The 71,729-nt window shown below is 40.8% G+C and overlaps 3 protein-coding genes across 3 annotated transcripts in view; all 3 read right to left on the minus strand.

Moving 5' to 3' along the window:
• Nucleotides 1-7,169, minus strand: part of HRG (histidine rich glycoprotein) — a 9,332-nt gene extending 2,163 nt beyond the window's left edge. The window contains exons 1-6 of the mRNA XM_026070987.1: nt 6,972-7,169; nt 5,520-5,627; nt 4,435-4,525; nt 3,687-3,853; nt 1,818-1,934; nt 124-207 (exon numbers count right to left, since the gene is read on the minus strand). Of these exons, the coding sequence (XP_025926772.1) occupies nt 124-207; nt 1,818-1,934; nt 3,687-3,853; nt 4,435-4,525; nt 5,520-5,627; nt 6,972-7,169 (765 nt within the window). The remainder of the gene's footprint in view (nt 1-123; nt 208-1,817; nt 1,935-3,686; nt 3,854-4,434; nt 4,526-5,519; nt 5,628-6,971) is intronic.
• A 10,065-nt stretch (nt 7,170-17,234) lies between these two features.
• FETUB (fetuin B) lies at nt 17,235-26,486 on the minus strand. The gene is made up of 7 exons (XM_026070988.1): nt 26,265-26,486; nt 21,776-21,886; nt 20,750-20,837; nt 19,887-20,053; nt 18,823-18,936; nt 17,853-17,942; nt 17,235-17,675 (listed from the first exon to the last, which is right to left on the minus strand). Exons 1-7 carry the CDS (start codon nt 26,484-26,486, stop codon nt 17,235-17,237), a joined length of 1,233 nt encoding a protein of 410 aa, XP_025926773.1.
• Nucleotides 26,487-31,896: 5,410 nt separating this feature from the next.
• On the minus strand, nt 31,897-39,025 carry AHSG (alpha 2-HS glycoprotein). Its single transcript, XM_026071026.1, has 7 exons — nt 38,822-39,025; nt 37,401-37,511; nt 35,673-35,757; nt 34,661-34,824; nt 34,249-34,362; nt 33,395-33,475; nt 31,897-32,506 (listed from the first exon to the last, which is right to left on the minus strand). Exons 1-7 carry the CDS (start codon nt 39,023-39,025, stop codon nt 32,228-32,230), a joined length of 1,038 nt encoding a protein of 345 aa, XP_025926811.1. The 3' UTR covers nt 31,897-32,227.
• Nucleotides 39,026-71,729: the final 32,704 nt, after the last annotated feature.

Here is a 71,729-nt window from a genome sequence, read left to right on the forward strand (position 1 = left end):
GGCAGTAACAGAGAGGCATAAACAACCTTTGCCATCCTCTGTCAGGCTGGGCTGAGTGTATTAGAGGTTGCAGTAGCCTGCATTAGGATATAGCCAGAGACTTTTTTGTAAGTGATTACATACCCAGGGATGGTAGAGTTCACAGTTTATATCAGTTCCCTTAGGTTCTTCTGAAACACTGATTGTTGCCTTGCAGAATCCCACTTGCTAAGCAAAACAAAAGAAAAAACAATGCACATTTGAATTCTTATGATGGGGTTAATAAAAGCTATTGACATTTCAGCATTTTAAAAGTTAGGTTAGTTCATATGGTACCTAAGTATGTTTGCATAACCTAGCTAGATTCTGAGCTTTCTGACCAGTGATACTTGCCCTCTAAATAGTGATTAAAATATATGCTATTTTTGAGTGTTACTGACTGTGAAGATGACTTCCCCATGTGCATCTAGAGGGCTATTACTCTTCATCTTATTTCTCTTTTGATGTTCACAAGAAATTGGTCAGCTACCAATACCTCCAAAAAGAGAACCCCATGGAGGATTCATTCTCTTTCTTCTGTCTTTGGTTGTTAAACATCCATTTAGATTGGGCTATTCTGAAATTTTGCTCAAAGTCCTTGATAACAGACACTGTGTAGCTATGCCATTTGAGGAGAAACTCAAGATAGAGCTTTTTTCCACATTTCTTTTTTGAGAAGTGATTTACTGCAACCTTTTAGCATTACTTCTCTTAGCATCCTGTCTGCAGTGACTTTGGCCTGCTGTCCAGTCTTTGTGTGTGGAACTGCTCTCCGCCTGCTCTCCATGCACTTACTTTTGTATGTGGAGTAGTGACCCCATGGAGTGTGCTCTCCCATTTCAGAAGCACAACCCCATTATGAAATAGGAAGTGTGAAGCTTGCCACCTCCTTGTGCATGTGAAGGATCACAGAACTCAGGGATGATCAGTTCTGTGTAAGCTCTTTGCAGCAGGAGCTTTATCTTGCTATATATTTGGCAATTGGTAGCCTATGTTGAAAACTGATTACAAATGTAACAGCATGTTATGCATGTAACAGCAGGGGCAGCATTGAGAACCGAATTCGAAGCCTCTGGCTGCCTGGCGTGTGCTTCATTCTTTTGGCTCTGCTACCAACCCATTCACAACTTTTTCCAATCTTCTGGAGTTTAAAGAGCCAGAGAAGGAAAATGGTTGTGGATAAAATGAAAGTTCTATAGAGGTTTTTTAATATTTTTTTTCGTTTCATTCCTTCTATTTCATTTCTGGGAACAATTTATTTTGCTTTGATGACTCTGCCTAGTAGTTTCTATGGTGTAGACTATTATTAGGAGGAGGTGGGATGAGGAGAGTACTTTGATAATAATCTGTAGACAAGCCTGAATCATTGAATCCTCCGTTTCCCAGCTGCAGAGGAAAGAAAAAAGAAAAGAAAAAAAGAATTCCTGGCCTCATTGGGATGAGATAATACACATATTTCATTAAAGATCTGTAACTCGAATTAGTGTAAAAGTTTTTGTAAAAATAGCACTATTGATTTACTAGGGAATGGTCACAGTTTGAACGTGAAAGCGAGATCCAAAAAGTTCAAATCTAGATCTGGAATATCCCAGTTTCCAGTTACATTTAGATTTGAGTGTTCAGATTGGCTCCTTATAGAAGACAAAGAAGCAGCTGTGAAATTAGAATCTGGACTTGAACATGCTGGATTTTAAATTTCGAGTTTGGGTACATGCTTGTAAGAAACACTTGGAAATATTGTGGGAAGATCTTTCTGGTGCCACCCATTGTACCAGTTCTCACTCTAAGACTTTACTTACAGCATGCCAGTCATGTAGAAAATCACATTCAAGTTGCATATCTGTATGTTGTGCAGATTTAGAGCAGTTGGTCTCTTTTATGGAGAATCCTAAAACGTGACTTTCACTGGAGCCAGTCTGAAATAAAGACGTCAAACAATCAGTGATTACTGGGTGTATTTAAAAAAAACCCACACTCCTGTAATTTTAAAAGCAATAATATTTCATGCTGTTATCAAAATCTTGCCTGCCTCATCCATTCATTACCTGTCCTTTTAAATATTCATACACGTACAAATAGTGAGTAAGAAAAATGAATTAGGTAATTTATGCCTTACTTGCCTCACTCCTTTATCAATTATGGGAATGGTTGCTTTATATCGTTATCTAGTTTGTTATGTGTTATAAAACCTGTAACTTTTACAGCCTGCGTTTTTAGGGAGTAGGGTCCGTAGAGTCTTTGCCCTAAGTTGCTGCTCCTATGAAAACAGAGGGATCTACTCAATGGGAACCATTCCATTCCAGTGATGGGAGCACAGTACTACAGAAGTGCTAATGTTAATTTAGGATAAGATTTTGCTGGTTTCTCTGAGGTTGTTGCTTTCTCTTTTGTCAGTGGCATTGCTCATAAAGAGGGCATTATTCCATATGACTGGAGAGAAGGCCTTTATGATCCTATCAGAATCCACAGAGAGGTGTTTCATTTTAATTTTCAACTGTTACAATAGTTTATTTCATGTCAGTATTGAAAGTGCCCATAGCTAAGGGCATATATGTGCACACAAGTTTCACTGATTTAACTACATTGGTCAAAAGTGGGTGCTCATACTTTGTTGTACACTTTTTTGTCAGCAGTCATAGTTCCTAAGTGTTATGCAATCTGTTGAAATCTAATGGTACAATCTTAATTCTCACTGTAGCTAAAGATGGAGAAGTGTGAAGACTCCATTTGCAAAAAATGTGGCTTAGGAAGAAATACATGAATCCAAGCAATCTGAAAACAGCCATGGGCTGAATGAGAATGGGGATATATCCTGGGTGGAGCTACAGTCTAGAACACTGACAACTTTCTGAACAGTATTGTGAGCTGCAGGAAGGTGGGGTTGGGTTAGTGTAATGTGGATGGTTTCCCAGAACAGCATGTGTTCCTATGGCAGAAGCCATGGGACCTCATTACAGAGGTGTCCTGAACTGACACATGGGCTGACGGAAGGTCTCCAATATCTACCAACAAGAAATTGTGGTCATGTGAGAGTTACTGCTGCAGATCACCCATAGGATAAGTCTTCATGTTGGTATCCCTGAAAGGTGGAAGAGGAGTTATTTACCAACGCCAGTAGTTCTTCAGGAAGTAGAGCACAGATAGATTCACTTCCTGTCCTTCAGAGCCCTCAGAACGCTGCTTTGCTCTTCATTTAAGAGAGAGTCAAAATGATGCTGAGCTTGTTCCACTTTGTGTTGTACCCAAATATTCCAAGAGTAAAAAATTATCTGGCTTCAGCTGACAGAGAGTGTATGACTGTGATCATATACATGGACTATACCTCTTGAAGGACTCTGGTCAGTGGTAAATAAACTCTTGTATGTTATGATATGTTAGATAAATATGCATACAAAACAAAAATAAGAATAGAGAAAAGGCTCTGACATTTTGACTGCTATAGTTTTAAGCAGATGAGAAATCCTTTTGCTTTCACATGTTTAAATTAAAGTTTTTTGTAACAAGTTTTTGCAGAAGCAGGACCATAAACTTTAAGTAGATGATTTATGCTGAGAAATTGCAAACAATAGTTTTGATCCTAGAAGGGTTTGAATTCTAGGCCCATAGTTTTGGAGCTGCTCACAAAATTTTGTTCTTTATAAATAGTTACAGGACAAAATGTCACTTACCAACTTTACAATTTTTTCAACTTTGTCCACTTTGAAGTAGTTTGTGCTGTTACCCTCACTATTGTATTTTTCCAAGGCCTTTGCAGCAATATCTTTGTGTTGCTCAGTGACTTCCAAGACTTCAGCTTTTACAGGACAGTGTTTGCACTCTATTAAATCTGGAGGAACTACAAAAACAGAGAAGTTATTAATACTGGAGTGGATATTAATACCCGTATGAGTAGAACTCTGCACAAGTATCTTTAATGTGAACTCATAATGAGAAAATGAAATGTCAGGGGTTTCCTTGGAAGTGAAATACCTGTCCCTCACTCTGAAAATATGGGTTTGTCCTATCATGTGAAAAAAGGCAGCTGTGAAAATGTATATGCTGTATACAGCATATATGTACTCATATTGTATACATATACTGTGTATAATGTATAAATCTTTCTGCTCCGTCTTAGAATCCTACCACCCCAAATAGACCTTCTTTCCAAGTTTACCTTTTTTCTCATATTCATTATTATGTTTTGGTGGACTGGAGTGGTGATATGATTTGACATCAGTGCAGTTTGCTTTTGAAGAGTAGGGTAACCTTTAATTCTATTATTCATTCTTAATATTTCATTTTAATTATATAAAATATAAATTGCAAACAGATGAATGAATCTGTTACAGTTACCATCTACTAGGAGTGCAGAAAGTTGTACTTCAGTACTAGGGCTGGTTTGAGGTATGCATTAGATTACAATAGTGGTTATTTTACCTGGACTTACTGTGCAATTAAATCCATATAGCTGGGGGGTTTTTTTCAGCATCTGGCTTGTATATGTGATAATCTTACATTGCCCAAAGACCTGAGAGGAAAAAAGAACATGTGGTTATGATGTTATTTTTACTAGATTTAATTGGATGTCATTGATCATGGGAATTATGCCTCCTTTTTATGTACAGTATTTCTAAGAATAATAGATGTGGTCATTAATGGAATGTTTGATCTGGTACCACCCAAAATTTGTGTTTCAGATAAAATGGATTCTCCTTCTACAGGAACCTTTATTTTAATTTTCAGTTTGCGTTACTGAATAGACAATGGAAAACGAATTCTCAGTCATTCTAATGCTTATTTATAACAAGATAGTATTAGCTAGCGAGGGAAGTTAGGATGCCATAAATACTCAAAGATTACGTTAATCATTATGAAAAAGTGGATGGACCTTTTCTCCCATTCCTTTTCCCCATCTTAATAAAAAGAGCAAACACCTCTACTATGTGGCCTTCATGCTTTGTTCTGTGTGATAGTTTCACCACTCTCCTATTTAAATAATGCTTTGGACAGGTAATTCTCATCCCAGAGTACAACATTGCAATGCAAAATAAAGGACAAATATTGCTATATATCATATGTCTACTGACACTGCTAATATTTTATACTGTCATATCACAAATTCATTAACATAAAGCTGACAAAATATAACCCTGGCATTTCTGTCTAATATAATAGGAACATGAGTTAAAAAATCGTTTATAGTGCCCCTTTAGTGATCAGCAAATTATTCTTAAAACATCAGTTCTGTTACCAACAGTGGAATATGAAGTATAGCTCCTTTGACAGAACTAGTTAAATTAAGTTGCTGTTGTTTGACAGGACCAGTCCACCCTTTTCCAAACCTTTTGCTTATGTTTAACAACTCAAGAATTGAATAGATTTTATTATACAATGAGGCATTTTAAAGCCTGACCTCTACTTAGAGATTTCATGCCACATGAATTTCTTGGCAGTTCAGATAAAGATCAAGTCTGTGTTAATGCATTATTGACATATAGTTCTGCCTGGATACTATTACTTGCCTGGGAAAATGCATCACTGTATTCACAAGACTCCCAATGTCTTCCAGATAATACTGAGCATTCAGTTTCCAGCACATCCAAAGTTAAGTAAAGGATTGATGAATATTCCTGGAAGAGAAGTACAGGTAAAAAAACATTTGGATACAAGAATCTTGGTCTGAAAGAAACTTTCTTACAAGTAGATATGCTTAATCTTTAATGTAGCTTCCCCAGTTCCTTATTAAGGTTCTTCTGAGCTGACAAGCACAGATTCATAGAATGATTTAGGCTAGAGGAACCTTTGGACATCATCTTGTCCAGCTGCCTGCTCAAGGCAAAGCTAACTTCAAAGCTAGATCGAGTTGCTCAGGGCCTCGTCCTTCTGAGTTCTATATATCTCCAAAGATGGCTGCTTCACAACCCCTCTAGGCAGTTCCCAGTACTTCACCACTCTCTTTGTGATTTTTTTTTTCCATATGTCTAGTCCAAATTTCCCTTCCTGCAGCTTATGACTGTTGCCTGCTGTCATTTTGTTGAGAGTCTGTGAGAAGAGTCTGCTGTCAATATGGCATGCATCACGTAGGGAAAGTGCCAATGTTGAAAAGTTGCCATTCCCTCCTGTTTTTTGCATTGAATATATTGGTTAATTAGCAACCCCTTTCTCCAGAGAGCCTATTCTATAGATACATCCATTCCAAATGAGATTAGTGACCAGATACTCTCTCAGAGCTTTGTTTCCTGCCCAGTTTATTCAGGGAGTGACGCAACAAAACTCTAATAACCCCTACAAAGTCAGGAGCCTTAGTCTATACTTCTAGTATATTCTGCCCCCTGAGTGCATAAGATGGGGAATCAGAATTTGAATTTGGCTGTCAGGATAATAGGATGTACTGTTAAGAATTATTAGTGGCCCACAGAAACAGTCTGAAGTTAATACTTAGGTCTTGTATTTTTTCTGCAGAAAACTGAATCTTAATTAACATTTGGAATGGATTAGTTAAACTTTGTGCAACTCCGTTATGGACCTTTCTCCCTTCCTTCCAGTTACCCAACTATATCCAAAATTAAGGTAATAGCAAAATACCCATCTTGCAGGATACGTTGATCTAACTAATGTTAGATTACTCCCAGAGTAAAGAAACTCTCTGAGTGTAAAGTATGAATACAACATCTGAGACCTGAAAACAGATCTGACAGATTAATTTCAGGTGTTGTATAAAGCTGTTGAGAGCATTTCTTCTGCTAACATCCTGTCCTCTATAAGAACAGAGAACATACAGCATCCTATGGAGTCAGGCTTACATGTAATAAATCATGCACAAATGAATACTGAGATAGTGTAAATCAAAGCTGGGTCATTGAATTATATCAGCATTGCTCTGTTAAAAGCAGTAAGGCATAAACTTTTAACAATCTGGCTGATTATTTTAAAATCACAGTATTGTGTAAATCAGCCTTTAAATTGATACTTACTGTATGTTGCTCATAGGCATCAACAATGCGGAATAAGCCAAAAACATAGCCATCTCTGCGATGTCTGTTGACCAGATCCAGGGCCACCCCTGCATCTGTTTCAATGGTATCACAGTCTGCAGGTGTAATGCTTGTTTCATTTTGGGCAGTAGAGCACTGCAGTAGTGTTAGAAAAAGAGCTGAAGCTAAAAGCTGCATTTTGTTTGTAGTGTTAGGTCACTTCTCTCTGTGCTCTGATAAAGCCAGTAGTCTGCTTTTAAATCAGAGTAGCTCACAAAAGAAGTTATAAATGAATGCTGAAAGGACATGGTTTTATATAAATTTAAGTGCTGTGTCGCTAAGCTATTACCTTGACCCTGGATTAATGCTTGTAAACAGAAGGTAAATGATTATATGGTGATTGAGCAAATTTTGAAGTAGGCCTTATAGTACCCTCTGGACCATGCATCAAAGGAGCTACTGTGATTCTTAAAGCAGGCATTGTGTAATACAGTGTTTTACTATGAAGAATATTTAGCTTCCAACAATGTGCTGCTGAGCATAGCATTATGAAGGTTCAGGTTATGTAAGCAGGTGTTATGCAAGCTTGGTTTCTGTTTTCTGTAAAAATAATTGAATTGTAAACATGCTGAAATATCTGGTGTCATACGATGGCTATGTACATATCCCTGTTTTTACAGATCCTTAACTAGCAGAGAACCAGTGAAAGGGAAACAAGGGGATCACCCAGATTTGGAAAGGGGATGTAGTTCAGGATGCCCTTGCAAGGTGGTGGTCCATAGCTTCTGTGTACTCCTGGGCACTGACAAAATTTAGAGCAGACTTCTATCAGCTTTCCATAATTCGGAATGGTAGGTAATCTAGGGGTAAACATGGCATAAAGTGACATAAAACTGTCTCTGCACTTTTAATCTGAGTCTTCAAAGAGTTCATTAGAATTTCTGATAATTTTTCAGCATTGATTATGATAATTCACTACCTACCAAGATTTGTACCTTTTGTAGGAAGGTCCTTTGCTCTGTTAAGCAGAAAGGAGAGGTTGTTGTCTCATTTTATTCAGAATCTTTTATTCAAATTAGTTTAAAACATTAAAAGGCAGTAATCACTTGCCAGGGAATGGCTGAAGTGCGAATACACAATATAACCTCTCTGAATAAGAATATTAAAAAAAAAAAAAGTGGGCCAAAAATGAAAAAGCCACATTCAGATGAGAAATTTTGCAAATCCTGGTTGGTGTGAGAGATTGGATCAGCTTCTTATAGAAAAAGGTACTAGCTATATAATTGATTTGGGTTTACATATTTGACTCTGAACTTTTGGGTTGACTTATTTTTTTGAGAAACATTGGGAAATGTTATGGGAAGTCACCCTTAACTGTACCTCACTACATTAATCCTTATTCCAAAAAAATGACTTTTAGCATATGTGTCTTCTAAGAAGTCACATTCTAACACAAGTGGAGCTGAAGCAGTGGCTTTCTTTTGTAGTTAATTCAGTTTACACTTGACAGTTCTCTGGTGGTGTATAAGCTGAAGGGGGAATCTCACAATATGATGCCTTGGGACATTCAAAACTGGTATAAGTCAGTTTAGAACAGATAAAAGGTAGTGTTTTTCTGTGCAATGGGTAATGAACTTCTGGAACTTGTTGCCACAGAAGGATGTGGAGGCAGACAGTATCAGCTGGATCGGAAACGGGTTAGACAGATTCATGGACAACAGGTTCTTAAGTAAATACTTGAAGGACTAGGCAGAAGAGTACTCTAGCACCCTATGTACAATGGTTCTGGGTGCTGGAAAAATAAAAGGTGAACGGATTGCGGAAAGGGGGCAGGCTCACAGGCTCCTCCTAACCACAACTTCCTTTTGCCACTGTGAGAAGTGAATACTGGGCTGGAGGACCACTGGTCTGATGCGGTAGGGCATTTCTTATGTTCATTATGTTTTTATATTATTTCAGTGTAATATTTCAGAAATATTTATTCTGGAAAATTGAAAAAAGAGGTGAAATAAACAGTGTGTAAATAATCAAAGACATTTGAAATACATCTCATAAGAAAAAAATAATATTCATACCATTGCTGTGTTCCAAATCCCAACCTTCTCTGCATTCATTACTACAATACTGTTTAATTTTCAAATGGGCAGTCATTTTGAAGAAAGGCGTCAGATTAGATAATTTATAACATAATTCCTGTAGTTGTCTATAGTTTGCCGATTGTTCTTTTTTTTCTGTTCTGTGCTGTTCATCGTGACGCAGATAATTTTCTTAACAGTAGCTTGTGTATTTTTATGGATGAAATAGGAACACTATGAATAAACAGTAAAAATGTACAATTCCTCCAAAATCAGCTGCAGAAGTGAGAGTAAGATTTTGTTTCTGCTGCAGAGATTTTTTTCCTTGATCTCTTTGAAAAAAAGATTGAAATTCATTATTAAAGTACAGCATGGGCAAGCACTCCAGGCACAGCCAGAGCAGTTAATTAATTATAGGTTGTACTCAGGGCAGCACAATGTATTTTTATCATTTCTCATCCAGCTGGATATCTTAATCTTTTCATATTTATTGTCTTTTTATATCTATTGCTTGTAAGTATTCTGTATTTTTTTAATGAAGCTATTTTGATAAACAGATTGCTGACAAGAGTAGGACTGTGTCTAAAGAAGGCATTTCTCTTGACTAGCTTTGCAAAAGCTTGTTTTCCTCCATGATTTTTACCAAGACTGGGCTTGCAGCGGTGAGAACTGATACATGTTCAAATTTTAAGTAGGCACAAAACCCACCCATCCTTAACCCCTCCCCAGAAGCCTGGGAAAACACAACAAAAAGTGTCTGGTGCTCAGTGAGTTCATCTTCCCCACTTGAAAAACAATGCATTAAATGCTTAATAAACAGAATTTTGTTTTAAGAAGAAAAGAAAAAGACAACTGACAAATAAAGAAGATGATATGCAATAACCAATTATCCCTTTCCTAAAGTATAACCATAACTATTTACAGATATCTGATTTCTTGGGAGTGCAACTGCTAGGCTAGCTGGCTGTTCCCTGCTCCCTGCAGTAGCACTTCACTCACAGGTTGGGACTATCAAATCCCACAGCTCTTTCAGTTATCATGCATGCTAGCAACAACTTAACCATCTTGTTGCCTGTGCCGCTCTGCAGTGGCTGTTGTTTCTGCTCCTTAGCAAGAGTTGGTGTTAACAAAGACACACGTGGCCTCAGTTGCTTATGGGAGACTTCTTCGCTAGTGTCTCTTTACTTTTTTTTAACCTGTGATGCCTCACAGCTTCAGACTAGGAAGGGCTGACTTTTACACTTCGTTGCAAAAAAAGAAGTTTTCCACCTTTTTGGGTAGCTTTTAACAGAAATGTCCCCAAGTTTGGTGGAACAACATATGTTAATACATCGTGTTTTTGTTCATCTCCCCTTTTTATCTGTCAGGTGTAAACAGGGTGCCTTTTCCTTCTGGGCTCTCCTCCCTCTAGAGTTTGTGGATTCGGCTGCTTCCTCTTTCAGGCATTGGCCACCAGGCTTATATCATTCTAGAGAGGTGAGAAATCCTTCGATCTTTCGTAGAAACATTTTTAGGGTAAACAGAATCTGGGCTTTATACAGAAAATAGAAGAGTTGTGCTAAATGTTTGCAGTCAATAGTTTTAATGCTGTAAGTTATTAAATTGTTACCTCATACTACTAGCAGATGGCTTTTAATTCACTGCAAGGCATTGCTTCCCCACAGGATGGACCTCTTCCAAGTATGTAAAAAGCATTCTGGTCTGCTGTTCCATCCTACTTTGCAATGCTTTGAACTGTGGCTAAGGGTGGGTTATTTAGCAGAAGTTATCCAGGACCTTTGCAGTTCTTCTTCTGTTTCATCGCACCATAACTTTTCCTTGCTTGGGTCACCTGTGTCACTTTTGAATGTTGAGGAAGTCATTATTCCATGGTGTGATGTTGGTAGACAGGAATATGCAGCAGCTTGTACCCATCTATGCAGCACATCGCCAGGGATACCTCCTGCTTGTAAGACAAATGCAGTTATACAAATTTGCTTTGGTTATGGTCTTCCAAGCAGCAGCAGCAGCAGCTATAGCTTCCCTTCCTTGCCTGCAGCTTCACTAAGAGAATAGAGATTCTCAGAAGGATGAGGTTGACTCTTTGAAGATTTTTTTTCTTGGAACAGCATCACTATATTGTATAACGTATTGTTTGATGACAGAAAATTGTACCACAAAACTAGGGTCACCAGGAATGGCTGCAGAAGTTCAGAATAATTTGGAGTTTTCTTAGAGAACTCTGCGGTGCTTGCTCCAGAGCACAGGCGCAGCACTGTTTTATGAAATTTCCCTGGTACACCCACAAACAAGGTCTGCAGAAGTTCATGGTGAGCAATTATCAGAAAGTTTGTCTTTGTTTTCACAAATGAAATTATTTGCCTTATGAGCAGCAGCATTAATGAGGCCTGGTTTCTTTAGATGTGACATGCATATCTGCAATACACCTCCCCTTCTCGTTATTCTTAGTACTCTGTGTCCTCAAGTCCCGTTCTCCCTCTCTCATTCCTGCCTAATTCTCTCCTATGCCTGCTTCTTTTTTGACCAGGAACTTGGCAGCACAGACTATGGCTGGTTTGGAGCTATTCTGCTTGTCTGGCCAATAACCATGTCTTGACTGGGTGGCTGCTGCAGCTCAGGGTAGATAAGGAGTTCTTTTATAGTCTCTCCTTCTGTAAGGGCACTATTTTGGACTTTTTCTTCTTTACCAGTCACCATCTTTTATGGAACTTTTAGGAGCTTCATAACCTTAAATCTCTTCTTGTCTCTCAAGTTTTGTTCAAACAGAACTAAAGTTGAAAAGCTGTTTGGAGGAGACCAACTGACAAGTGAGCAGTTTGAAAATGTAGTTACAAAAGTCTCGTTCCTTAGAATGCCTCCCAGAGCTAATACAGGGAATGAGAAGGGTATCAGCATTCCTTTTCTTGTCCGCAACATCCTTGGCTGCAATTTGCTTCCTGGAACAAGCCACCATAATTTTAAGTTGATGACCTTAAGGATATGTTGCAAGACTGGCCTGTTTGCTAAGGAACTTGAGAGGCTGGAGGAAGAGGTGGGGAAAAGAGTTTGATGTTAAGAATGGGGTCAGAGGAAGTTCTAAGGGATTTGACTTTTAGAGGCTTGTGTTGTTACACTTTTCTTAAAATATAAGCTTGAAAATTGTGCTCATAAGTTGTAATAGAGTAACATGAGAAAAGTGTTGGCAACTCTTTGTGATTTTATTGCATTTATGATTATATGTGGAGACAGATCCTTAAAATCTACCTTTGAAATCAATAAATTATATGTGAATTACAGTTCTCATTAACATGTAATCTCAGGGATGCAGAAAAAAATTTCAACTTTGGAGTAAGTACAGTCAGCAGGTTCTGAAATCAGGAGTTAAATAGAGTCTAAAATAACTTATTTTATAAAATCCTTTCTTTTGAAACCCATCTTGAGATTTTTGAAGCCTGTTTTTTAAAACTTTTGGGTTGGCCAGGATAAGAGTAGGAGAAGGGTAAATGAAAAATCTAAACGAATGCTTAGCCAAAGTGTATATAAATAAGCCAGTATATCTTATTCCTTATCCATCCAGCTTTGAATGTCCCTGCCCAGTTCTTGCATTCCTGGTGCGTAGTCTATAATCAGAGATAAACATTTGATAATATCTGGTAGAAATGTCAATAGTCCTGGAGTTCACTGACTTTTGGCTGTCTGTGCCTGAATAAAAACACTGTCCATGTGAAATTGCCGTGTTTTCTTAAATAAACATCAGGCCAGATTTTAGGTGCACAGTGCCCAAAAGCAAGTTAATAATGGGTGATATAGTATCCTAAGATCACTACGTGTTGAAAGACTGTGAAATAAATTTGAAAAGTGAATCAGGAAGCACAATATTTAGAGGCTGAAGCCATAGCACTGAGAGACATGAAACTTCTGTTGATGTATGGATGTCATGGACTTTGTGTGGTTTCTTGACTGTGTATGTTTGTATTTTACTAAGAGGTCTCAAAATTCAACATTTTTGTACTGGAATTGGGCACTCTGTTTCCTCATCTTCATTTGTTTCCCTCTGCTGCCTCTTACTCTTCAACTTTTCCCATAAGCAACAATTAATTGAATTACCCTATTCCGTAGGTATCCAGACTGCACAGGGAGGAGGAGGTGAAACACTGGGCTGCTTGAACTTAGGCAGGAATGGGAACCAGCCTCCATTGGTAGCCTCCACCCTGCTCTAGAAAGCCAAGCAGTTACTGTGGGTTGAGCTATATGTCTCTTTCTGGTACACACAGACAGCATATATCACATATGGAATCATCTAATTGTCGTGAACCAAGGATTAAAACTTTATTCATTCAGGAGAAAACAAGCTAAAAATTGCATTGTTTAATTAAAGTTGGCTATCAGGGAAAGCAGCAAGTTGCAGGGCTTTGAGTGATTCTCTCCTTCCTGTAGATACGGACTTCATGACTTGTGTCTATCAGAATTCACCCACTTCTCATCTCCAGTGGCTGCAGGAAGAGCTCATGTGTGTGACTGGCCTAGTCTCCGTTGGATGACGAGAAGCAGTGCTCAACAGTTCATGGCACCGGGAGGATAAAAGAGCATTTGGGGTGTGACTGAGGGTACATAGAGTGTGTTGCTGTCAGCTGTTTTGCTCAGTCAGGCCAGAGGTGGAGAGAGCAGGCCAGAAGGTGGAGAGATTCAGCACTATCTAGGTATGGCTTTTAAGCAGAAGATTGGCTGCAGTCTTGTTGGATGTGTTTTTTGTCTGACAGTCTGCTATCACTTAGAGTAAATGTGAAACCAGATCTATTGCATCCCATTCCCTTCTCTGTCTCTGTGGGCATGTTGGAGGGAGGAAACCACAGTGCTGACCCACTCACAGATTGGTGTAGGTATGCTGGATCAGCAGCGTTTGAAGTAGTGATGGCCCAAAACTATCAGCTCTTAAGCATATCAATGCCATCTGGTACTGCTTTCATTCAGAGCTGTGCTACTGCCACAGTATCCAGGTATACCCTGAGGATGAAGGAAGCACAGAAACTACACATCTTTGGTCTCCTACTTGTACTGCAAGGAATTAGTCTGGGAGACTAGCACCAGGCCTCACTTATGACAAACATGGGTGATGGCCTAGATAACACTGAAAGCTAGATACTGAAATCCCTGTGCGGGTGCTGGCCACAGGGAATAAAGAAAATCCTCATGAATCTACACTGACCAACACGGACATACTAAGCCTGTTCACAACTAGCCTGCCATCACTAAGAATGTGGAAGCTTGTGCGGAGGTGGACATTTTCATACAGATATTGTATAATATCTCAACTAGACACCCCTGCTGGTATACATTTTTAAAGTGTTTGAACCCAAATCTCAGATACAGGCTAGAGAAAGTACTGATTGAAATGCAATCTCTTGGCCCTGTCTGTGGAACTGTCTAAACAACATCCCAACTGAATGCTCAAAACTATGGATCCAGACTTTCAGATGTTCTCTTTAACCACCCCTGTTTACATTCAGACCAAATCCACTCCATTTATTTCCACTTGCTGCTATTGCTGTTCAATTTAACATTATGAGCAGCTACCATCTGAAAGGATGGAAAAGGGATATTCTTTGTGGTAGCCAGTGATTAATGAAGATGGTTTCTTCCTCAGTACTCCTTTGGGGGAAGACTCTGGTCTTACATATGTTGACATGAATCTCAGTAGTATCATTTAAACAGATCAAGCCATAGTGACATTAGAATCAAGATGCAGACAGTTAATAGGCCACATTATAAAAAGCAAAAGTGAAAAGGTATAGAGATCAACTGAAAAGAGGGGGAAAAAGGCTTTTTGGAAATTATTGAAGCATCATAAGCTGTTTCCCCAGTGCTCTTGTCCCTTGACTCATTATATGTAGTGACACCTGATATCTTTGATTCCAGCATGAGGCAATCAACAGTCCCTGTGCAGGAAGGTAGAACATACTGGTCATGTTAGGGAAACCTGAGCTGGCAAATGTGAAACTTCATGAGGAAAAAAAGCTGCTGAGATTTGATGCCTTGCTAAAAAGGGAAATGCTGACACAGCCTAGAGCTCATATTGTATTAAGAATTGGACAGAATTTGAACTTCCTCTTTTTTGGAGAAATGATTTTGGATTACATGATTTTGAATTATTTTCCACCCTGAAATTGAATGAAACCAAAATATGTTGAAATTTCTCATGATATGGAATTAAAATGAAATAAATTTTGGCTCAGTTGCTGTGTTTCGTGTAGGTGAAGTCCTAACATTTTGTATTATTTCAATCTTTGAAGTATTGGAATTGGTCCTTTATATAAAAATTATGCTTTAAAGAGTTTTGCAAAGTGAAAAAAAAGCATAGTTGTTTTGAACATATCTCCACAGGATATTTCAGTATTATTTTGTCTTTATTCAAAATAAAACAATTGCATTCATATTTATAATACTAAAATAATACATTTTACCCGAATTACATATTTCCCAGAATATTTTAACTTGAACAAAACCATAATCTTTTGTTGAACGACTTTTTGAGTGGAAAAATTTCCGAGCATCTCTAGTGATGACTCAGCAGCATAACAACTGCAGAAACCATAAGATTTTGTTGATTTTCTTTTGAACAAATGATTCATACTGGTCTGCTTGTAACTGAAGAAAGGATCTGTGGCGTCATATAGGTCCCATGCTCTTTCTTTTTCTTCTTCTTATCTTCTCTTTTATTTATATTTGTTATTGTCAGTAGGCTGCTATGTCTGGCTTTAGTGAAATTGATTTATCTTAGCTATAGGCTGTAGAGTGTCCCTGTGTTTTTTATTATGAAGCAGTTAATATGGCCTATCTCAAGAAAACATTAGTCTGATTTTGTAAATTGTCATTTTACCTGCGCAGCAGGGTTAGTAAAGCATACGAATCCGAGTAGCTTGGGCTTGATTCTCCACCAGCCAGAATTATGTGCAAAGGGTTCGCATGCTGGCAAGTGGGCAGCCTTTTCTGCTTCCTTTGTGTAAGTGAACAGGTAAAGCGGTAGGAAATAAAAAGTCTTTCTTGAGAAGCTCCAGGCAGGGTAAGGGATGCAGATTTGTGTCTTCCATGGGAAATAAAAGTATACTAAACTCATCCCATTATCATTAAGAGGTTAGCTCATAAAACAGTAAAAGAACCCTAGCTTTTAATGCTAAATAGCGTTGAAGTCTTCTTCCCCATTTTATACACTGTTACACTGGTCGTGACTTTGTAAGGGCCCTGAGAGCATCCCCCTGCCGGAGGTTTGGCTGCCGGGGCTTAGGGCCAGCTTAGTGATAGCACAGCTGGGGGCTGTCCCCGTTTGCCTTGGTGCCCTTAGAGAGAGGCTCCCAGATAACGCTGCGGGAAGGCCGCAGCCTGGGCCAGCTCTGCTTCCCATGGGAGCTGCTTTAAGCTAAAGTGCCAGCATTTGGCCCGTGCCTGAGCTACAGCTCCTGCTGTGTTGCAGCCGTGCCTGTGCCTGGCCATGGGCCCTATTCATCTGGATCCAGACTCAGACCCTCAGTCTGACTTCCTGGCCTGGCCTTGGACCTGCCTTGTCACTATGGACCTGTTTGGTGACCACTGAGCTGTGCCTGGTCCTGGTTACCTTCATCAGTAATCACCTGATCCTGACCTTGACTTGCCAACTTGTGTTCCCAGCTTGACCTCAGACCTGCCTCATTTCCAGGGACTTATCTGATGGTCTAGACTCTTGGCCGAACCTGCCTGCTATCCCTGGGTCTGCCCTGCTGACCTCACTCAGGTACAATGAGATGGGACCCTACCCGGCAAGGCCCCTGCTCTGCCAGGCTTGTATCACACTTGGCTCCCAGCTCCCCATCCCTTAGGGAGCAGCTGGTCCTTGCTGCTTCCTGACAGACTTTTGCTCTTGGGAACATTTTCTTCTGATGCCTTTGGGCTGTCTTGGCCCTGCATCTGCATTTCCTCTCTGCAACTGCCATTCCTTTGTGCTCTTACTGATGGGAGGAAATTGAGAATTGAACCACAAATTCTTTTGTTGGAAAATGCCCCAATTAAATTTCTTTATGTAATCTATCCCTTTGCTTTCTTAAAACTGAGAATGCCAAAGATGAATACTGTAGTGAGCAATTTATTTATTTATTTTGAGATGTTACACAAATGAGAAGACCACTCTGTCACTGTGGCCATCATTTTATTACAGTGGTTGAGGTGACTTGGATGCTGGCTACTCTTTGGTAGGCTTTTTAGCCAGCAAAGTCTCGATGATGAAATCTGTCTCCTTTGCTTTTCCTGGGCATGTGTCTGATAGTGAAAGTTCTTCAGGGAAAGGGAGAATAACTGGTCCAGTCACCAGTTTGGTCAAATCTGGTTTGTCTACTTGCATCTTTTCTCCATCAGGTTTGCCAAAGATATCTGGAAGGCTGGTTATAGGTTCTACTGCCTCAGACAGAACGGGCTTTCCATCTATGTGTTCACTTTGACTTTCTGGTACGTTTTGGCAAGAGGTGTCCTCAGTTGAAGGGGGAAGCATTTTAACCCAGCCCACTGTTTTTTCTAGATAGGGGGAGAAAGGGTTGGCTTCTGAAGGAAAAGCTTCTTGATGCCTCTGGCTGGAATTTCCAGGTCTCTGGTTAGCTTGCTGTTTCCCTTCTTCAGTGACAGGAGCCTAAAATAACAGGCAGTAAGCATCACCTATATTGAACTTATTTGGCCTTACCACTTTCTTGAAGCCCCATACCTTTGTGGATAAGAAAATGTAAAAATGCCTGGGCTTTCAAGAGTTCAGTTCTTGTTTTGTAAAGGTGTGTTACTGTTGCAATATTAAGATTAGGTTAAGAAATACCTCTGGAGTGTAGATTTCGCAGGATATTTCCACAATATCTTTCTGTTCCAAGTCACTTCTTATTACAGAACCTTTGCAGAAACCCATTTTCTGGAAAAGAAAATGGAAGCATTTTTTCCCATTGTAATGCTGATATTTAGCTCTTATCTTGTAGAACGGGAGATTATGAAAGCCTGAATAGTTTTAGCTTCTACATGTATTTATAGGGGTAAGCAGCTTGGGCAAACTTTTATTTTGGGATTGGCAAGCTAACGAAGGAGGGCAGCATTTTGGAAAGACCTTGTATTTACAAAGGAGGGTTAGGTAACATGATAATAAGAATAAGCTGGCTTCTTAAGGTCCAGCTACGACCACACAGTATGCAGGCAAGGTCTATGAGAGAACATAATATGCATTCTCAGGGAAAAACACGTTCACACCATAGTAGCGTAACTACATACTAGCATAATGACGTTGCTACTAACAGCTGTGTATTTACCAGGCTCTGGAGGTAACATGGCTCTGATCCCAGTGAAGATGGGACTTAAGAAGATGGAATCTCTGAGTAGTGTGTTCATTTAGTCTTTCAGCTCCTCTTACAGTTTATTCCTCTTAATTCCTAAATGTTTTCCATAGCTGACTTGATCACAGTGTGACTATACTCTTCATGCCATGTTTGCAATTCACTGTGTGGGTCTGTTTACTCAAAGGAAATCCTTAAGAAGGATTCACTTTTATAAAGCAATAGCTACCCACCATTTTCTGGATGGAATTTTTTGTGTTTTCTTTGTTCATGGACTTCTAGGCAACAGTTCAGAACCTTAACTAAAATGCTTTCTTTGTTCTAAGGCAGTTTATACACTTGCAGGCCATATAGCGCTACAATCTCCTTTAATTCTTGTTTGCAAAGAATCAAAGGAGATAGGATAAGTAGTCACTGAGGAATCATAGTATCTGCAAAATAGATGTTTATACAAGGGAAAATACTTACAGCTATTTCAGATGAGAGAGGCTTGCACTTGGAGATGTCAGGAACAGAATCAGATTTGGAGCAGGATGTTTCCTGAATTGTAAACTCTACAAAATGTGCAGGACCAATGACCCACTGTTAATGAGAGACCAGTGACAGTTAGCCCTTGTGCATGTGTCAGGAAGAGGAAAAAGTCTGACATACCTTAAAATGAATGCAAAGTCCTGCTAACTGTGGAAGGAGCAGGTTTTAGTTGGGATAGTTCTGCTATTTGTATTACAGAAGAATATTTTTTGCCAATGCTGCTTTATTACCTGATTATTTTCTACTTCCTATATATGCACAATGCTAATAACTCATCGATTAGCTGTAGTTGAAACTAGTCTGTTTTTTTGTAAGAATTTAGCATCTGTATAGAACCATATATCCAAAGACCCTCATTAGTGACTTGTTGAACATTTCAAGCTGCTTTATAGAAAAGGATCACTTTTTTCATTGCTGTAATGCAAGTACCTCTGGGTTGGAAGACGGGAACAGTTAAATAGTGCATTGTAGTACTATATAACAGTTTGAGACAGAAAGTGAAAACCGACTTGTTATCTATATTTAATGAATTTTAAAGAGACTGGATATTGCTGTGGTAAACAAACAGGATTTAGGCAGGTGATCATTAATTCTCTGTTAGTCTAAAATTAGTTTTAAATCATATTTAAACTCATTTAGTGAATTACAGGTATGTGTTAGAAGGCATGACTATGATTTATAAAATATACTTTCTAATAGAGAACCACTAATTCATGGTGGTGATGGAAGAAAGAGCTCACAGTGAAGCTTTCCTGAACTTTGGGATGCAAATCTGCATCTTGAGTTGTGAAAAAAACAAAACTCCTTTTTACAATAAATGGAATCAAAGTCTTGGGTCACTGCAGCTCCTCATTTCCTGGGAGAGTTCTCCCTGGAAACACTCTCTGTAATATATAGATGCAACTTATAAACAACTTGTAAGGCATAACAACTTATATAAAGTCTAACAGCTGGATCATACTTCTTTAGGACTAAAGCAAGTCAGATGACTCTTGGCTTACCTGCATTGAAGCTTTTGTGACATTGAGGACAGAGAAATAATGAGTCTGTTCACTTTTTTCATTGAACTTGGCAAGGCTTTGAACAGCAATCTCCAAATATTTCGGCTCAGTTGGACAGTCAGGAGCTGGGCAATCAGGACACGTTGCCCAAATATTTCTACGTGGAACTTTTTTTCAAACAAAACAGTGTCACTAGTGAGAAGTGTTCAGAACCGTAAGAGCATGTTGACAGTGTAGAGAAGTGTCTGCATCCATTTCTTATTTATGTCTTTGTGTCTTTGGTTGTTATACATACCCTAAACTTTTTACATAATTATGTTAAAACAATATTTAATACAGATGTGATAGCCATCAACATAGTCACTGAACTGTCACATAAATACATCTATGCCTCCCAACCCTGCTGACCCATGCTCCAGTCCCCTAAAGTAAAAATATATGGTTTGAGTCACTTAATGATTTTCAATCTATCTTCCTGAATTTGCAGACCCTTAGAAATGTTGTAATGGAGGCAGAGACACTGCATAAAAAAGTTCAGCTTGCTGACAGGGGGCTTGCTCTTCTTACTTGTCTTTCACAAACCCGTAAAATACTTTTTGGACCAGATGGTAAAAACCCATACAGAGGCTCTGCTGAGTTTCCCAGCAGAGAGATGAGATGAGATGAGAACAAAGTTATTCTCGGCACTGCTCAGTGTTGCAGGCCCGCACTGGTCTTGTGATCACTGACCTGAGAAAATTAGGGCAGCTGAAAGTGAATGGAGACACTGTGGTACTGTTATTACAATTAAAATTTAAAGTAATGCTGTATGGCAAACAGTTTTTTTCCATTTCTTGTTTAAAGTATGTTGAATAAAGACATACCTGGTTGTAAAATGCACTCGTAAGTACTCAGATGAGCAATTTTCCTTGGCTGATTAATGTAGATAATTGCTTTACATTGACCATAAACCTAAAACAATATAAACAAGTAGGAAGAATTAATTTTGCAGCCTTGCAGTGACCACCTGGTATGAGTGAATCACTGTTTTTCTTCTTACAGTCATGGAATTCTGTACAACAAAAAACCTTGTGTTAATACAAGTTTACAAGCATGGAGGATCAAGGCCTCTAGGACATACATTTCTGGGGTTCATAGAAACTTCCAAAGATGTAAAAGGGGACTAGGTCAGGCTTTCTTTGGGCCCTTTTCCTGCTAAAAGTGCTGTAAGTAGAAATGAGCAGAATTTTTTTTTTTTCAGTTTTGCATTTAAAAATGAAGACTGATTGACTTAAGAAGCAGCTCAGGACAAATTAATCAGACACCTTTTTTCATATGCAAAACTTCTTTCCAGTCAGTCTCGATTTTTAAAGTTATTTTTTATTTGTTCAGAATCATTTTGGTCACCTGTAGCAGCAGGCTTAAGTCACTTTCTATCTTTGCCATGTATGTTGCTGGGTTTTCTTTCTTCTCTCCTTTCAGTACTATTTTTGTAAAGTTGTCAGAATAAAAGTAGAGTTAAACTACATTAAACTAAAGGTCACATGTTATATAAAAGTGAGTTTCTTTTATTCCCTTCTTGACAAGCAGTCTTTAAAATAAACTCTTACAGAGTTGTTATAAAAAGTAGACCATGGATTCTAAATAGTGCTCTAGCATAGCTATTTATCCATGTCTGCTGATTAGCTCTGGTCAAAAACTTTCTTTTTGTTTTTTTAAATACATCTTACCATTCTATTGACCGATAAGAAAGTACAGATGAAAACTGTGAACCTTAAAAAATGAATTTTGATTTCTTTCTAACTAAGCTCTGCTGCCTACAAAAAGTGCATATGTAGGGATTTTGCTGTCTTCAGTAGTACCTGAGTAACTCTTATACCTGAGATTAAATATGAAAATAAAGTCATTACGGTTTCATGAGCAGGTCTTTTTTCACAGTCCTTCCACAACTTCTTGCTGAGAACGTGGCAGTTGGTATCTACTACGTCCAAGATGAAATAGAAGACAGAACCAGTGATCTCCTAAACACATAAAAAAGGAAGGGATTATACACCAGTTTTGTACAGAATGAAAGAGGGGCGGATAAAAGAGGGAGATGGAGAAACAGAATATGCAGGTGGGATATGCAAATATCCAAAAGCTAAACATTCTGTGGGACAGATTTTCAACTGTGGCAAATACAGGCTTGGTCATGCATCTAGCTACATTTAATTTAAGAACAGCCTTTTGGAATCAGTTTTAGCCTTTTGATTCTGGTACCAACCAGAACCGAGATAAAGACCAAAATGGCAATGTTTTCATAGTCAACTGAATTTTAGGATGAGTTTTGAAATGTAGGTTGTTTTGCTTTCAGTAAGAATGAGACAGTAAATGCCATAAATAATAGTAAACTGTTGACATGGAACTTTGCCAGCATGTATATGAAACAGAAACATCTTATTTCTTACAGTAGTGTCTTCTTCAAGTATGGATGCTTTGCAGTCACTGTTAAAGGCAACAGCTTAAATATTCTCTCAAATACCAGAAAGTGCTATGAGAGACCTTGCAAATCTATATGAATGTCTCTGGCTCACTTAAAGCTTCAGTCCAGTTCTGAGCCTGTGCTTAAGTCCGGAAACCTTAACTGGGTTCTCTGCAGTGTAGGTACAAAAAGCAGTTAGGGCTTAACATCTGGGCAGCTGTGTTTCCATGGGAGGGGGACAGGGAGATACTAAAAGTACAGCTCCGTATATCAAGTGATATATAACAGGCAAGCACCGTTCCAGGGTGCTTACCAGGGATACAGCTTATGAGGCTCATGTTTTATTTACTGCATTGAAGAGCTGGAAAGGGAGCAGCTGTCATCTCCAGCATTTATACAGCCTAAAGAACTTACACATGGTTGTTAGCTGCCTGTTTAGACTGAGATTATGTCTCTGCTAAAGAGGGAGCAAAGGCAGAGCTCAGTGAGAGGAACATTCCTTCACTCCTTGTTCATTTCGCTGGTGTATGGAAAAAGCCTTGTAGAAGTCTGGGTCCGGTATCCGTACTATTTTGGCTTCAGTTTTGATTTCTGTTAAACAGCAAGTGAAGACCAGTCAATAGTGCACACAGAGGTTGGAATACTACTGGCTTTTTGTGTTTTTATGCCACTTGGAAGAACATTAAGAGGCTTCTGTTCTTGAATTCTGAGGAGACTGAGTAATACAAACTATTCTGGTCACACAATGCAGAGATTTCCTCTGAAGAGAGATTGGGATGGTGATTTTGTATGTGAACTCTAAAGTATACACTTGTAAATGTATCAGTAAACCCTTTAAATACAAAAGAGCAAAAAAAAAAAAAGTATAACGAACAAGTAGACTGTTTTATAAACCTTTTCTCTAAGCTGTAGTATTACTTGCATGCTTAGCATGCCTTGTACCAGTTATTGTATTTTGTTATCTTTCTTTTTCCAAGTGCTCTGTGAATTAGTCTTGCGAAGCCTGGCACTGAACTCTCAGGGTTTGCCTACAATTCTAATCCTGAGGTTTAGTTATATGTAATGTTTTCAAGGTCTTGAAAAGACCAAAACCTATTTTGACAAAGAATGAAGCTGAGGTGCAGCAGCACGATATACAGTTGCATCTCAGTGTCCTCACACCTGGCTGCAGAGATCCTTCTGTGGAAAGAAATAGTCGTGATTTTCTGTTCACGTGCGAGGTCCCTAAATACCATGGTGTTATGTCTCCTTAAAATGGTAGCTAATATAGATTAGATCAGTAAACAGAAAGTAGGACTGATCAAAGAGTATTTGCCATTTTCTGCAAATTTAAGTGCTTTTTGAGTAGTGCAGCATGTGGTACAGGCTTGTAATTTTAAATATTTCCTCTATGAGAAAAAACATTAGTAAGACTATCCCACATGAACAATTAATAGCCAGGGAAAATGGATATCTTTAAGGAATCCCAAAGTTAGGATTGGTTACTTGAGCTTTCAAGTTGGTCATTTGGGTATTCTGGAGGCGAAAGCTCACACATCTCACATTAAAGAAATATTCTTATGATCAAATGTGTTTGATGTTAGATGGGTTTACTCAGCTGAATCATGAAGACTGAATGAAATGCTCGGTAATCTTGGAAATACTAAATGCAACCAGGCTCTTTGAATTTTCTGTTGCCTATAGCTCTCTTATAATACCAGCTGTAATACACAGATGAGGTTATTATAAAATCAACACTTTTTTTTGTCTACCTGCTTCTGTATGCATCACCGTTCACTGCGGAAAGGATAATTTGGGGTTTATTCAGAGCTCAGCAGATCTCTGAAGGTTTCATTGTCCTTATTTTAATTTTCATGAAAAGACCATTACACAAGGGCCTTTTGATATCTGCTTAGTATTGAATAAAAACATATCTGTTTTCTGCACTAACGAAAAGATCCCTTCCTCAGTGCTGCTGATGCTAGTATTGCCAATGCAATGCAAGCCTTGTAGCCAGAAGGGATTTGGCAACAGCAGAGCATTGCCTTTGTGGTGGGTTGACCTGCTGCAAGGGAAAGAAATGAATACATATCTCTGCAGGATTTGTAATTTTGTTTAAGCGGTTGTCAATGAGGATAATCCTGAGTATCTCCTATGAAAGAAAGGCTCTGTCCTACTTGCATATAAGTTAATGGCAGATGGCTCATTAGTTTCAGTTAGAGCAAAATTAAACCACAAGTTGCTTAAGGGCAGATTTGAGTTTGAAATAATTTTGAAAATGTTTTTATCTTAAGAATTGGTTAAAAATATGGGAGGACAGTCCACTGACTGATAAAAAGTATTGATTTCTTGATTTATCTGTGGAGAACAGAAGATTTCAGAGGACTGTTACCAGCTGTGAATATCCCTGACATCACTGACTGCTTATTATATGTTCTGTTCCAGCAGCAGCAAAAATGCAATGAAGAGCTTAGATGGTCTAGTGTGTTGTTCAAGACAGTGTCTGGAAACACCTTATTTACAGGATAAGCATATTAGATGCATACACAAAAAATAATAAGAATAAATTAAAATAAAATAAATAAAAAGTAAAATAAACAAATAAATAAAAAGCAAAGTATGCCTTAAAGAAAATAAATAAAGACTCTAGGGAAATAAGTGACAGACCACATCACAAACAAGGAGCAGCATTCTCCTGTGCTGAGATATACTTGCCACAGGTGAAGGGAGAACTGGGGAGATGAATCAAGTGGTTCATAGCATGTCTGCAACCACCATGCTGCAGTCTAGGGTAGTCACTGTGCTGCTCTTATTTTTTCCAGTAGAAGATAGCCCCTGAAGGGCCATCTTTTAGTTGGAGTTGACATGGCAGATTGAGTTCTGGCCACATGTGGAACACCCCAGGCTTTCCCCTTGATATGTCTTTGGGAATAGGACTAGTTGACTAACACCTAACACCCCTAATGCCATAACTGGTGACACAGGTTCTGTGCCAACTTGGTGGCATCCCATGTGAAATTATTCCCAAGATAACTGATGCAGTTGTTTTGTGGGCACATTCTATCACCTGAGCAAAGCAAAACAGAGAACATAGTGCAAAGCATGGCAAAGTGTCTGCGCATCTTTAGTGGTGAGATCTCAGATTGCTAGAAGTCACAACGTATCTGCAGAAACTATGTCCTTGTGAGAGTAGCAGGAAGTAGTGACATATGCTTACCAGAAGAGATCTTTAAACATCTGGCAATGAGCCTGATTTTCTTTTAGGTTTCAGAACTCATAGCTTTTCGGATAACATTATGGGAAGTGAGTAAGCATGATAGCGAATGTTAGTAGCATGTTTGCACAGTGCCTTGTGCTTTGGGGCCTTGTGCACTCATATCAGGTTGTCCCTGTCTAGTGCCAATAGATGCAGCTATTGTAACACTTTAAGCACACATAGGGAAATAAAATATTTGAAGATATGAGTGATATTCCATATGCATTTCCAATACAACTTTTGCCATGAACTGGTCTCAGATTTCTTCTAGAGAATAAGAAATTCCCTGGTCCCAAGCTGGATTTGTTTACACCTGTTAGTGTTCACATCTTCTGTGCAAAATGCACAGTGACTTAATAGCCTTTGCACTCCAACTGTTCAAGGCAGTGGGAGGAAGGTGTAAAATTAAATTAAATCAGAGTAGCAGTGTTTCATACTGAATTTGTACTGATGCCTGGAGCTGTTCCAGGGGCAGGCAGCAGAGAATCGTGCCTGTGCTTTGCTCTCTAATTGCCCACAGTGGTGATGAAACTGTTTCTAGTCATCTGTGTGTAAAGTTGACATGGCCCCTGGAGTCCTGTGAAATGTAACTTTACATTTCCTTTTAAAACATTTCTTAGTTCAAACCCCTATTGCTAGGGAATAGCGATAGACACAGGGCTCTTTGCAGGAGAAACTGGTGTAGAACAAGCAGGTAACTTACCTGAGGATGTTCTCGGACACTGAAAATTCGATAGAGACTGAGCACGTAGCCCTCTCTTCGGTCAGCGTTGATCTGACGAAGAGCCAGATCTGCAGCCTCCTCTATTGCGGTGTCATCACAGTTGGGGGAAAGCAATGGAGTTGGCACTTCTTGGGCAGAAGAAGAGGCAGCCCAGGAGCAAAGCACCTGTAAGCCAAAGAGCATTGAAATAAGTAAGACCATTCTGCTTAGAAAACCAGTGCAGCAAACCAGCCTGGGAAGTCAGTATGGAGGGGTCTGCCTGAAAGAGCATGCTTTTATGATGGAGCTGTGTCTCTTTTATAAACTCGTGTCCCCTTTTTACTGTACACTGACCATCACCTTTAAACCTACATCTGCAATTGCAAACACAAAGTCAATGATTACAAGGTTTTACAAAAACATTGTAGCTCCCTTGGAGACCAGAGAGCACATCCTCATTCTGGCTTTACATCTCCAGTTCAGTCTTTCATTGGGCAGGTCATATACCTCTCACCTCATCACAAAGGATGAGAATACAGACACAAAGCTGCTTTCATAAGAAGTGAGTGTTGCTTAAATAAAGCTACATGCACGGCAGCTCTGGCTCCAGATCTGTTCTGTCAATGATCCAGTCCTCCTCCCATATAAGCCAATAGCAGAAGTCTCACTGACTTGAATGGGAACAGGATCAGGGCCACAGGGTTAACTGATTTTACACATCGCACGTGTTATAACTAAATGCAAATTGTAAACAGATGTCCTGACCATCTAAGTTATATGCAGTCAGTTTGGTTGGGATGGAAAACTGTGTTTGGATTCATTCTCTGTGTATTTCCACCCCAAGTAAGCAAAATGCAATCCCCCTCCAGACAAGAAGCCTATGAATACATGAGCACAAGCCAGCTCAAGCTGTTAAATATTCTTAGATAACATAGTAACAAGGTCATGTACTGTAAAGACTTAACAGTTTCATCATGGTGTCTGTTTTTAAGCAGAAATGTCCCTGTCTTCATTTGGGACTTAACAGTCACTCTAATTGAATATAGTAGCATAGATGTGATAAGTTGATAAATGCATGTTCTTGCCCCAAAGGCTTCACTTCTTTTAGTGGGATGGCGCAAAATGAGCTGCTGTAAGAGGTGGGAAGAAATAGACAGTAAATGAACCAAGGTTATCGAAACAATATTAGGCTATTGAAAGCTTCATTACAGGATATGTTGCCCCACAATGCCTTGTCTCCAGCTAACTCATCTGTTGAGGATGTTGCCTGAACCTCTCAATTTATTGCCACCTACCAGCTGTTTCCCACCTACCCCTTCTCATTTCACCCAGCCTAATTCCTGAGCCTGGGACATTTCCTATTTCATCACCTTCTCCTACCATCTGATTTGTTTCTCGCTGCCACACGAAGCAAAGCTCACTAGTAACTCTCCATCCTTCCATGTTTCTTCTGATGCCAGAGGGCAAGTCCTAATTCCTTTTATCTCCTCCCGTCTTAACTTTCTGGCTCCACCTAGTTTCAGCCTCTGCTTGGTAATGCCTAGCTTTATACTTCTCTGGGTTTAGAGGCAAGGACAGTTGTATATGAACTCCCATACTAATTAAAACATGCTGCTGCATTTTTATAGCCTGAGAACCAAACTTAGTGATGAAGTAACAACTGCCTAAAGGTGTATGCCAAGAAGGGAGGAGAGGGAGGTGGCCTGTAAGTTATGTAACCAGCACTGATCATGCGAGCCTCGATGCCAAAGGTCTGAGGGGGAGAATCTAACAGAAAAAAAACTTTTTAAAGAGGATAGAGTGTGCAAAGTAAACTGAAGGGAGAACATCCTTCATCTGACTTTCTGTAGTCAGTAGCTTCCTACTAATGCTACCTCTCACTCTTTTGCTGTCTGTAAATGCTTTGGTTTGTACTTTGAATCAAGAAGTATGTACATCCAGTTGTTTTCTTGCCAGTTCACATCATCCTGCATGGCTCTGCCGTATTTAATCTAGAGACTTCTCTGTGAAATGCAGCTACTTATCCCATAACTGTCTCCTGGCCAGATGATTTAGGACCTTAGTTTTTTTATCTTGTTCAGTGTTATTGTCTCCCTTATACTGTATGGTCAGAATTGGCTCAAAGAAAAGAGTCCGACCTGCTTAATCTTTAGCTCCCTGGCTTCTCTCCTCTAACCACTGCCACAGCCTACCCCAGTTTAAATTGCAGGAAGCCACAGGAGAATCATAAGCCTGTGGCTACAGGCCTGAGGGGCAAAGGAAACTGGTCCAGCAGTGCCACCATTTTAATTAGTTTAGCACTGCTCAGCGCTCTGCCTTCATTCCTTTTCAGCAACAATAAAACAGTAAAATCCTGATGTGACTGAGGACTGTGAGTATGGGGGGGGGGGGAGCATTCACTGGTATATCTGCTCCCCCATTGCATCAGCGAGCACACATTAAGCCGTGCTGGCTTAGTTCGCGTGATCCTCTTTGACTCATCCCATGCCAGACTCACCCCCTGCCAGATCTGGAGGTTGATTTGCCAGCTAAGAGATTGCACTGTAGTCACTATCGATTCTCAAGTGATCTGCTGAGTACAAACAAAAAATGGCTGCAGAAAATTCTGCTCAGAGAAACGTTAGTTTGAAATGACACCAGGGTGCTATGTGGCTAATCTGTAAGGAACTATGTGCTTGAGAGGGGTGGGAGTAGCTGTACAAAAACTCACCTGTGATCTTGAAGATCTGGGGAAGTGACGACCACAGTTACTTGGGGAGGATCCCAGTGGAAGACACTGGTGTCCTACTGAGAGACAATCCTCCTGCAGCATTTCACCTTGAAGGATAACAGAAGCTGGGTAACTGTTTCTCTGTTCCTCATTTTGTGTCATGGGAGACTCTGTGACCACAGCTGTCTTCTGGATGACGCTAAGTACCTTTATGTTTGAGGGTTGCCCTTTATTGAATGAGGAAGAAAGAGCACTAGGGAAAGACAAAATTTTCTCTATTTAACAGTATTGTTAAGTTGGTTTGTTTTTTTTTTTAATTGTATATATTGTCAGGTTCTTTTACTGATAGTATAAAGAATCTGAGCTCTTTAGCCCAGCAGTGCTCAAAATGTGTTCCTCAGGGAGGCTGCAGAAACTAGCCCAGGGCATGTCCCCAGAGATGGGATTAGGCAGCCAGGAAGAAGGAGCTGCAGCAGAGATGGGGCTGAAACTCTTCTAAGAAGACTTTGGTTGGTGGCAAAGACAGAAAACTCAGATAGCAGGACCAAAGGGTCACATGGCTGCTAGACTGAGCCACCTCCTGTGTCACCAGCTGCTTTTCAAACTCAGAGTGAGGGTTAATGTACAAACTGTATCCTGGAGGGAAGGGATACAAGGAATGAATGTTGATAAACACTGCTGTAGCCATAGCGCGAGAGCGGCAGAAGCAGCAATGCAGACTCGCTCACATTGTTCCCTGTGCCTGGGAATGCTTCCCCTGTGGCTAAAGGATAATAACTCATTTTCTTTATCCTTACAGTACATGGCATTTCTATGGAGATTGGTGCCAGTTAGTACTGGCTGTGTCGGTGCCTCTTATAATGAGGAATTGTTATATCCCTGACTCTGTTCTTTGTGCTCTTCCACCCACTGGAAAGGAAAAAATTTCTCTGTTCAAGTAGCTGACCTGAAAACATGGACACAGCTGGGAAATCTGAGCATGTCCAGCCAAAGCATCACATGAAGTACATATGCTTTAGCAAAACAGAATTTGAAAAAGCTGAAAAGCATTGTCAATCAGTGATGCAGATCTTACACAGCTATTCATGCTGCATTTCAGGGAAGAAGGCATTTTTATTTTACATATTGCCATTTAATATCACACATTGCCAAGAGGATCTGTTACTAAATACTAAATCTGTTACTAAAGTTGAGGTGCGTGTGTATGGGGCCATACTGGGCGTGACAAAGTGACTACTTCAGTGGTGGAAAATGTAATGCTCCTTAAGAGGGCAAGTGTTAGGAAGAAAGGAGATGAGGTGCAATTTCTAACTGTAATCGCAAGAGAGAGCACAGGGCAATTCTGCTAATTTTTTTTATTTTTAGGGAAAATGGAGCAGTTAGGCCAGGTGTAGGAAAACATCTGTGAAGCCTGGAGGCTGCAAATGTACATACCCCCGTTTTGTGTGGTTGGAAAATGCAACAAGAGAATGCAGCATTTTTTGAGTTCAGAGATCCCCATGGGCAGGGATCCTTTATATAAACATGCCATTTCTGCCATCAGAGTGAGAATTTTCTGAGCCTGGGAAACACTGTCTTTATAACTTAATACCCACTTCGCTATACACAAGACACTTTGTATGGTTTGGTCAAGGCAACTCTTGCCTTTGCACAGCACTATACTAGCACTTTTAAAACAAATGGCTGCATGCCAAATATACTGGAGCCACTGTTTTACAGAGAAGCAAGAAATCACTGAGCAATCACCTGGCAGTAGCTTGTGAGATAGGCTGCAACACTGAGATGGCCTACAAGATAGTTCCTGCAAGAATTCAGCGTGCTCTTGAAACACGAGATTGCTGCCTCAGTGGGGAGAGCTGGTCGACAGTATGTTCCCATGATGTGAGACTATGGTTCACAGAGTCTGGGCTGGTGTCCCTCTTTCTTTGCTCTCCACACGCCAGCTGAAGCACTGGTGTAAGCGCATATGGCTTTTCCTTCCCCCATTCACACGGCAGAGCAGAACCCTTCTGTATAGCAACCTGTTCCACTGTCACCAAGAGCAAATGTTAGTTGTTTTGCTTACTGAATACTGGATGATGGTAGCTAAGAGAGCAGAATAAGTTATTTGAAATAGTTCAGAAATGACATGTGTTCTGCAGGTTTTGCTGGCTGCCTGATAATTATCTTGTAGCAAGTGCTGTTCCTGGTTAAAGATTCATGACTGTGTTTGAGACTGCTCCCCCGGGCCTGCAGACTTCCAGTCTGGCTGGCAGTAAAGATCCTTCTGGCCCCTGTCCCTTATTACTGCTTTGCCTAGAGTAGATTTTGTCTCTAACACGTCTCTTAAGAAAGACGGAGAGATAAGTACAAAGGTAAATTGCTATCACTGTCTGGGTTCCATTGCATGAGACATGTGTGTCCAAAGCATATTTTTATTCCCTTGAACTGGTATTCCCTCGTGTGCACCCCATGATCATGTTACTCCTGTGTATCTGCTAGAAAACAGAGAGGACACATGTGCTTGGTTGGAAGTATTAGTGCTTTCAGCCCATGCAGGAATGAATATGTCCTGATTCCTTGTTCTTTTCCTAGGCATGGATGCTGTTATTATTCATTATGTCATATCCAGAAGTAGTGAGGTACTTCTGGTGGATATTGAAAGTGGGTACATGCTAGGATACACTAAGGTGGAAGGGAGGAAAGCATTTCTTGCCTGTCACTTTTTTAGTGTTTCTGGTGGGTGATCAAAAGAAAGGACTGACCTGATTTTCTGCAGCGTTCAGCACCCACACATCCCAGTGAAGCTGATGAGAAGTGCAGGAGCTTACTGTTTTTGAAATAGAGCCCAGAATATGACTCATAATGCCATGAAGGAGATGCTCGACAACTAAATGAAAATATATACAGATATAAGGTAACAAAGCATTTCTGCTGAACGTTTTATTGCGAAGTAACCTTTGGATTGGTGTCTCTATCACAAAGCTACAACTGTTGTACAGCTCAACAGTGTCACTGAAACAATATTTTCTGTGTTTTAACTATAGCATCCCCATGCATAGAGAAAACAGCTGCTGTATTTTGCAATCCCCTGCATTTTGAAACAGGCCTTTGCAAGATCCTGGCTACTGCTCTGCTATCTGCAAGGTGAAACTTGGTGGGGCTCAGAGATTCAAGTGTTCTCAGCTGTTTGCATTTGATGTGCTCTGTGTGTTGGTGATGCTGCTGCATACTGATCCTTCAGTCAGCTGGCTTGTTGTGTCTGTAACACAGCCTATATCTTGAAATGGTGGATCCTTCCAGGGCATGGAGGAGGAGGAGGCACAAAGCCAACTGGACGAGTTACTTTGTCATGCTGAGCAGCCTCTCCAACTGTTCTTTTTGCTACAGACTTTGCTGCTACTGCGAAGGTAGGAAATTCTGAAGAGCTGGATTCAGATGCAAAAGGGTTATTGTGGGAGAGCCTGAGATTATGGTTTGTGAAGCCTTGTGCAACATTGGGCAGCAGTCCTGCTGATGTATCTTGGCCTGGCTGAGAATAGGTAACTCCAGGCTGGAAAAGAAAAACAGTTTGTGTGTGTTCAGTGCCTTGGGGTTTATTATATATGGGTCATTATTATATTACTAGGTATCCTGCTTGTAACTAGACATAGCCCCCCCACCCAGATGCAAAATGTTCCTGACCATCAGGGAAGTTTTGATCTAGATTTGAACAGAGAGACAGGAGCCCAGAAGCACATTTTTATTATCCAGTGTATCACTAGCACCAGCTTCTGTGCTATGTAAACTTCCAGTGCATCCTGTGCAGCTGGTGAAACATTCAAACCCAGCTGCTCCCCTAATCTGTATTATTCTTTCCTTCATGTACCCCCTAGATAGCTACCATTACTATTTTGTTACCAAGAGTTCTGGTCCGTAGGAAGTGCTCAGCCACCAGTTAGCCCATCTCAGACCAAAAGGAGACTAAAATACCAGGTGAGTGCTCAGGCCTTGGGTACATAGGTTTCCCCTATCCTTGCTATAGCAGTGCAGGTGGGGGGTCCCTGAATTCAGTTGGGTCTAAGGAATATGAGCAAAAGTCCCCAACTGATTTCATCTACCACAGTGGCTCAATTATGTGTTACATCTAGCTAGTCCTACCCCTAGCTGAGCAGAATTTGCTTCCATTTGCCCTACCAGGCACATAAAGTTCCCTAATGGTTAGGAAGAGGAGCTGTGTCAAGCAGGGATGACACAGATGACTGAATTCCTGGCACAGAAAACCATAGGACAGCCAGGAGCCACCTTATTTTTTTTTTCTTTTAGGGTACGAAGTTAACCTCATAAATTATCACAGATAGCTAAACTACAGTGAAAGAGGTAAACTCAGAGTGATTGCTTCAAACAGTGCTAGCTGGTTGGAACACACTGAAAAGGATGCAGATATCTAGAGAGTTGATACCTGATGTCCATAAAGTTTGCAGTCTACTCGGATGTCCTGTACGGGTTGCATTACCATTGTTGCTTTGCAGAAACCGAAATTCTGGCAAAACAGCGCATAGTCAAGAGAAAAGTTATAAAACAGAAGTGATCTGCATTACAATTTTTAATTTTAGTATATTAAGAAAATAACCACAATTTTTCTTATATTTTATCTGAGTAGTGCTTGCTTTTGAGCCTGTTGGATTCAAAAACCAGGCTGTGTTTAAATGTATAATCAGCAAATATGTGAAACTCTGGCATTCTTCCAGAGTAGGATCCTTTGTATTTCTGGGTATGGGGAAGGAAGGGGGAAATATATAGGAATCTAGCTAGGTAAAAGGTTCCCACCCATGAAAACTGCTTGGACTCAATTTCATTAGGTACAGAAGAGTAATTTTAGCATGATAAAGTATACAGTATAGTTCACAAGAACTTATATTGTAGGAAGGTAGGGCAGAGTCTATCCTTTTGTTATATATTTGTATACTGTCTAGTACAAAGGAGCCTGATTTTTCTCAAATGCACATACTAAACAGAATATATATTATTATTTATTCTTATTAAAAATGTTTTTTGTTAAGGACATTTTTGGCCTCAAATTTTTAGAAATATACTAAAATGCATCAGGATTCAACCCAGATACATTAAGGAGAAGAGAAAGGGGTGATACAGCTTTAGAAAATTATATATTGAAAAGCATACCATAACAGTATACAGCTCTTGCACTCTTATCCTCACAAAGGTCTATTCCTGCACAATGGCAAGTGCATGAGAGCGTGCCTCTTTTCTACCCCTGAAATAGCTAGATCAGGACTGGTGTGCTGGCATACTCACAGACTGATCGTCAGGCAGCAGCTGACAGGCATCCACATTATCCTTAGCTTCTTCTGCTGAGCAGTTTGTGGCAGCCACAGCAAACTCAACAGAGACCAAGTGCACTGGATGATACTGATAAAACAGGAATATTGTTTAACAAACTTTGCAGTGTGAAATTGCAGAGCTGCTGAGAAAAGATAAAAGGCAGATGTTCTAAGAAGTTTGGTTTCTAGCTCTGCATCTCCCACCGAAGTCAGAGGGAATTATGTGGCTAAGATGACACAGAATCCTTGGGAAATCAAGAGCAATTCAGCAGGGTAATTTAAAGCAAGCCAATTCTGTTTGCAGACACAACTAGTTAACACTGGCCAATTACCATAGAAGAAATATTCTGTTTACATGGAAGGATAGCCCTAATTCTAGCAATTACCTGTATTTTGGCTCTTCCAATCTCAAGGAGTTTGAGGTAGGCATCAGTAGTTTTACTGTTGTGGTCGTTGAGTGCAGCTGTAACAGCTGTTAATACCTCAGTGTCGTTTAATTTTGCCAGTCGTGGACAGTCAGGGCAGATTTGGATAATATCTTCATTTGAGTCTACAGGAGGAACCAGACAGATTATGTTTTCATCAGATTATAGGTTATTTCTGAAGACATTATAGATCTATTCAGTGACAGGAAACGTTGTGTTTCATGGTCTGTCTCAAATTATAGTGGAAAGGATTTTTGGCCGTACAAACTATAGGTGGCAGTATTTCATATAACTTTTGCCATTGAAGTCCTGAAATCTTTATACAAGGAAAAACGTCATGGACTTCAGGAGCTCATTTTGAATGTTCTTAATCAGATTTTAACCAGTTCTCTTTCTGGCAAGCTGTCTATGACACCAATGAAAAGATGTATGTCTCAGGTCACACAAGGAATGGTGGAAAAATGAAGATGTTCTAAGTTATTGGAATTGTGTGTGCGTGGGTGTGTTGTTTCATTCAGTCACCTGTTCTGAAAGTAATGCCCAAGAAATCTCATATAGAGCAGACAGAACAGTGATTCCACTTACCCATGGCCAGCACTGAAAATGTTGAGTCTAGTAAATAAGCTCTAGTAAATTCAGGCCAACAAGGAATCAAATTCTTGAGGCTAAACTCCTAAGTGAAAAGCCTGAGTGCCAGCCATCTCCATGTCAAATCTGGGAACTTCTCCCTGGTTAGTCTTATTGAATCTTAACCCTCATAGTAAAGAGGACCAAAGGGAGAGGACTACATTTGTAAGTGAATGAAATAAGGCAAGGGAAAAATGACTTTTAAAACAGCTGGGTTTAGAAAACTCATTAACTGTCATTTTTTTATGGCATATTTATACACAGCACTTGCAGTGTTTAAAGTCAGAAGGGCTAGTGAACTGTAACCACTGCTGCCAGATTCAAACCTAAAGAGCAAAGTCTTTACCTGCATGTGAGTGGCATTTACTGGCAAGTACAGATAACTTCCCATCCAAATTCTGCAATTTAATGTCACAATCACCTTCAACCGCCTAGAGAGAGACAAAAATCAAAGGGCTGCATCATTAAGATAAATAGGAATTTCCGAAGAGGGCAACTACTACTAAATTCAACAGAATAGGTTCTGGCTGAGTGTTCCTGGCAAAATTGGTCTGATTGCAAAGGGCCTGCTAGGCTTTTATTAGTGTCTGTGATTTTGTAAAAGGCAGACCTCACCTGCAACTTTTGAGATCCAGATTTGGATCCAAATTTATCAGAAGTGTCTGGGTATCCATATTATAGATGTTTAGTTCAGGTCCTTCTCTCATAAAGAGCCAAGAATAGGAATACTCATGAATTAAGACTTTCTGCAGAGCCGTTTGATAACATTTTCACTAATCTCTGCTGGTCAGTGGCCATGGTAACAGCAGAGCGTGCTGCCTGTGCGGGAGCTGGCTTGCGAGCTGCGCGATCCAACTGGGGAAGAGATGTCAAAGCGAAGCTGGAGTCACTGGCAAGAAGGAGCAGTTAGTTCCCTCCCCCTGCATGGAAAATGGGATCTGAGCCCTGGTGAATACAAGATGGAGTATGATTCAAATTTAGTCATGAGCTCTGGGAATTGGTCCCCTTTCTAGAAACGGCAAACTAAATTGTCGATTTCTTACTCTGCTTTCCACTCAAAAAGCAAAGCTGCCTGTGCTCAGACAACACTTCAACTGCTTTGGTTAGGGAAAGCTTTTCAGAGGTGGATAGTATTTGCATAAGACCAAAATATTCAGGGGCCAGTAAATTCCAGTGGAGCATTACTTTGAGGGCAGAGCCCTGCTTGAGGGGAATAGTTCTCCTGCAGTCCCTGGTGGCCAGACTTGATGCAATTTCACTAGTTAACAGCTCACACACTGCCAAGGGAAACGTGTGGTTTGCACTAGTTCACAGCTTTCCCTGTCTACGGTTTGCAACAGGGCAGTGACATCTAGGTGGGCCATGGAGGGCTGAATCTGGAGCCCCTAGACAAGGCCCTACAGTGTGCATGAACTTCATGTGAAATGTTATGCCAGCAGTGACCTATCCTCCTCACATAGCAAGACATGGAGGAAATCCAGGAGTTTGGCAAGCTGTAGGGACACAGAATTGGTGAGAAAGGAGGGTTGGTGCAAAGGGGCTAAATGTTCACAATGACTGGAAGAAAGAAGCAACACCACTGTCTTATTTGATGTTTATCCTGCAGTCCTTCCTGGTTTCTACACACTGAACTCTTTGGTGTGGTTCATATTATAGACAAATCATGCCAGACACAACAGTAACACTAATTACCTCACCTGTGCTAAAAAAATTCTTTTACTGAGGAACTATGCTGTCAATTACCTCCTTATCCTCCTATCTCCTACACTAACGCACAGAGACCTTTCCATTTACAGCATAGGGGGGAAAAAAAAACTTCGGAAGAGGGATGCTGGAACTGAGTGGGGAAGATGCTCAGGTGCACTTTCTTTGGGGCAGCTACAGAAAGAACATATGACATGAAGGCAACTAAAGCAACAGGAAAGTTACAGGTGACTGAACGGTTATAGGCTGTTACAGCGATCTAACATTTGCAGCCTGAGCTTGCAAATCTAACTGGTCATAGAGAGGCCTCTAGCACCAACATACCGAACTTGCATTTTTGCACACAGCTAGTGAAGTTTTAGACACTCACGTGTTCTGTGAAGCTCCTTACTGTGCAATTTTCAAGAGGTGTAGGGCTGAGGATGTGGCACTTGGTCTCTAATAAGTCAAGTTCAAGAAATAGTATCTTGTTATTTGGCCCCTGGAAGAAAAATACAGAAATTGTATTAATTACTTCACAAGACATCACCAGATTTCTCCTCTGGGGCTGAACAGTGATCTCTGTTGCTGACTGCCATTGGATAGTTCCAGGTATACCCTAGAGTAACTGTATCAGGAACAGGTCCTTACTGTATAACTTTGTAAGAAACAAAGTCCCATTGATGTCATGTGGATTTTCTTGCCAGCTAAGGAACCGGCCCATAATTTTTAGAAAGTCCAGCATGAATGTAGTGGGCCAGTTCTCCTGAGTTAACTTGATTTTTATCTTGTTGGGTAATTTAAAAAAAAAATCCCAGCTGCTTTTGTTGATGAACAAACTCCATGGTTCTATGACCAGATGTAGTTGTAGTTGCACCTTTTCAACTCTAACATCAGACATATGAGTGGAAGGATAGAAATGAGGTTCCCTAGCTCTGAAAGTGACTCTGCAGCTTGGAGGTACATATAAAGATATCTTTCTTTTATTCCAGAGCAAGTCAAGTGATTCCATTTAAACCAATGAAGTTATTTTAGTGTAAAAGTATTAAATACGAGCAAAGCAATGTCACCAGTGTTTTTGTGTAAATACTGTGGGTAGACTTCTGATCTCATTAATGTCTGTTTTATTCTCTTGTAAATGACATTGACATCCTCACTCTCATATCAAATAGAAAACAGCCGTGAAGCTTCATTCTTGTTACTATTTGGGGCCCTTTTCATTGCTTTGAGAAAACCAAAGGTTCTGAATGTATACCTACATCGTATCCTTGACCATTTCTATAGCCTTTCTAGACTATCAGAATGATGCAAATAGATCTTAGGGAAAATGAGACTACAAGCCACAGTTATTTCCATCCAGTTTCCTTGTCAGCCCAATGAGATATTAGATCAAATTCATACCTACCACGAAATCACTAATAGCATGGAATTAGGATAAGTATGCATTTAGCCAATGTTACCTGCATCACAAGGGTTATCCTCACAGTTTTGCTCCAGGTCAGCTACTGGGTTCACAAATCAGCACTTTGAATGATCTGCCCTGACCAGCATGCTGCATTTGTAAACTGAGCCCTTTTTCTGTCATTGTACAAAAAATACCTGAATGTTTCTCCCTCCCACTCTGTTCTGCTCTGAGAGTCACGTTCCAGTGAGCTGTATCTCAGCAGTGACAAGGTGGCATTCCCCCGTTTATGCCAATGGACCCATGCTGATTTACCTCGTGTGAGGATGCAGCCCTCTGCTGGGATTGTCAGTAATTTCCAAACCTTTCCTGTTTTAACACAGTAGTCTGCCTGCAAGTTCCTCACTTACCTGGGGTAGCACACGGACATTTTCGATTCTGTTTAAGGCAAACTTGTATCCATGATGGCTGTGGTCATTAATATAATTCACAGCTAATTCAGCTGCTGCTTCAGATTCTGGGTCATCGCAGCCCAAGGGAGGCGGGGGAGCTGCTGGTACAGCTTTGTGGATTGGAAGATGAACAAGCAATATTAAAGCTACTAGCACCTTCATAGCACCTGAGGAAAACTGTTCCCTTTCAGAAATAAAGATCTAAGAATACTGTTCAGATGATATCTAGGTAGCTAGAACTGGGGTCTCACTTATATAGTACATCACCGCAGACTTTGCATGAGCACGTCTGATATTTGTCCCAGTTCCAAGCAAGCATTGCAAACAACAAAAGAGAAAAGTAAATGTTAGGACATCAAGCTGACTGATTAATATTAGCCAAAGTAAATTTTATCAGGTAGGACATTGCAAAGTCTGCTAAAAAGAAGAAAGCATCAGCAAAAATGTAAGATAGTTTTTTAGAAACTCTTCTACAAACCAACTACAGTACATGCAAGAGGAAAACAATTCCTACTGTTAAACTTGTAGAGATGCTAGACTTAATTAAGTTTTATTGTAAGCAGGGCAGATTCTGTTAGGCCCCAAATCTCACCAGATACCAGTCTAAATTGGGAGATCAGTACCATGATGAATTAGAAAATGGAATTCAAATCAGTTCTAAGGATCACATTCAACAGTGAATTTAATTATATAGCAACTTTTGTTACTGAATTCATTTAGAATAGGTGATGAGACATAGTTTCTAAACCTTTTGCATCAGCTCTCTGTTTCCCTGACATAATCAAAATAATTCCAGTAATTCCTGTTCAGTGATTCTAATTTTACTCTGCAGAGCAGGTATCTTGTTGAAATTTTTCTGGAATATGTTGTACAGATTGGAGGATTTGGAATAAGATACTAAATAACACAAAAGTGCTTTAAGAGGAGTTCAGAGGAAATGTAGCTGCTTAAATCTAGAAGAGTATGCCAAAAAATCCCACAGCATCCACTTAGGTAGTTATCATTATGATTTTGCACTGCTCAGCTGAGCTAAACAAACCAAAGTGCATTTTCCATCTAAGGCCATTTGGGCTCCATGAACTGAGTGCTGCCATGCTTAAATCCCCAAGTTTTTGCATGCTAGGTGAACTCTGAGCACATCTAATGAACACTGATAGCACTAAAGGCCGTTCAAAACAGACCAGGTAATGATGATTCTACATAATAGTTTAATAGTTAAAACACTCTCCTAATAAGTGGGAAATGAGATTCAAATCTCCCTCATCCTAAGAGAGTACCCTGACTTCCAGAGTGTGGGTTATCTTTACTTTTGAACAATCACCTCTCCTTACTTTAAAGTTCAGCATCGAAAATGCCAGGATTATCTATAGAAAGAGAGATGGGAAGAAAGAAGTGTGTGACCACTGTTTAGAGATGTTGTCATTCAGTTAGAAAGCAGCCCAGGAGTGCTGGTCCACAGCTCACATTTACATTCACAGTTTATGCATTTACAAAACAGTAACAGGATAACAAAAATATTCTATGGAGCAAAGTATGGCTTCCAGGATGTCTTCACCATTTAAGGTCTTTAATTTAAACAGAGTATTTTTCTCAAAGATAGATTCTAGCTCAACCAGGAGAAAAGTTTTTCTGGAGAGATTTCACAGTAAGTTTCTATGATCCGTGTTATGCTGGTGATCATACTGGAGAATTGTAAGGGTCCCTTCTGGCTTTAAAATGTATGAATTTCTGTTGTCATTTTCAAGGAGGTCAAGAATTAGCTGCAGATTTGAGATGAATAGAAAGACTTCAGAATGTTTAGAAGTTTTCATGTCAGCTAAGTGCTTCTCAGGTCGCACAACGGTGTGAGTGGGGCTAGAAATTACTTGAAGAAAGCAGTCTTGAGTCATTGCATCTCTTTTCTAGAACTTGGAAATGTAGGAAAGAACATAAACAGAAATGGTTCCGTTAGACAGATTAACTGATGAGGAAGGAGATCTGGAAGAGACTAAAGAGACTGGAGATGATTCCCTTGAGCTATGTGTAGTATGAAGTGAGTTCTGGATACTAGGATTTGCATACTGAAGAGATTCCTGGGGAAAAGAAAGGTTCTTCCTCTCTCTTTTAAGAAAAAAAATGATTCTGAGGACGATTCATTTCTTCCCACCACGTGATGTCAGGTGTTCAGGTATTTGTTTTGTCATGCGGACAGTCATTTGTCTTCTGACTTTGTTTGGCCTACCTGAAACACTTGAAGGTTGAAAACTGGTGTCCCCAAAACTCCTTTTGAGTGTTCCCTGTGGGTGTCTTTTGAATCATAGCATATTTATTTAGAATATAGTATTTTACTCTCTATTTTTGACCTGCAGTTCAGTTTCTAACCTATGAAATTATAACTACCTTTTCCCTTTTCTGGTATGAAACTTTAGGCTAAACTTCCAACAGGTGCAGACTAGAATTGGTCTTCACCTAAGTGACATTTAATTTTGCCAGGGAAGGACTTAGCCCCTTATTTATAAATTAAGTGTGGTCATTACTGAGTCTCATAGGTTTCATGTGCTCCTTTTCAGAGTTGCAAATACTGTAGAATTTATAACATTTCTGCAGTCAAACTCTAGGTATCCCTAAATATGCTACATAATCCAGTTCAGTCAACTTCAGATTCCATTTTCAAAGAACAACTTTAAAACCTCAAATAGCAAACAGGATTTATTATCTTCTTTCTTCCCTTGCCTTTGCCACTCTCATTCAGCATTCCACTTACCAAGGAGAAAGAAAGGGAGATACTTTGGAGCGCACCGCACCTCTCAGGTCTTCTGTAGGCTTACCCAGGACCTTCTCCTCTTGCTGCCTGTACGAGCTTTCTTTGCTGGAATGTAGTGGATCAGAAATGTACCCATATGATCATCAGAGGCAGCAGTGCAATGCAGAGTGTTTGCGGTAGCACTTTTGGGGGAGTCTTAGGATGTGTATGAGGAAGTGGTGATTTTTTTTTTTTTTTTTTTTTAAATGGAACGAATTTGAAAGTGCAATCATATAGTTTGGTTACAGGTAATGTGAAAAGAAGTCTTTCACCTTTTGGACACAGATGGACACAGATCTGCCTAATTATTCCCCTCTGGAAATGAGCTTACTGGTGTCAGCTCCCTGCAGTCCTGTGTCCTGTCATGACTGGCCCTTAATTGGCAGCTTCACTCAAGAGACAACAAATGCAGAAATAACTTCTGACTTAACTCAGTGTAGATCTATTCTCACTTCTTCATGCCTGGGACATAGTAAAACGTCGGCCTTTAGTAGTGGCTACAAATAGTTCTTGCAGCACAAGAAATGAGCTGAATTCCACAGGCTCCTGGACAGAAGGTCACATCTCAACCCCACTGAAGTGAACAAGTCTTTCACATCAGTAGCGTTAGGCTTTGGCCCTAGTGAAATTAGGTTGCATGAGAGACTTGACAGGGCTTCAGTGTGATGGAAATAGAACAAGGTGGGTTTATTGCCCTTGTTATATAAAATACAGTATTGATTCCATGCTCAAGAACTGAGGCTCCACTGAATCTCAGTTCTTAATAATTTATATAAACCACAATGGAAAGGTGAGCTGATGGTTTTTTTTTTTTTGCTTTCTCTTTTTTGTTGTTTGTTTGTCTGTTTGTTTGTTTTGTTTGGATACTCAGAACAACTAGTGCTGCTTTAGAAACTTGCTGCCCCTGCTCAACCTGATCTGGAAGGAAGGCAATGAATTGCTTCCACAAGTTGTCAAGATGACACCTTTCTGAGCTTTAAATTCAAACAAATTAAACAAGCAAACAGATAAATATCAACTTTTTAAAGCTTCAGATCAAAGTTAAATACTTGTGGGGATTTCTGAGACTCTTTTCAAATTACTAAAATGACATTTCTTGGTGAAGCAGACAGAACTGGTCCAATTCTCTGCACCACATCAAAAGGTGCACTTCTGAGCAGTCAGGCATTGTACAGTACTACAAAACTTAATCACCTTTTGCTTTACACTTGATTAAGTACATTACTTTTGGATCACAGAGTTCACAAGATATTGGAGCATCAGGACTGTCTTCTGTATAGCCATCACCTACACAGAAACCTGCACACTAAAGAAAGAAAATGTCTGCAGGAGAAATGTCATGTAGTTAAAGTGACCAGCCTTGTCCAGGCAGCATATTGCTTTCTTAAATGACAGTATAATCAGCAAAAAGTAAAGGAAAACCCATAGAGCTCTGAGGGAGGGGGGAGAACTAATGACAAATTCAGTCCGTCAGACTAATTGATTTGTATAGTCTTATTGGCACCTTTCCACCATATGGGCAAATCTTCAGCAAATATAGGTTGCCTTAGGTTCACTGCAGTCCAAGATCTCCACAGTGTCCCTATACCAGAATTTTCTGGCTGCAGAATAGTCAGTAAAGTCTGAAGAGTTTTGCCCAACTGTAATAATAGAACATTGAATGTTAATTTAAAAATAATTTTCGTGTATTTCTTCTCTTTTTCTTAATATGACAGTCTTTAAGGGAAGGAAGGCTGATCATATGCCATAACTGTAGTATTTGTAGTTGAGAGATTTCTTACCATGGAAAATAAAATGTGCAGAAGTGGCATCTATTCTGGGAGCCTCTAGTTTTGGGTGCCCAGCTAGAGATCCCATTTCACTGAACTTTGCTGACCTCAATCTGTTTATCTCTATTTTTAACTGTAAAATGGAAATAATAACTATTTCCCATTTCACTCCTGTGTACTGAAATGACTCACTGAATCTTATAAAATGTTTTGATATCCTTGGGTAGAGGAATCTATTCAAAATATAAGAGGAATCTGAGTCAGGGAAATCAGATGCCTCTCAGTAAAAGGGATTCCTGGACTTACTGGAGACATAGCTGGACTGAGAGGATTTGAATTTGGGTTTCAAGATTTAGTATTGATTATGTCAGAGAAATTTTATCTGCTGGAGTTTCTCTATGAAAACTCAACTCATTTTCCGAGGGTGTGAAAAGCTGTTCAGAATTCTGAAGTTTTTAATGGAATGGAAATTCTAATTTTTGACCAGCTCTACTAGGGAAAGCAAACTAAATCTATTTTTGTTCTGTTCTGTCTTGTTCTATTTTATTCTTCTATTGTCTATGCCACTGAAATACTTGAGTGCCTTCCAGAAGTACATTAAATGACATAACTAGCATTTGTTACATGAGAGTCTATTCTCCTTTTCTTCCCAGTGGGAAGATTATATAAGATGTTTTGTCTTAGTGAAAATTTTGATTGATTTAAATTTTCCTTCCCATTTCCGCATTTTCTCTGCCATGTGTTTTGATGTTGCAGCTAGTAGCAATAACTGTTTTCTGAGACGAGTTTTCAAGCCTCTGCATGATTTTCACTCTGTATTATGCTGGCCTGATGTCTAAACTCCCTTTTCTAAGTTTTTATACTTTTTTACCCTTTTATCAAGGTCAAAGTTATTTATATTGTCATGCAGCTCTTAACAATGGGATATTTTTGCTTCAGCCCTGCAGGCACGTCATGGTTCTCTCAGTATCATGCCTGTGCAATTTGACGGGTGTGGGAAAGCTGTGTTGGAGATGGATGGGTGGCAACTGTGAAATCAGAGACTGGCAGTTACTGAAGTTTTTCTTTTAGCTTTATGTCCTTATGCCATAGTTAGCGCTTCCAGCTATTATGGATGCTCACCTTGATCGCTGCCTCCTATCAGAATCTAGAACAAATAAAGGCAAGATACCTAGGAAGAGACTGCAGAGCTGAACAGCGTGAGCAAAGAGGGGATCAGGCAGCAGAAACAGAGTGTTCCTCACTGAGTAAACAGACACCTGTGGTCAAACTGACCTCTTCTTGTCCCGGTGCACAGCACATCAGCCTAAGTGAATTTAAACTCCACTTACGATGAGAACCAGTGGCTGTTCTGGCACTACCAGAGTATCCACAGACATATGGCCCCTGTTTAAAGAGGCAAATTGAAACATGCCACATTAATTCCTTCTACTTACAGCAACTTTAGAAGATGTAAACGCACAATTGGTCTGGATGCTGTCATGTCCTATGATGCTGTTAGTCTCTTTGATGGAGAACTCCACATGATAACTCTGCATGTTATCTTCCCTTGCTGAGTTAAATACTGAAATTTAGTAGCAAGTGTTAGGGAAACCTGCTGTGCTCTCTGGATTCCCACATGCTCAGCTGCAATGACATATTTTTGATGTGAGAAACCAAGTTTACTCTTGGCACTGGGAGTGCTTTTTCCACTGAGATTGGTAGAAAGAGCTGTACAGCCTTTTCCTGTGGCATTTTTTCGCTCTCTATTTGTTAAACGAAAAAAGCCATCTCTAAGAACATGAAATTGTTACTGACCTATATTGGGCTATTGCTTGAAAATAGCCCGTATGTTTCCATGTCGATGTTTATTGGCATAAGTGATAGGAGGGTCCGTGCTGTTACAGGCAGGGCTGGGGAATGGCAGGTGGGAGGATGGCAAACCGATGTGCTCTCTCACCTTGGAACACTGCCTCAGGAGCATGACAAACAAAATCAATACCCCAGTGAGATTTACATAATTCTGACAAGCGAGAGGGTGTTTTTTTTTTTTTTTTAATAAAAGTTATTTATTTTTAGTGAGGAAAACAATCAAGAAGGTTTTCATACTGCTACATGCCCCTGAATCGTCCATTTATTCACTCTTTCTGCTGCCTTCCAGCCACATGGTTGAAAAACTAGGACTAGGATAGGAAACATGAGGGGGATATTTTAATTTAATAACATGGAGGCAATATATTAGTAACATATTTACAGTAGGGGAAATGGGTCTTTCCAAGTTAGTGCAATTTGAGAAAAATTATATAGACATTTTTGCTTAAGAAATTGAAATTTTGCTTGTTAGACATAAAGTGCAGATGACTTTTGTGACAACAAAGTAGCTAGACTTACAGCTCTCGTTGCTGAATTTATGCAACATCAGATTCACAGCAGCCAGGGACTCCAGGCTGTCAAGAGCAATAAACCTGAAACACTCTGAACAGACACAGGTGCCCAGGTGACCTTCTCCTTAGTGTCCAAAAGAAAGGGAGATGTGAATGTAAGCATCATGGGCTGATTAAAAACAACATCCAGTGTCACATTTGTATAAAAAGGTGCATATCAACACCTCTTCCTCTGATATGTTTGTGAATTTGTTAAGTCTTGTAATGTGAAAGGAAAGAGAGCTGTATCTTTGTTTACATTCTGCCCAGAAATTCAGAACCTAACAGTGATGTTAAATTCAGCCAATTTTAAAGCGTGCATACATATAGCTGGATAGTGCAGACTACTGCTTTTGTACTCACAGGTTTATGAATAAAACAGGAGAAGAGAACTCACAGAGCAGCTCTGGTGAGGCTCCTAGATTTTGGAGCGGGCGTCTCAGCCTTTGCCTCTGGCATATTTCCTCTGCTGTTTTGTTGAGAATTTTTGCTCTCAATGGATTTCTAGTTTTTCTATTCCTTATTTCCATTCTTTGTCCCTGTTGGTGGCAATACCCTTTCCCTGACACCCCGATATGTCTCCTAAAGGGGATCTTGGATGACTTTGACTCCTCTTGTTTAACACAATAAATCTGCGTCTATATCCCCATCTTCTACCTATCAAACATATCTGAAATCTTTATTTCATCTCTGTTAGTACAGCTCAAAATGTTTATTTTGACCTCCTCATGTCCATGCCAGCACAACAACCACTAATCCTATTCCCAATGCTAGCCTGCTGACTATGTCATCATTTCTTCGAGTCGTTCCCCATCCACTGGAACATCAAGCTCAAGTTTATTGCATTGTTTGCCAGGCCATGTCCAAGCCCAGACCTTCTCGCTCAATTGTTCACCTGGATCTCACCATGTCCCATCTGCCACCAGTATCCTGTTGAGCCTTCACCCATGTCTCTGATAAATATGCCTCTATCTCCCTCTTCGGAGAGAATCCCATTTCTGGGCTTGTCCTTGAGGCTATCACCTGTCTGAATTCTCACAGGGGTTAAAGAGCTGCCTCTTGTCATGTTTTCTGTAATAATGTATTACAGAAGTTTTTAAACCTGGCTTTACTATACAGAGGGCTGCACTTACGCTGGGAAGTTTTTAGGACCCCACAAACCAAAACTGTTTGAAAACCACCTGAAACTGTGAGTTTGGGATTTGTCTGCTTCACTTCTGTTTTATCAGATATTTGTCTAATCTGCCGTTAAAAGCACACATGGCAATGCTGCTCTAGGGATAGCATTATCTTCTTTGCTTACCAAGAGCATTTGGTATAAAGCATGCCTGTGAAAGTGAATATTTTAGCTGAGCCCTTCCCAGCTCTTGTCTGCATCTCAATATGTGTTAAGGAGAGAGGAAACCATCCTGTAGTTCAAGCATAAGTCTGGAAATTAAGACTGTCCTTGGGATAGCTGGAGGAAAACCTTTCACCTCTCATTCATTTCATTGACAAAATGGAACTCACAATATTTACTTGCTATAGAAGGGGAAACGAGGTATAGTTCATACATTTTGAAACACATGAGTCCCTAAGAGAAAAGTTGTTAGTACTGGTGTCAAACATAGTTATTTGTCTTGCTATATAATTCACCTGGAACTGAGCTGCAGTTGTAAGTGTGCATTATCACTGGAGCATAAGACTTGATTAGGGTTATGGTGTGACAATTCCCAGACACTTTCTAAAAGGAAAGAAGATCTTCCTTTAACTTTGCACCAATAAGGTTATATTAGATGCCATTTGTCACAAATTTCATGACAAAAACATTGTTTCATTGTATGGAGCCTCTGTTACACCATAGGATAATGATCCAGGTCAAGGACTGAGTTTTTGAAAGAACTGGTGGGTTTTAGTTAGTAATCTTCCTGCAATCTAAAATCTCACTCAGTAGGTATTTCCGAAGGAAATCATTTTCTGAGTGCAACTGAAGTACTGGTAAAGATTATTTTGTAATGTTGTGTGTGTATCATAGGAACAGATGGAGACAGAGCACTAAAAGGAGATTTCTTTCCCTGAAATACCCAACTATTGTCAGTGTTCATCTCTTGACTTCTGATATAGCCCTACAAGTTCTTGAGAATCAGGTACATGGGGCAGGCTCATGGAAATGCCACTACAGATGGACAGGTGAGTTACATGCGCTTTGGAGAGCTAAAGCACTGTTGCAAAAAAATGCTAAAGGCTATTTGTATACAGAGAATCAAATCATTCATATTCCCTGTTCTGTAATCAAAAGCCATTCTTGGCTGGAGGAGATCCCTACAACAACATTCCTGCCTTCCCTTGAGGAAAGGAAGCCAGTGGTCATTCTGTTAGCCTTCATTATCATTCAGTGCAGTATAAACTGGCCAGGACTTGAACTCTCAAGTGCCCAGGAGGGCCCATACATGAATATACCTGGTGTCAACAGAGGCCATTTCAAATAATACAGACGATGACAGATTGATGTTGGTAGCTCATTAAGCAAAGCACTGACCGAGACATCAAATCCCTTTCAGCAAGCGTATGGCTGGACTGTTTGCTGTTGTGCAGTAATGGTGAGACGCATTTCTCTTCTTTGATTTCTTTTGCTTCCTGCATCCCATGTTTGCAGCAGACAGCGCTGGCTATCAGACCTGTCATCATGTTTGTGTGAACAGCTGTGCCAGAAGAATCAAGGTGTAAGCTAAACCCAATCTGTAGATATGGTGTATACATAGTACATTTCAACAAAAGACCTGTGTTCACAAACCTCCTGTGGCATACAGATTCTAATATAACACTTGGCTTCTAGCTCATCCAGATCCACATAGTACAATCTTCCTACCCACGCCTGAAAAGATAGCAGATTTCTAAAACAGTTTAAGGGGTATTTAGGTTGCCCACTTCCTGGTATGCTGACTTCTGCACTTGTGGATGACGCTCTCGCACTCTTTGCACATGCCTTAACCCATGTGGTCAGGCTGGTAGACTGTGGGCCAGATCTTGTCTTCTGCCTCTTCCTGGAGTAGGTGGAGATCTTTTCCAAGCAACAAACTGCCATAGTCTTCTGCCTACCTGCCACAGCCCAACAAGGAAAGCCAGGTGACTCCTCCTGCCTTCACCTTCCTCCCCAGTCTGTCTGTGCATCCCAGCAGAGTGCGCTGGGCAACTTGCTGTAGAGAAGAAAGGGAAGTCCAAGAACTGGGGAGAGGGGAGGAATCCCCAAGCCATATGCAGTCCTTGTGCCCATCAAGGCTGAAACACTGTGTAGTCTGGAGCCAAAGCGGGGCAAATATGTCTGAGGCTTTTTGGCCAGGGTGGCTACCCAAGAGGAAGGTCTGGTCCCCATGCCAGAAGGGAGGAGTCACAGCTGCTGAAAGGGACCAGAGAGCTGAGCTGGACACCCAAATGCTGGAAGAAAACAAAGCAGGGAGAGGAGGAAGGGAGCACTTTGCAAGTAAAAAGATCCCAGGGTGAGAATGGGTGCTAAAATAGCTAAGACTCTGATAGCAAGTGATCACTGCCTGCTGCAAACAGCTTATTATCCCACGTGCATGCCAGACAGTTGATCCAGCCTCATTGCACAGCATCATCTCTGGAGGTTCTTTGCAGCCTTGCGTTTCTATAGCTTTGTGATTTGATAAGTAATCTTACAATACACTGGGTATTTTATCCTCACAGCCAGTATTACACTCAGTGCTTTTCATTTCCAAAGTGGTTTTAAAAACAGTATCTGCTAATCATCCCTCAGCGGTAGGAAGAAACAAGGATTGCATTTATACAAAATATAATCTCGGAATAAACACCACTGTCATTCTAATGTGGTAGATGCTACAGGTGGATCTGATTACTGTGGTACAAAAATGATCTCTTAAAATGAATACTTATTTTTGCCTGTTTACTGTAGTTTCCTCTGCTGTTAGGTCCCTGTTTTTCAGCTGTGGTCTAGGGTATACCTGTGGAGTAAATTGCAAGACCAGTGATGACTAATGCTTTAAACAGCACTGACTTTAAATGAAGTGAGTGATAAATGATACCATGGTGCGGTATTAGCATGTTGGACATTTCCATGTTTGAGTGTTAAACTAGACATCTTAAATGAAAAGATTAGTGTTAACATTACATCTAATGTTACTAACCTGATGGCTCAAGTACCTTTTATTGACTTTATTTGAATTGAGTTTGTTTGGTCTTAATTTATATAACAAATGGCCAAATGCACTGTTTTCTCAGTAATTTTTGCATTACGGAGAGCTAGATGCAATGACAGTAACTGGGCCTGGCAGTCTACCATCTGGGTACATGCTAATAAAATAATCATCTGCATAATTTTGGAAGTCATTGCAGATACTGAGGTAAAAATATATTGGGTTTGATCTGAAAATTGCAGGCAGCCCAATAGAATAATAATGATACAGATAATTTTCTATAAAATCCTGGAATAGTTTCTGGTTGGGTTTGTTTTACATGCATCATGAAGCTGCTTATGTTAACTTTGCTTTGATATCAAAGGTAAATAGTGGGTGAATGATTAAATCATTTCTGTTCAGTTTTGCTGAAAGTACAATTCCAGTCAGTATGAAATGAACAATTTCTGCTTTATATTGTGACAGTGATGAGGGGGGAAAACCCCTTTTGCTTGCATAGCTAAATAATAAGTTCTTAGGGCCTACAGATCTGTCACAGTTGGGTCCCGCTGTGCTAGGATCAATAAGCATTTGTAAGGAAAAGACAGTTCCTGCTCCAAGGAATTTTTACTCTGTGGCCTTTTCTGCATTCTGAAATCAACTGTAACTCACCCTAAAGCAGTCCCCAAATAAATCCAGAGAAAGTGATAATTCCTTAAGAAGTGTGTCTCTGTAGGAAGGCATGTGTGGCTCAAACACATTAGCACCATATTTTATTCAAAGTAAATTCCCTTGCTCCTATGCAAAGGCCCTTTCTGCAGCTGGAGCTGAACAGGAAATACCTTATTTTTGTGCAAGAGTGCCCACACATCAGGTTGTTTCAGAAATGGCTATTTTCATATTCAGTTCCCACCCTGTCTTCCATCCAATTGATATTTACCAAAAACACTGGAGAAAGTGCAACAGTGGCTGCAGAAAATCACTGGAACAATGAGCTAGACAATTTGGTATCATTGGTAGAGCAGAGTGAGGGACTGGAGTTGTTTTTGTATTTTATTATCCTGAACACCACAAATTCAAACTTCCCTGCAGCCTAAATCTATGAAAATAATTGTGGGAGGGAAAAATAGGAAACTCCATTAAATTTCACTGAAATTAATCAAGTTGAGAGAGTTTTTAAGAAGACCAGCACAGAAATTTTGTAGATGTTTGAAAAGACATTTCTCACTTCTTATTTACTGCCTGGGTTTGTAGCCTGTCCTCTCAATTCAGGACAATGCAGGATAGTCAGCCCTAAAGATAGTACTCAGGCTTTTGAATGAAGGATATGTGGAGGAGAGGGTTTGAGTCAAACCAGTTTGATTCAGGGAAACCAGTTTGTCAAAGTTTGAAGGGACTGCAGAATGGAAAATTACCAAAGGCAAAATAGATATCAAGACATTGTTGAACAGACTTGCAAAATACTCTGGGAAGCTTGTGGTAAGAGAGAGAGAAGGGCAAACAGGCCTCCCTAGAGCAGAGATCCACATTTGCTGTGTAAGAAAGGTCAAAGAAATCTGACCTGAAATAAAAGGAGAAAAGAGTCCATGTTTTTGAAGAGAAGCCATTAGGGCAGGAGAACCTGAGCCTACGAAGAAAGAATGCTTCAGAGAAAGTAGAAACCGGAGAAGGAACTGGAAGGGTTAGGAACTGCAGAGATGTTGAGTACATTTTACTTGCAGCTAGGCTCTCTTATGTTTAATTTTTTAAGTAAAGTATGACTTTTAGTATTCAGAAAACTGCCAAGCCTGTACCATCCACATGTGCTGGAGAGGTATATTCTGGACTCAGGGATTTGTACTTTCAGTGAGATGGTGAATGTGTTGGGAGCAGATTAAGGAGATGGCACTAATACCAGATATCAAACACTGGGCTCGAGAAATGCCGCTGCCCATGTTTTGCAGCCACGGCTTCATGCCTGTAGACCAGAAGCCAGGACCCATGAGTAACACTTCCTACCTGCAGCAAACTTGTGGCAGTCTGGCAGATGTCCATCAGAGGTGCTCAACCACATCTGCAACACTGGGACAGGTCAGTGGAACAGGGCAGGCATGGGGGACGGGACAGGCTTTATTCCACATCTTCCCCTAAGGCATGGGTTGACGTTACAGGTAGGCTGATGTAGCTGCTGCCGCGGAAAGGGGAGGTCCCATCCCCTGTCCCTAGCCACAGGCTCTCACCCTTCTCTATCATTCCTCTGGCGTTCAGCCGACCATGTGGTGAGGTGATGCAGGGAGCTATGCCAGCAGAAAATGAAACATTCATTATGGTAAGGTTCTTTGGCAGTTTCATTCCTTCGGTTGGGTTAACAGGTCCAACGAGGGGCTGTGCTGGCACAAGGGAAATGATAGTGGCCAGCGGTGAACCTGGATAATCTAACCAGTTGGGTCAAAATTCAGTTGGAAGGGATCTCTGGAGATCGTCCAGACAAACCACCAACTCAAAGCAAGACTATCGCCAATGTTACAGTGGTGGTTGGAAGTCTGGACTGTCTCAGCTTCGGTACCTTTGTGTGTGAAAGTGGGATAACTCCACACTGGGGAAATTGAATAACTGTTTGGTGATGCATCTGGAGATCAGTAGGAGAAAAGTGCCACCTTAGCATGAAGGACTTCTAAGATCGTGCTACACTACCAGGTGCCAAGGGTTTTTCCTAGCCTTCACACAAGGTTTGTGATATATGGACTAATGTTGTAGGTGCAAGACTGAATTTGTTCAAATATTAAGACTTCTAAGTAAGGCTTATGAAAAAATCTAACATTATGTCATTGAAGAGGGGATAATACACAGCCGCAAATATCCATCTGGTTCTCAGAAGACTTAAAACTGGTGGTTTCCTGGAAGCTATTTCTGATGCGATAATGGCTGTCGTATTTGTCTACCTAAACCCAGTGATGTCAGAGAAGAGAAACCCTCTCTGCTCCTTTACAGTAGCTATTCCAGACTGGGTCAATAATAATCAGTTTCTTTAAAAAAATATTTACTTTTTGTCAGGAGTTTACATAACTTGTTCTCCAAGGGAACAAATACTGTGTTTCAACTTAGTTTGAAACATGGGAGGAGTAAAAGAAGTTAATGAACAACATTTGCGTCAACATCAAAGCACTTTCTTTCTCTAGTAAATACCCAAACCAGCACTTTCTGATGCAATAATTAGAAGTTCATGGTCAACTTCTGTCAGTTTGCTCTTTAGCACACTTTTGAGACATCATGCAAAAATCCCACACTGGCCCTGAAAGAGTTAACTGGAGGCAGGGAGCATAATACACATATATATACATACCTTAGGGTGAGCCTGATCTTATTACAGAGCATTATGTATGCTGAAGAATTATGTTAAAATGTAATAAATAAATGAAAATGGGAGGGAGGAGCCTTAGAATTCCCTCCAGAGGAAAGGCCTGGAAGCAGATACTGTGGGTTCTTGAAAAAAGAGCTGCCCAGCTGGCAAGGGAACAGAAAGGGGTGCAGGATTTAAGACATACAAGGAGGATCCCAGCCGCTGGCAGGGATCTTGCCTGGGAATCCTGTGCAGCAGAAGAAATAAGTCTTGGTTTCCTTTTTGGGGATGAGGACATCTCAAAAACAGATCTGCGCTATTTGAGCCCGGAACTGGAGACTGCTGTCGCTTGGATAGTTGAGCAGGCCTGAGGCTGAGTATGAGCTAAGTAGAGAACTGAGTTCTGAAAAGATCTGGACATTTATAGGCATGTACAAGGAGTTGGCAGTCCATGCAAGGGACTGTCCAAGTCCAGTAAGCCTGCTGTGAGTGGAACATAATCCTTTTGCTGCTTCTTTTCATTATACCAGAATCTGTAGCCTTGCTCTGATTGGGACAGGAATTAGCAGCAAACTGCCCGCATTCCTGTCCCTAAAGGATATAAAAGCCACTGGCAGAGATGGAAAAGAGAAATTATTACAGTAAAATCTGGAGAGCTCCATCCACTTGCATGGAGGAAGATAGGCACTGGGGACAAGGCATTTTTTGTCCTCAAACTGCAGGAGACAGAGCATTTGAAATTGTTTAGTCCAGGCATATCTAACAAATGAGCAAATGGCTTGTGGTGGAGAACAGCAAATAACAATGACCTATATTTAAGAGTGGTAACCACAGGGCTGCTAGACTTGTTCCAGTAACATATAAGACTTATGAAAAGACTTTGGAGGAAAGAGTGATATCAGAGGGGGAAGGAAAGAGGAAAGTGGAAAAAAATATGATGTGCTTTTACTAATGTCAGGTCACATCACACTATTATTTTGAAGATAATCAATTTTTGTAGCCAGGGGAAATGTGGTAGATCTCCTAGGCTTTAGTAAAGTCTCTGATAGCTGCCACATGGGGTATTGCTGAAGATGTTATTTACATTTTACACTTCTACTAAGGAACTGGCTAAAAGGGAGACAACAATATTTACTGCAGGAAAGGAAAAGTATCAGTTTGGAGGAAAGCTAATAGTGAAGTTTCCCAGATATCTAAAGTCAGTCTTAAAACAGATCCTGATTTAATATATTCATTAATGTCCTCAGCACACAAGTAAGTACACGTTTATGCAACTTGCTGGTGACATTTAGAGGGCACCATCAGTAAAGGAGGATCAGGATATTCTGCATAAAGGGCCAGGTGACCTTGAGGACTGGAGTATCAGAAGTGGTCTGAAACTTAACAGTGAAAAGAAGAGAAAACCTGAGCCGTGTAGTTAGGAATGTGCTGCTGTAAGCTCATCAGTGGGATAAAAGAGGCGACAGGAAAATGTGGACATTTGGCCTGGTTACCGGATGACTGGACTGTCAGCGTGATGCATCTGAAAAAGAAATGCAGTGTCTGAAGGTCTCCGAGCAGCAGCAGAGCAGGGAAGTGTGAATGCCATGTCCAAGGAACCGGCACGGCAGCTGCCGTCCGGTGCCTTGGTGTAGCCACCACCACTCGGGAGTGGGCTTTAGTTGAAGTGGGTGTAGGGAAAGTCTTCTAAGATGAGCAGAGAGGCCCTTATAGAGGAGGAGACTAGGAAAGTGTGGTGCTTGTATTCTTGCAAAGTGAAGGCTATGGGGGAGTAACAGCAAGGAAAGCATTTTTTTGAATGGAAGAGCCTGCCAGACATTGTCAGTCGCTAAAACCTGGACAGACTGAACAGTCAGTCTGTCTGAAACAGAAGAGTGTCACCCATGCATCTAGAGCCCGTGTCTGCACTGTGCTGTGATCCGGCAGCCGTAGGCACAGGCCAGTCCCGGCAGGCCTAGCCAGGGCCCTCCTTAGAGCGAAGGCAGTCCTAATCCGTCCCATCCTGGTGAAAAGGGAGAAACTGCGGAGGCAGGCAAGAGCAATGTGCAGATAATGCTCTCTCCCCTGTGTGGGAGTCTGGCGTGCAGGGACTGCAGAACTGTTAGATATTTGTCTGTGTATCCTTTAAAAAGGAGAATTGAAGAAAGCTGATAAAATAACTTAAACTTGAGATCTGCTGCATAGGGTCCTTCAGAATCTGCCATCGCAAAATGGGAAAAGCAAATGGATGTAAAGTCAGGTGAATGTAGAAGCTGATTTCTTTTATACTGTATATACAGTATAAAGGGATCCTATGACAAGGCAGTTTTACATGGCTGTGCCAGTAAGGATATGTATCTAAGTGAAATGGCTCTGGCTTGCAGGGGAGGAAGGCTACATTACAGTCTCACTCATACAGACCTGAGTCTGGAGTGAGTCTGCTGAAGTCAATGAGGTTATACCAGCTGGCATTCAGCCGAGTAGTTTGGACTGCTTGACCAACTATCTTTTCACCTTTGTGAGCAAACAGCAGCAGATAAAAGTTGGCCTTGTCTGTGCTCTTCGTGGTGGCTTAATCCACAGCACAGGCTCACTTACCAGACCTCTGTACACAAGGCAGAGTTAATTGGCGCAGATCCACCCGAGTGGAGATCCCTGGAGCTATGCTGATTTTTACCAGAGAACGTTCTGACCCAGCCACATGATTTCCTTATGCAACAGAGCTGGTGAGATTTTTCAGTGAGCTTAAATTAGTGATAAAAGATAACTCTTTCTGCAGTGCATGAATGGGGAACATATTTTTTGTGCAACTATTTGCTGGGGAGGTGAGGACGTTGTTCCCAAGACATTACAATTTATTTGTTCCATCTCCATTGCTCCTTTAGGCCAGACTGTGTTTGGACTGCAGCACTGCATGTTCATGGATGAGCTCCTTAGTGTTGATGTCACAAATCCTGTTTGAATGGTCTCTATTTTTATTAATCTTATAAGATAAATAAATATTTAATATCTTATAAGATAAATAAGTATCTTATAAGATTAAAAAATTAAAATAAGTAGCAACGCAAAAGGCATGAGAAACACAGATGTCTTAAGGTGCAATACTGACTTACCAACAGTAGGTGGTAGTAATGCATTTCCAGTAACACAGTATCTTTGTGATGGATTTGAAAGGCCAAAAGAGGCTTAGATCTGAATCCGTCTAAAAAATCATACAGGCCAACGGCTGTAGAATATCATCTCCTCAACATCAGAGGGTGTTTAGCAGCCCAGTCACGGCCCCACGTCAGTCTGTTGAGCTTTGCTGAGTTCTCAGCTGAAAAACGACCATATAGGAGAGTGGCAGGAAGCATAGCGGTTGTTACGAGACTTTGTGAATTTTAAATCTGTTTTCAGGAGTTCATAAAAAATTCTCTCTGGCCTGCACTAGGGAAGCACTCTGAAAAATTATTGCAAAGATATGAAAGACCAAGGTGGAAGACTTCTGAGATACAGCTGCATAGGTTTATACTCTTTATTTTAACCTTTTTCACCCTACTGTTCTCTCTTTTCCATATCTTCATTATCTCTGAAAGAAATTCTACTTTTTCCTCCCTATGCATATAGAATCCTGCAGATGTCATTATGTCACATTGTTTCATTGCACTAGGGAGTCCAGCGAGCATTTCTATCATCCTTACGCATCTGATTAACACAGATTTTTGTGATGGGGGTGACAGTTCAGCTGGACCAGTTTCCATGGTGCCTTTAAGCTGCAAGTATGGGGTCTGGCATGCATTTGCTATGAGCCGATGAGGAGCTGAAAGAGGGGATTTCTCCCTTTGACCTCTTTGTTAGGGGTTGCTAGTGCTAATCGATTTTCCTATTGGATTTCAGCGATTCAGGTGCTCTGCATAGCCATGCCCTCTGAAATTTGCTATACAGACTGATTGAGGGGAGACGATCAAATCTGCAATATTCCTGCTGATTCCTTTCAGCAACCACTGAAAGGTCAAGCAAATACTTACTAACCAATAGGAACCACTAAGCTCCTCTGCCCCTTTAGGGATAAGAAGAACTGTGTTTTGGTTTAAACGCTGCATTGCTACCAGCTAGTGATATGCATGTACAATATAAATAGGAAGGGATGAAGATTTTAAAGAACAGGTTGGACAAATATCTGCCAGAAATGGTTTCAGTATAGATGGCCTGCCTTTGGGCAGGGGGCTTGTATCAGATTATCTCTTACAACCTGTTTTCTGTGACAAACAACAATAGTAACCTTCAGCTACTCATGAAAATGTGGGACATGCAAAATCTACTTATCTTTACTGTGGCAGTGATAAAACAAATTTTGCTTGTCTGTCTGCCACAATAGGCTAATACAGCTTTGCCTTGTCAAGAGACGTACCATCTACGTTCACAGTACTTTGCAGAGGAATGCTAAGGGCCAGTTTAGCAACATTTTTATATTGCCTTTGATTTATGGGAAGTCAAGATTACTCAGCACTTACAGCATTGGGCTCCTAGCCATTATGTATGTCCAGGTACCTGTGGATAAATATTTTAATGACTAAAATCAAAGCTAGCAATTGATCCAGATCCCAATGAAATCAGTGAAAGGCTCCTGTAGATTATATGAGGAAACAGGTTGGGCTTCTATGGCCAGACAAATAGCACTGAAATCAATGCAAGGATGCTTATCCACTTCAGTGGATGAACACAGTCAGGTTCTGTGTTCCCTCCATACATATGCACCGTCACCTCTGCAATCACATGCATGTGTGTGCACACACACAATTACAGAAGACAGATCCCAGAAATCTGTTCAGAAACATCTCTGAGGTTAGGACTTGTCTTCAAGGAATTTTGCTTCCTCCTAGAACGTCAAAATAAATAAACTTTTTGTCTAAGAACATACTCCAGGTTTCAGTTTAGAAGTATCTATCAGAAAAAAATGCCCTTTGTTAGAAATTTAGGCTTTTTCCAATAGCTGTGAAATAAATAATGCAAATATTCTCATTTCCTGACAGGCAAAATGTATTTAAGAAATGGTTAAATATACTTGTGAGAGAGCTTTTTACTAGTTTTGTTTTGCATTCTTTTTCTGACTAGTATATGCATGACCAGCTGTTTTTAGAACTAGTAAAAATTCTCAAGCTCACATTAGGAAAGGTTTCAGTTACATGATCTGTAGCTACAGTTGTTAAAACACTTGGCATGGCATTTAAAAATGAAAAAATTGTTTTTATTGAATAAAGCACCAGAACACTGAAATAATATTTCAGTGGACTTACAGAAAATGTTTTTGAACTTTGCCATTAATGACCAAGTGATAGGCAATTTGGTAGGCAGGGAGTTTCCAAATGGGACTTAAAATGATGTCCGTTTAATCTGTGTGAGCATTAGAAATTTCAGTGCACTTGTATGGGAAGGGGTTGTACCCAAGTGACCTTGACCAATATTTCCTTATCCACACTAATCTGCTAGCTCTTTTCACCCAAGAGCTGCCTGCATATTGGTGGTGAAGTACACATGCAACAAAAGTCTCCCTTGTCTTTGTGGGTCACCTTAAATGGGGAAGTTAGCAAAGTTTAGTAAAATTCTAGCAATTTTTGTTCTTAAATGTGCTCTGCCTAATAATGTTTCCTGTTTTCTGGGCAGAAAGTACCTACCTTGTGTACCATCAGTATCTGCCAGGCAGCTTGTACAAACCTCTGTCTCCATTACGGGAGCGAGCTCAATAAGAAGTATGTTTGGACTAAAGTGATAGAGAAACTGGGGCCTGTAATGGGGCAGTGGCTTGTTGCTCTCTCAGATTACTTCAGACTCCAGGGGGAAAATAAATGCTGAGAGTTAAAGGAATGTATGAAATTCAGAAAGACTGTAGGAAAAACTAGTCTGCCATTCTCAGAGCAACAAAACTAATGAAATAAGGGCAGCTGATTGAATCTACCACTGAGGATCATTAGGAAGATCTAGCTTCCTGAAACAGGGTGGAGGGTACCAATGCCGGTGTTGTGCACTGCTGCTTCCCTATGGGCCCATGGGGAAACCAGGCCCTGGTAGAGCACTGAGGTGGGCCAGCCTGCTTTGCCCCTTCCAAAGAGACGTTTTTGCAGAGCAGGATAAAAGCTCTGTCCTTCTGCCAGCCCTTGGGAGATGGCAGGGAACGGGAAAGCTAATGGCCCAACTTTTACCAGGGCAGGAAGGCAACTCAGACCCTGGCCCTGGCCCCTGCAGGGACCGGAGCATCTTGCGACTAACATAGCAGTTGGAGCCAGCTCTGCCCTTGCCATCCGGGTCCTTGGGCTCGGTGCCTCTTGCAATGCTTAGGGCTTCCTCAGCAGGCTCTGCCCCACTCACTGCCCCTTTGGTGCACCCTGCAGGGGTTGAGGATCCAGGAGGGTGCTGGGAGGGGATGGGGGCTGCGGAGAGGCGAAGGAGGAGGCAGTGAGGACTCTGCCCAGCTAATGGTGAGGATGCATGGGGAAGATCCTTTGCTCCATGGGCTGCCAGCCCTGCCACTCACCTTGTCCCCACAGCCCTGGGGCTACAGCACTGCTCACAGTCCCTCTGACACTGGGCCATCTCTGCCCTTCAGCGTGGTGCATCTGCCCACCAGCCTGCTACCCAAATATGCGATGCTCCTGGCAGTTGCAGGACCAATCCTCAAGTGCTTCCTGCGTCTCCCTCTCCTTAAATCTGGCCTGCAGGTTCTCCTGCAGGGGCTGGCAGGCACTCAGGTGATGCTTGCCCCTTACTGGGCTAGCAAAGCTCCATACACAGTCCAGCCGAGGGGCTGTGAGAAACCGCCACTGTGGGGAGGGGACAGCCCTGCAGACCTAGTGTACACTGGCAGAGAAGGGGAGGTTACAGGCCCATCTCAAATGCCCTCTAATTAGTATCCAGGCCTTATATTTACTCCTTGAAAGTCATTCCTGGCCATATGCCCCTGTCTCTATGTAAAGATTTGATGGAAAATAAAACTACAGTACCCAAACAAATCAGCATAAAATAGTATCAAAGAATCAGGATGATGGTTTTATTTTTAGGGTAAAGCGGCCGCTGCTTTGCATACAAGTGGACAGAGGATCCAAAATCCATAAGGAAACCAAATGTTTGGCTTCACATTCAGACATCATACTGTGTCCCCTCCTAACCAATATTGCAGCTAAAGGGATCCAGGAGGTTAAACGCTGGCAGGGTTGGGGGACTCGTTGTTGTTGTTGTGTAATGAGAAACATGACATATTCCTGGTTTTTTTGAACTGAGAGTTAAATGGAGTGTAACTAACATTTGTCATGCTACCAGCAGTCAAATTAAATATGCTGGAGTGGAATGGGGTGGGGTGGGATGTGGGGAAGAATAATTTGGTCCTACCACCATGACTTACAGGCTGCAGGCAGGACAGTACAGAGATGTGGCAGTTCCCTGACGGTTACTTTTGTCCTGCCATAGACAGTTCTAACAATTACACTTGCACTTAATTACTGCACTTAGACTGTGGTGGGCTAAAGCACTCGGTAGACTAGGAGGTGTTAAGAAGCAGAGAGCGTTTTAAATTTTGAAAATCCCCTTGAGAAATATCCCTATTTCACACTTATTATTAGCAAAGCCAGCTTTGGAGAGAAAAACTCTGCTTCCACGATTGGAACCAGTGTCTTTGGCAAGAAGCAGGTATGTAGAAATCTCTTGCAGCAATCTCTCATATAGGGATGTCTACGCTCCATCTGCTCTGAAAATCAGGTAGCCGCTGAGTCATCTCCTGTGCCATGTATTTTTGACATCATTTTTAAAGGTTATCAATACTGGGGCACTGCATGCTTAGCTGTTTTTGTTTTTGTTTTTTTAATCTTATATCATTTTCATGTGGGCCTGAAAGTAAATACCTGTCTGGTCCTGCTGCTAAATTCAATGACTAAGCTTCTGGTTTGTGCCAGTGGTGAAGGATTTAGTGTTGCAAACTTAAATAATTCAAAGAAGTGACCTATAGTGATACAAGGCACAGATCCAACAGGCAGAAGGTCATTTTATTCTTAAACTGGTCATAGGTCTGAAAGAAGATGACTATGACCATTTCTTACGGATTCACCCATGTAGCAAAAAACATGCAGAGCAAGCAGCATTTGTAGGGGGAGGACTGGAGCAAAAAAATTGCAAATAACATGTAAATTACAAATAACACGTGCAGCGCTCAGTCTTGGCTGACACTGTCAGCACCCAGCAGTTCCTGTTGTGCTGCTTCTGGGCTAGTTTCTCAGTTTCCTGTGCTTATTGTGCACCTTGTGTGTTGGGCTCCTTTGAAAATGTGGGTACTTGTTTTGTTGCCTAATTAGAAGCAGAACTCATCTGAAAATGTATTTACTTTCCCTCCAGGGATGGTACTACACCAAAACAGACTGTATGCTTTGGCTTAATTTAATAAGTCATAATCTCTTCTCATATTTTATTACATGTTAGTGTGAGGTGATTTTTTCCAGAGATGACTCAAAATAATACAAAAGGAACAAGTTTGTCCTGTGAACAAAACATGAATTATAGCTGATAAAATCAAGATAGTTTGAAGGCTTGCCAGCACAAAGAATGAATTCCCTCAGATTCCTAACTTGCAGAGTAATGTTAGCAACCCCAAATTCCCCTAGTAATTTTGAAGTTTAGAGGAAACTTAAGGACACTCTAAGGAAATCAATAGAAAGAAAATGTTTCCTGTTAACACAGAAAAGAATTACTGTGAAATGAGGAAAGGGACAAGGTGATTTCTGATTTTTTGATGAAGACCCACCATTCAGAGTGCTCTTGGACACACTTCACCTGTGCCTTTTGGATGTGGATGTTGTTATGCTCATGGGGCAGCTGCCATCTTGAGAAAGTATGTAACGCTGTGCATGGAAAAGTCGGCGTAAACGGAATGAGGTGTTCACTTGGTTTTCTGAGTTTCCTGCATGGGGAATATCGTGCTGAAGCTCTGCAGACTGCACTGTCTCACAGCTCCTTGCCAGGTGCAGTTCAAGATGTGAGCTTTGGTTTTTATAGCCATTTGTGGGTGGAATACAGCATGTTGTGCAGATTCCAGGCTGCGAGCCTTTGGATGGGAGGTGTGGATTCAGCAGGCAGGTATAACTGAGCATTCAGAGATTTGCAGTGTGGATCTCGTATGATTTGATGATCGGGTGGAGCTATTGTTCCTTTTAATGTTGGAAAGCATCTTTCAGTCAGGCGTTTCTACAAAAATGAGTGGAGCTGGTTCAAATAATGACTAGTGTTTTTTTTAATGTACTGAGCATGCGTTCAAGGATCACAATAAATTCATAAAAATTCAGCCTATAAAAAGTTGTGGAAGAGTCTCTTTTTGTCCTCATCGGCTTCTCTGTAACAGAATGAAAGAAATCAACTGATTTCTGTGGAGAATGTATCTTGTGTGCTGAAGTCAGGCCCAGTTCAGTAAAGAATTAAAACATATACATAAGCACTTTTAAGTTAAGGACTTGTTTAAGGGATTTGACTGTAGGTAGACTTATTCATGTGCCTAAAGTTAACCTTGTGTTTTGCTAACTGAAGGCATGAAAGAGACAACTGAATAAAGTATATGAGGCTCTGTCTCAGCAAAGCACTTCCGTATGTTCTTAAGAACTCTGTCTCAGATTGGAACTTGGTATCCTGATGTTTGTAGAATGCCAAATAACGCAAAAGGGTGCTCTTATACCATGGCAGATTATTCATTTTCTTAGATGCCTTACACTAGAATTTTCAGATGTCCACTGCCCCTGAACCTCAGTGTCATGTGCACAGCTTAAGGGATTTATAACCACAGCACTTCTCTGCCTCGTGCTTTGGAGGTGCATTCTTGAACAGTTCCCCAGTCTGATCTCTTTTGGTGCTTTCTAGAAAAGGGCCTCTCCAAAATTGTAATTCTCTCAAATTAGACACCTCAAACCACAGGGAATGTTTTAAAAAAATATGTTGCTGTCTAACGATCATATTCCAAACTTCCTTTGTAGACTTGGGCAAGTTGCTTAACCTCTCTGTAGCTTCATCTTCTCCACCTGAAAAGGAGGGAATATCTGCATTGTATGAATGCTGTACAGCTTAATTCAGAAATATGAGCAAGAGGTGCTCTGACCTCCTGGTTTGCAGGATGCTATTAAACTACAAAGCATTATTAGTATTGGAGTTTAAGTAGCAATATGCATTTATTCCAAATATACTATTACTCTGCTTCATGCAGTACTATCTAAAAGACCATTCACATTACAGAGACATGCTCTGTGTGGTATGTGTGAAGACTTAGCTTCACGAAGTTTTGCAGTGACTTATGTGGGGCCAGAATTCCACTTCATAGTCAATTTAAGCCTGTCTAAATCTTTGCAAGATCAGGGCATGTATATCATAAAAATGGGAGTCGTCCTTGATTTTTATAAATCCTACCGAGTTCTTTATTAGGCACAGAATACACTTAAAAAGAGAAAAAACATAAATATGCATTTCAAATCAGCTAAATATTGCTGGGGTTAAATAAACTTTAGTCTTATGAATAATTTGGAAATTTTGGTTCAGCGGAAAGATTAATCAAGGTTCAGAAATATCCCAGAGTCAATGATACTCATTGCAACTGCTGTCTGAAATCAGTATGTACTTTCCAAACTCTTCAGAGGGCTGGTCCCTACTCCAGAGAATTCACAGCCTAAGGCAGGGAGAGAGAAATCCCTGAAGCAAAAATACAGCTTCTCAGTGCTTTTCAGATACTGAGATTGAAATTGGTGGAGGTTGATGGCAGTCTATTAATGACTCTCTTATCTTTGATGATTTTTAAAAAATGAAGACTGTAATGCAAATGAGATTGAGAGTGTACAAAATCTGAGATGAGAAATCAGTTCCCCTTTGCCACATTTTTAGTTTGACTACATAGCTACAATTTCAAGCTGACTTTTCAGCTCTCCTTGTATAAATGTAATAGTGGTTATTTTAAATGCATAGATCATACTGGAAGGATGGCAGAATGGATGCTTTCTAGTTCAAGGTCTGCTGCTGAAAACATTTTCTGCTTTATTAACTTTATGTATGCTGTGATGTCTCATAGTGCTCAGTGGGACTACTCTTGGGTGCCAGGATTTGCAAGATTCGGGCCAGAACAGAATGTGAGATTAGTCTCTGAACCAGCACATCTTGGTAAAGCATGTGAACAAACTGCAGATTTGTGGAGGGTCACAAAGCTGGACTAGCTGCTGCCTCGTTACCACCTCCTGATGTCACCTGGAGTTTTCTCCTTCAGTCTTTGCAACATGTAGCTCTGATAAACCACCTTTTGCATCATACGCACCAACTGCGTATCTGCTCTGTTTAGCTCACTAACACTTCATATTTGTGAGTAATTTTCTTTAACAAAGAAAGACATTCTTTCATGGAGAAATCAGCCTGGCAACTTGTGAATTCTTTAGTGTTTGGTCTGATGCAGACAGTGTTTCTGATAAAATCAATAGCTGTATTGATTGAGTAGCAACCCGAAGGACTGGGCCCTGGACTGGGCTAACACAGCTGAGAGATGAGTTTCTATGTAGACTAGAGATTTTAGATCTCTTCATATGAACTGTGCTCAATAGATAACTAACCCCTAAATCAATCTTTTCAACCCAAAAAACATAGCTCTCGACATTCTTATTGTGATTGAACTCCAAAAAATGCCGTGAAGGTGCTGCCTTTTGTTCTTCCACAGTTGTATTCTCCATTATGGGAAACTTTCACTTCCCTCAGGACATAATAGTGCATTTAGCTTGCTGACTCCTTCAACAGAGTGAGCCCTTTGAGTGACCAGGAACAAGAGGACCTCAGAGCTGCCTAGGGTTGTGCTAGCAGAGCTATTACAACCCTTTGCTCTTGTGGCCATAAGGAAATGCAGCTCTAATTGCTGCAGCTCTCCAAGTCTTTTCAACGCCTATGTGATGCTTTCACCTTCTAATCTTTCAGAAGTAGCCCAGAAAATGAGCACCTGCTGACCCAGAAAAAACTGTGTGTTAATCTGCATGGTCATGCAAGGGCAAACCAAGCGTGGAGCACTTTAGTAGCTGAGCTTCATAACCTCTCTGCTTTGTAGTAATGTGTCCAGCCTCTGGAGAGCTCACAGATTCCTCACCTTGGTTAACCAGCTTTATCTAGCAGCAGGACCGGAAGTCACTTACTAAAGTTTACATTTACTAAGACTGCTGACCTTGGATAAAGCCTCACGGACATCTCATCAGCAGGACTACATCCTTTTTCGGACACTGACATAAAAAGTCTGGCTCTGTGCACAATTGTGCAGTTTTCCACTGAGTTGTTCTTGATTAGCACCAGCATTAGGAAGCAAAGACTTCTAATATGTCTACATGAGTTATTTTTTCGTTTTGCTCTTTAAATTGATACTAATTGATCTGTGCTTTTGCCATAGAACAGTGAAAATCAAAGCTGGGACTGTGTCTGTATTTGCTTATCAATGCTGCTTTTGTACTGGAAGACAGTATCATTTGTTGCAAAATATATGATAGCTAGAGGATAATTAAGGCCTTGTCTATGTGGGAAAAGTGCAGAGGATTAAAGTGATGCATAAATTTAAAGTTGGGTGAAAATCTGGCATATGAGAGGTTTGTCCAAGTTTTGCTTGAAGTGAAACTCAGAGACACATCATCTCTGGATATTTTTCCTCCTCCAGAAAAATATTCACTTACTTGACTGTGTTTTCTCTTTTTAGTGTGCTAAGATTTTGACCTGATGTGAGGGCCACAGGAGATGTTCTCAGGTAAGTGCTCAAAAAAGCTTTGTTTCCTCTGTGGAACCTTTTTGTCCGGGCGATTCAGGTCAAGTATTGTGATAAGCTGGGATCAGATATCCATCTCTGAATCCAATTGTGCTAATGAAAAAGGAGCTATCATCTCCCAGCCTTTTCTCCCCTCCTTGCCCCCTTCAGTTTGTCGCTGTCTCCCTGCCAGATGTTATCACATCCTCAGATTGTTTGCAGAGATGTTCAGAAGAGGGCCCTTAAGATGCTTCTGCCAAAATCCTCTGGGTTAGCAAAGAGCTATTACTTAAGCTATCTTAAATAAACCTGGCTTGTTTTGATTGATAAGGGATTGGGGATGCTTAAACGAGCAGCTCTTAAGGGGCTGTGTGTCCTGCCTACCTGCAGATCTGGTGAAGGGGCAGTGACAGGTAGCTGGAGACACTAACCACTCACCTATTTGCAGAAAGCACATCTGCCCACCACCCCTGAGTTAGCTCTCAGCCTCACTGACACCAGTGATTGTGGGCTGGGACTCCTGCATTCTGTTCCTAATTTAGCTGCTGGCCCACTATGTAGTCTTGAGCACATCAGCTGTCTATGCCTCAGTTTCTGCATCGAGGCACAATCATCTTCACAGCAGGAGAACTGTGAGAGTTAATTGTAAAGTGATTTGATCCCCTTCTTGCTGAGTTACAAGCCACTGGTGCTACTTCTGCACTTCATAAGAATCAAGCTTTTTTCCCCCTTTTTCTTTCTGATGTCTTGAGTAAATGAAAAGCCAAATTTGTGTTCACAATGGGAAACTATACTTCACTTTAAAGAATGTTGTTTGTTCTGATGACTCACTATCAGAAGTATTGCTATGTTAAGTGGCCCAGCAAGAAATCCACCTTCTCAGCCCTCATCAGAACAAGCACGCAGTTCCAAGGGAGAATGCATCAAACAATTCATCTGTCCACATAAAGGGCTAAAATCTGCTGTCTGTGTGTCCTTTGAAACTTTTTGACTTTGTGTAGGTGGGTAAGGTTAGCATGAATGGATTCTTCAAGTGTATTCAAATAAAAAAACTACAATCAACTTCAGAGAGACCAACACAAGTAACAGTGGAGTAAGCAATAGCAGTCGTGGCTCCTTAGCTGGAATGACACACCCTGACTTTATTTTTGGCCATAGGGTGATGTTAGTTGCACTGTATTTATAGCAGTGCTGCTACTTAAGGATTTTTGCCCCTGTCTCTGCTAAGCAGTATGCCATTTTAGGACTCCTGGTCTCTAACATGATGTCAAGCATGCTTAGTATTAAGTAGCATAAACTAAGTTTAAAAAAGCATTAGTTAGTCTCCAGTACTGCAAACAACTTCTAAGCACAACTCTCCTGTTCTCAGGGCTGAACATGTACTATACAAAAAACATGGTTGTAACATTCTAGCTAAGCTGCAGATACAAATAATCTGTAATATGATCTAACTCTTCCAGTGGAATAGTTGGGGTAGGAGAGTGCTGCTTACCTGGCTAGAAAAATCTAGAATTGAGCCCTTAGAATGAAAGTTAACAACTATTCCTTGGTGATGGCTGAGGGTCAGTGTGCAAAGTGAGTGGTTTTGTAATACTGCTGTAGCCCAGGAGTTAAAAATCTGTTTTCAAGCAGGTGTCCTCCCAGCAAATTCTCACTCATCAAATTATTTTAAGATGCTTTCAGCTCTCCCAAAATGCTATGATGGATGGCAAGAAAAGCAAGTTAAACATGCTGCAGTTTAAGCTGGTTTACTGCTTAACTGTATCCTTTACTGGGTTTGCAGTTTTTTATTTTAAGCTGCAAAAAGATTATTACCATCTTAAAGCTGGGAGCTCCAATCTCCAAATCCCTGTGACATCATGCAAAAGTAAATGGGACAGTCAACTGACAGATACTGTCATAAGCTACCTGCTTGAAGCTCACACAAGCTTCTGACGCTGAATTCCTGCCTGTGAAGGCACAGTACCCAACCCTGTCCTCACCTGAGACAACCACGGTTTGACCACAGCAGCTTTGAACGGAGCTGCTTGGGATTCCCACCACAGGACATCATTACAGGGCCAGCCCTTACCTTCCCGGTATCCAAATGGCATCTTAGCTGGTGGTGCCTGACTGAGAAGTCGCGGTGTGACTGGCCCTCTCATGACTGAAATCTGCAAGAGGAAATGTGGTGATGGTGGGGAGAGGGTAGAAGATGGAGGTTCCCAGAGAAGTCTGGCCCCATTTGCCCCCAGGCATGGTTGGGATTGCAGGACTATCTCCTGGCAACCTCCTGCAAATGGGGATCATCCACTCTGGTGCTTGAAGGCCCTCTCTCCCTCCCTCCTCTCCACGATGCTCCTTCAGAGCAGTATTGCCAGACATCTGATAGCTGCTACTACCTCTCTGATCACTCTGCTTGCTACGCAGTGGGCCCCAAGAGCAGCTCACACTGTCTCAAGTGACATTAATTAATTACTCTTTTTTCCTCTCTCCATGGCTCTCTCTGTGGCCCACTGTCACTTCCATGGGGGTTTGCTGTGGCACCAGGTTTCCTCCTTCCCCAGCAGGATGTAGCCAAGGGACAGGACCTGGCACAGGGAGGGCAGTGTGAGAAGCCTTGCCCCCCTGCTACCCTGTTCCGGGTTATAGTCCAGCTTTCTCGTCTGTTTTTCTGACACATTTCTCCCCCCTTCCTACAAAGGCTCATTTTCCCAAGCTGATTTCAGAAGCAGTGGGAGATGCCGATGTGAAGCCAGCGCTGTAAAAGCACACTGAAACCTAGCTTAGACTTGGAGCCTGGCCTAGCCAGATCAGCAATAAAATTTTCAAAAGGAAAGAGGAAAAAAGCTATTTCCCATCGCAGGAGCAGTGGGGTGTTTTCCATGGGAACAATGATATTCTGGTTAAGTTCTAAGAACTTTTCTAATTATTAGGCCAAACCAATGTGAAAGCTGATGTCAGCGGGAAGAGCTGATGGGAGGAATTATAATTGTGTCTGGGGCCATATGAAAGCATTATACCATGTCTTGCTCCAGACTTTGCATGAGTCATTTTCCTCCTGGTCAGGATTTTGTATTGAAGTGCAGACTGGCATTTGACTGGATCTTTCCTTGTGCCAAAACTGCTGTGAAGTTGGTTTTGTTTGTTTTTTTTCCAGTGCCACTGTGAGAAGTACCATCAATAGAATTTCTCTGCTGTGGAGTCAGCATCAAACAAGGCACGGCACTGCATGAGGCAGTAATTGCAACACTTGCTGTTGATTTACTGTCAGCAAGTTCTCTTGTGGAAAGAGTCCTTCCTCAGTTCCATCCATAAAACTCCCCTCGTGTCTGGGGGAATTATGACTACTTGCCACATCTGAATATCTGCCCCTGGGTGCTTAGGTCTTTAACTGTATGTAGATTTACTGTAGCAAACCTATTTGCTGCAGACACCTACCTTTAGACACCACATTGGAAGACTCTTCCCAAATTACACCATAGTTTCCATCTGTAAAACTGAGATAATAGGTTCTGTCCCTCCCTTGATTCAAAGGCGTTTTTCAAGAGCAGGTCCATCACGTGATCTGTCTCCAGCCTCCCCTTCACCTTATCCCAGCTCCCTACAGTGTCACTGAAGAAGTACCGGCTGTTTTCAGCGAGAGCTGGATTGGATTCCAGGCTACTCAGGAGAGGCAGGGCCCTCAACTTATTGATGTTGCTAACAGGCAAAACGAATTACAAGGCTGTGTAAATCTAAATTTTGTAGGAAATAACGAAGGAAGCCGTTATGTCAGAGAAACTGGGTAAAGCCTGAAAATGATCTGACAGTTTTCAGACACATCTCACTACTGTCTTCAAATCACAGAGGAAAACCCAGTGGCTCCCAGGCCTTGTGAGCTGTGTCATTTTTGTCCATATGATAAATTAAGCCACCACACCAGCAACAGCCACATTTGTTCACAGCTGCATGGTACTTGCTGAAGCCTTGTGCAATCTTTCTGGTGCATAATTTGGAAGGATTTATTATATGTCAAGTCTGCTTAATGTTCTTGCAGTTAAAACATTCAGACTTGTGTCATACCCACATAGTGCCCAGGCTGTAGTGGAAGAGGCTTTACTTTTTAGTCACTGTGAGTATTCAGCCTGCACTCTGAACAGAGTCGAGGCTCAGCCCTGGTACAAGGTCTCTATTCACACTCTCTGAGTGCAAGCAGACCTTGAGCACAACTTTTCTGAGACTTAGATATGTGGATACTCAGAACTTTTCAGTTTATGCATTCAAGAATATATAATTGCCTAAAATGCCTAAACTTTGCATGGGATTTTAAAACACTGCTGGTTTTTACTTAGTAGCACAAAAAGTATACAAATCTACAAAAAAAAAAAAAAAAGAAAAAAGAAAAGAAAACCCAAACACAGAATACCTAGATTTTGCTGCCTCTGTTTCTTAACCACCATGGGCATTACTCTGAGTTGATTACTTTTCTCTGCAGTTGCATCTTATGATTTTGAGCCCTGAAGTCTTATTTGGCTGGTACCTCAGCTAAACCAGACTGTGCCTCCTGGGAAGGAATCCCTTCATTTTCCCCATCTTCTGCTAGAAGTCTCTTGTGTGTTGCTGCGAGTTTGGTTCTATCTCCCAAAGACTGATTTATCTTGATTTATATGTTTGTTTTTGATAATTTTCTCTGCTGCAAACACCAGTCATCTGTACAAGAGCTGGAAGAAGTGACTTTTACTGCTCCATCTTACCTTCTTCCAACATCCACTATCCAGTCAAAGTACAGTCATCAAAGACAATTACTTTATAGGGTCCCTTGTCTGGTAGGTGCATGCTAGAGCTTCTGTTACTAAGGGCAGTTGTTCATACACCTGAGGCATTCCATGATATAGCGATTTGCACAGTGACGACATCTCAACATCAGCATGAATGTCTAGATCACACACAGATTCTTGAAACACTGCAGCTCCCATATTTGCAGCCTCTAGTCCAGTAAAGCTCCTTGTGTTGTAGGTGGGACTAATGATCCTCGATACCTCCTGAAGCAGATGAGCCTCCATCCATCAATCCTTCTCTGTTTTCTGATGCAAAGTCATAAAACTGGAATTAAAATTCATCCTGCTGCAGCATGTAGTGGTTTCCCTCTCAACAGTTTTCGGAGTGAGAGCGGCAAGTGTGAAGGTGTTGAAAAGCAGCCTGCGGTGCGCCATGTCAGCTGTAGCTCTTTGGCAGGAAACATTGCTGTAGCAAGATCAAAACTGATATTAGCATGGTGTCTGGGGCAATGTTGCTTATTCGTTTGGTTCTGCTACAGAACTTGCTATTCTCTTGCTTCATGGCTTCAGCTATAGAACATGGGCAGTGGCAACTATCATTATTGTTATGAAGGGATAGTTAATCATGCTTCTCAGTGGAAAATTGGATTCTTGACAAAATCATGTTGCTTAAAGTTTTGTCTGTTGGTGGGAAAATGTCACTTTTTTATGAAAAATTATTTAAACAAAAAATTTTTGCCTGAAACTTGTAGAAATGATTTCTTCAGTGCAATGCTGTTCATTTTTATGGGAAATAGGGACAGATGTGTTTATATTTTCTGTCTGTTTTTATGGGTTACTATTATAGCACTGACTCTTGTGGTTGTTCAGAATACCGTTCAAGTGCCAAAGAATGAACAGAGGGCCAGTATCTATTTCACGCTTTTATCAGGGTAAATCCATGCTAGCGCCACTGAAATCAAAGGAGTTTTTTTGTAAATATGTCAGTCTAACTACAG

This window comes from Apteryx rowi, unplaced genomic scaffold (genome assembly GCF_003343035.1).
Source record: "Apteryx rowi isolate R43461 unplaced genomic scaffold, aptRow1 scaffold_32, whole genome shotgun sequence".
Classification (NCBI taxonomy): Eukaryota; Metazoa; Chordata; class Aves; order Apterygiformes; family Apterygidae; genus Apteryx; species Apteryx rowi.

Bases quoted from the DNA above. Each gene is read 5' to 3' on its own strand.
- FETUB (XM_026070988.1), bottom strand. From the start codon at position 26,486: ATGGTCTTACTTATTTCAATGCTCTTTGGCTTACAGGTGCTTTGCTCC. The intron at 18,937-19,886 runs GTAAGCCAAGAG...TCTCATTAACAG, and splicing joins TCACAAAAGCTTCAATGCAG to TGGGTCATTGGTCCTGCACA. The intron at 17,676-17,852 runs GTATTTCTTAAC...CTGTTATTTTAG, and splicing joins GCGAAATCTACACTCCAGAG to GCTCCTGTCACTGAAGAAGG.
- AHSG (XM_026071026.1), bottom strand. From the start codon at position 39,025: ATGAAGGTGCTAGTAGCTTTAATATTGCTTGTTCATCTTCCAATCCAC. The intron at 37,512-38,821 runs GTAAGTGAGGAA...TTTTTCTTCCAG, and splicing joins ATGTCCGTGTGCTACCCCAG to GGGCCAAATAACAAGATACT. The intron at 35,758-37,400 runs GTGAGTGTCTAA...GTCTCTCTCTAG, and splicing joins TAAGGAGCTTCACAGAACAC to GCGGTTGAAGGTGATTGTGA.